This window comes from Nicotiana tabacum, chromosome 24 (genome assembly GCF_000715075.1).
Source record: "Nicotiana tabacum cultivar K326 chromosome 24, ASM71507v2, whole genome shotgun sequence".
Lineage (NCBI taxonomy): Eukaryota > Viridiplantae > Streptophyta > Magnoliopsida > Solanales > Solanaceae > Nicotiana > Nicotiana tabacum.
The window spans coordinates 67207542-67279630 of NC_134103.1; the positions used below are offsets into that span (position 1 = coordinate 67207542).

The window sequence follows — 72089 nt, forward strand, 5'->3', positions numbered from 1 at the left end:
GAAAAATAAATATGTTAAACTTTTAGTATCTTTTAACAGATGTCAATGTAATGTTCGTTCAAAAAGGTGAATGTACAAATGTTGCCCTAAAAGATGTTAAAAGTTGTCGCTTTACGCTAACCCGGACAATCTATGAAAGTTAGATGTGAAACCAGATTTAGACCATATACCAATTGTAATCATGTCTTGGTATCATCTGAAAGAAAATGAGATGACAGTAATTTGGATATAACGGGTTTATATACCAGTTATATTGGAAATGGTTGAAAAACTTTGTGAAATAATAGTCGTTAACTAAGATAAAAGAATCAAAATATAATACAGATATTCTCGAATCTGGAGTGTTATGCCAACTTATATAAATAGAAAATGCTTTGTCAATTCCTAAGTGTTTCATCTATTTCTTTCCTATTGCTAAAGAGGAATATTAATATGCAGTCAAGGCGATACAGTAACATCGGACCCTGTGCGTCACGGGCGGCCCGTCCATAAAGCCGGTAAAGTAATTGCTTTAGGCCCCGTATTTATGGGGCTCATTTTTTGGTTATATCTAAATTATATATATAAAATAAAATAACTTTTTTAAAAAAAATTATAAAGTGAAACGGGAAGTTTGAATACAAATTTGAGATAGTGGACCACAACTTTCTCAAACAAAACTTTGTCGAGCAAAGTGAAGACAATGTGTGCACTAATAGCACTATGCCACTATATTATATTTTTATACTTTGTTCTTACTCCATTCTTTAATAGTCAACATTATTGCGGAGCTTCTGAAGTTAAGACAACGTGACTTTGTCGAGCAAAGTGAAGACAACGTGTGCACTAATAACACTATGCCATTATATTATATTTTTATACTTTGTTAATCAATTAATCAATTCATGACTGCATTCTTCAATAGCCAAAGATCAAAGTATTATTGTGGAGCTTCAGACTTCAGAGTTCAGTGTATTGATTCAAGAAATAGTGGAGTGATTTTTGTTTGTTCTATTTTCATAATTCAAGTCTTACGACAAGTATACTCGAGCAGAAAATTTAATTTGATATCAAGCTATCCGTTCTTGAACCAGGTTCTATCATTCTATCTTTTTATTATTTTCTCATTTAAAATTTATTATTTTGCTATTTATTCAATCTTTTTATTATTTTCGCATATAAAATTTAATATTTTGCTATTTAGTGCATTTTTAGATTATCTATTAGAAGATAAGTATGTCAAATAGAAAGTGTGAATCTGGTTATGAAAAACTCAAGAAAAGAAGAAGAATTCAAAATCTAATACAATCTTAAAAAGCTGCTCTTGACAAATGTTGATTGAATAATAAAAATCTTGAATCAGAAAATTTGGGAAAGTGTTCTCTAGATGAGAAAGTTAGTAATTCGGTTGAGTTAGATAATTCTAAAATTAATAATATTCAAGTAGAAAAAGAACAAGTAAGTGACAAGTCGGAAATAGATCCTCACAAAAATACGTTGATGCTTCTCTCTCTCTCTCTCTCTCTCTCTCTATATATATATATATATATATATATATATATATATATATATATATATATATATATATATATATATATATATATATATATATATATATATATGATCCTAGTCAATGGACTAATGTAGATACAAAGTTGAGAGATCTATTAGTAGAAAAGGGGCTGATTAGAATAATTGACGCAAATTTTCCGAATGATAAATTTTTAAGACATTTTTCTACTACACATTATATTCAAAAATTGATGAATGGTGAAAGACATGATAGAAGATGGTTAGTTTATTCTAAAGACTTAGATAAAGTATTTTTTTTTTTTTTGAAGTTGTTTAGTTCGAGTTTCGGAACTTGTAGTAGTAAACTAGCTAGCGAAGGTAGTAATGATTGGAGAAATATTAGTACTAAGCTCAAAACTCATGAAACAACAAATGAAGATATTATTAACATGTCTGCATGGATTGATTTAGAAATAAGACTGCAAAAAGATAAAACAATCGATAAAGATGTTCAAGAACAAATCAATAGAGATAGAGAGCATTGTAAAAATGTATTGTCAAGAATTATTGTCGTGATCAAAACTCTTGGAAAATATAATTTAGCATTTAGAGGAAAAAATGAAACGATATATCAAGAGAATAATGGAAATTTTTTAATTTTAATTAAAATGATTGCAGAATTTGACCTCGTCATGCAAGAACATATTCGACGAATTAAGCATGATGAAATTCATAGTCATTACCTTGGGCATAGAATATAAAATGAATTGATAAACTTATTGACAAGTGAAATTAAGAATAAAATTATAGAAGCAAAACATTTCTCGATCATACTTGATTGCACTCCAGATACAAGTCATCAAGAACAAATATTTTTTATACTGCGGAGTGTGGATATTTCAGCAACTCCAATAAAAATTAATGAATATTTTTTAGAATTTTTAAAAGTTAATGATACAAGCGAAAAAAGGTCTTCTTGAAGTTATTATAGATGAAATAAAAAATATTGGACTTGATATTGATAATTTAAGAGGCCAAGGATATGATAATGGATCCAATATGAAGGGAAAACATCAAGGAGTGCAAAAAAGACTTCTTGATGTAAATCCTAGATCATTTCATACACCATGTGGTTGTCATAATCTAAATTTGTTACTTTGTGATATGGCTAATTCTTGTACAAAAGTTATATCATTTTTTGGAGTGGTACAACATATATATATATTAACTATTTCTACTACGCGATGGAAAGTATTAAAGGATAGTGTACCTAGTCTAACTCTTAAACCATTGTCACAAACTCGTTGGGAAAGTCGTATTGAAAGTATTAAAGCAATAAGATTTCAAACTCCACAAATAAGAGATGCTTTATTGAAACTAGTAGAAATTAGTGATGATCCAAAAACTAAAAGTGAAGCGAATTGCTTAGTAACATATGAACTCGAAAATTTTGAATTTTTATTGGGTATGACTATTTGGTATGATATATTATTTGTTGTTGATTTAGTTAGCAAAAGTATGCAGTCAAAAGATATGCATATTGATGTTGCCATAAATCAATTAAAAGGTTTGATTTTTTTTTAAAACAAATATAGAGAAGAAAGATTTACAACTGCTATGATTTCTGCCAAAGAAATTGCATTTGAAATGAATATCGAACCCGAATTTCGTAAGAAACGTGTGATATCTAGAAAGAAAAAATTTGATGAGAATGTTGATAATGAAATCTCAAAGTCTCTTGAAGAGTCCTTTAGAGTTGATTACATTTTATACATAGTAGACAAGGCTATTTTTTTAATTCAAAATAGATTTGAACAATTTGAAGCATATGAAAATATTTTTGATTTTCTATTTATTGGTAAAAAAACTAAGATCACTAAATGATGAAAATTTAAAAACACATTGCCTTAATCTTGAATTTTTCTTAAAGCATAATAATCAATCCAATATTGATGGTTTAGATTTATTTTCTGAGTTGAAAGTATTAAGGAAAATAGTACAAGTAGAAGATAATAGTTTAATTGATATACTCAATCAAATAAAGAGACTTGATTCTTTCCAAATGCCTATATTGCTTATAGAATATTGTTAACAATTCCAATTACCGTTGCTTCAGTGGAAAGAAGCTTTTCAAAATTAAAATTGATAAAATCTTACCTAAGATCAACAATGTTTCAAGAGAGATTAAATGGGTTAGCTATATTGTCAATTGAGAAAAACTTATTAGGAGAAATTGATTATAAGAAAATTATTAGTAACTTTGCATCTAAAAAAGCTAGAAAAATTGACTTCAAATAATAAAAAGAAAATTAAAACAATAAGACTCCTTATTAAAGTTTGGCTTTAGGCTCCAAAATACGTCGGGCCGCCCCTGCTGTGCGTACATAAGAGTTACTGGACTGAGACGGGCTTTAATGGAGTGACATGGACTGTGAGGAGTCCCATAGCAGAACCTAGCTTGCTTGTAATTGAGTGTGTACACAAGAACGACTACCACGATCGGCATCCCCTAATGTTCTTCTTGTAACTTCTGTCAGTACTGTCCTCAAGAGAAACTAATGAGCGACATCTGAAAAAAGAAAAAAAAAACAATTCGTTGGCATAGACCACTCATTAACTGAAACTTGTTACCTTCAATACTTAAAAGTATGAAGTCATAAAATTCATTATACTATCTAATTATAGATCATAAGAATTTTGAAATTGTTCAGAACTAAAATCTAAATCTCCTTATGTTCATTCATTTTGCAACAAGAAAGAAGTGATTGAGAAGTTGGCTTTCCATGTATGTGCTGGAGCACCGATGCAAAATGAAACAGAAATTTTATTTGATATAATCAATATATACTTGCAAGCTTCTGAGCTAGCACAGGGGTAACTTAATTATTTGTGTTTTCCTTCGGCTCCTCCCTGATAATTGGTAAATTGAACTTTGATTCCTCCACCTTAAAAAATAAGAGAAAAAAGGAAAAAAAGAAGGATACTCCGTGGAGAGAACTTAAAGCATACTGTCAGTGGTTTCTTCAATGATCAATCTGTGATCTAAGTAAAAGAGGCAAGAAAGGCAGGTTTATTACAGTCCACTGAACGTTTTGGACCTTCCGGTTAGTGCTAGTACTAACCGAATGGTGTGAGAAATGGCAAGATTGGGAAAAAGAAGGTACATTCTAGACGAGATAAGGAAATTGAAGATTGATCTTGCATTTAAATGCCCATTGCTCCTCGAATCCATCCCCGTTAGGGAAAAATAAGCTCCAGTAATTGTTCAGAATGAAAAATGAAGTATCCATGATAAAACTGAAAAGAAGTAGAGAGGCAAGCAATGAAACCTGAGTTGAGTAAAGTAAATTGTCCAGTCCAGGATCGCTTCAGTTCCGTGATCTGCAGCATAAATTTCACCTGAAGTTAATAAATCTCTTGATATGGCATAAATCACAGGGGACGCCATGGAACCAAGAAAATTGAAGGAACAGGGAATGAAACATATACTACTATCTTAAACTAAATAGAAAGGCAACTGGAAGATACGCCATAATGTGAAAGGAAAATAACATTCTTTGCACGAGGGAAGGGGGTGGGTGGAGGCACTTGTCTCACCATTGGTATGGAGACTCTTCTTAGGTTTTGACTTTAGGGCGAGCAGACAGATGATGAAAGGAGAGAACAGGGCTGTTTAGAGACCATGCGGAACACCAAAGTCTCTCAGGGTATCAGCTCTAGGAGAAACTCATAGCTAGGACTATGCCAGAAGCAGGGCAATTACTCTTTGCTGCAACCTTCCGCTCTTGCACACCAGTAAGATAGCCATTTGGGTTGAACTGGAGTTTGCATGATTGAAAGAGGAATACGTAAGAAAAAGTGGAGGGTTGGGGGGGAGTCGGTTACTCCACATATCCGACTCACCATTGGATATGCACTCCACATATCCAATGGTAAGTGTGGTCAAACATTTTCTTCTTCCTCAACTCCTAAACTACAGCATATGATGTAAGGAAACCTTTCCAGGAGAGGCAAACTGAAGGTTCGACACCCTATGACCAAAATTTTGGTAAATTATCCAACTGGATGGTAGGGACACCGTGTAGAAGAGGTCCAAGGATTGGTACATATGATGCTATATCTCTAAGGATATGCACAGTACAAATCTTCATCCATTTTATTTCCGTGTCAGTAGCTCCCCCAGTTATTTTGAAAGTTCTCCACCTTGACAAAAAATATGCTAACCAGCAAAGAGCGACATGCAAAGACTTATTTGTACTGAATGTATTTCACAAAGAACTCCATCCGGGCTCCTTCGCTATCCCAGTTCCTTGCATTGAACTTCTTATTTTCAAGACTTCTTCCCATTGGCCGACACTGGCCCAGATATTTGACAATGAGATATATGCACCAACTTCACTTGGCTCCAACTCTATGATCTTTTTTGCTGCCAGTTTTCCTAGCTCAACGTCGCCATGCACTTTACAAGCAGCAAGTAGTGTTCCCCAGACCAAAGCATCAGGTTTCATTGGCATCTCACTTATGATCCTCTCAGCCTCAGTTAATCTACCAGAGCGACCGAGAAGATCCACCATACAGGCATAATGACGGTAACCAGGCTCAATTCCGTAGTCTTTCATCATTGAAGTTAGAAAGAAATACCCTTCTTCAACCAAACCAGCATGGCTACAAGCAGAAAGAACACCAATAAAAGTCACTGAATCAGGCGTGATTCCTGAATTCCTCATTAACTCATAAACTTGCAAAGCATCTCCCCCTTTTCCATTTTGAGCATAGCTTACAATCATAGCAGTCCAGCTCACCAAATCAGGTGCCAAGATTTCTTCAAATGCTTTGCAGCAATCATCAACACTTCCACATTTTGAGTACATCATAACCAGTGAACCTCCTGTCGATGCTTCTGATTGTGATCCCATTTTCATACAATATGCATGCACTTGGATGCCAATGCCAGATCTGTTAGAAAGAGCAAGAACCCCAAGAATGGAAGAAATTGTAAAGGAACAAATATCTAAATCAGCCATCAGCATTTGCTTGAATAGCTGAAGCGTATCTTCCACATAACCCCTTTGAGCATACCCGGTGACAATGGAAGTACAAGAAAACTTATCTTTAAGGGGTAACATATCAAAGAACCTTCTCGCCGAAACTAGATCACTACACTTTGTATACATATTCACAATGGCACCATTGGCAATGCCGAGCTCACCAACACCGTGCCGAAAAATGAAGCCATGAATTTCTTTGCCAGTTTTCACGGTCTGAAGAGAACTACATGCGTTTAGGATAGCAGTTAATGTCATTTCATCAGGAGTGACGTCCTCCACGGACATCTCTCTGAACAATTCAACAGCTCTATCTGAAAAACCGTGTTCTACAAGACCAGCAATCATTGAGGCCCATGAGACATTATCCTTATCCTCAATCAGCTCAAATATGATATATGATTCCTCTATATTACCACATTTCGAGTACATTGTGAAAAGAGAACTGCTCACATTAACATTAGAGATTAAACCCGATTTAAGAGTGTAGCTATGTATCTGTCTACCCAAGTCTAGACAGTCTACAACTCCCAAGACACTAGAACAACAGAACTTATCAGGTTTCAAGTCCTCCTGAAATATTCTTTGAAATAGATGAATTACCTTGTCAGAATTACTATTCTGGGCAAGAACAGAAATCATGTTAGACCATAAACCTAGGTGCTGCAGATTTTCAGCCTCTGCAAAGACTGCCTCAGAGAGGGAAACTTCCCCTATCTTCGAGTACATATTGATCAAAGAATTTTGAACAACTGGATCCTGATAAAACCCAGTCTTATAGATCCAAGAATGGATTTGGATTGCTTCCTTTGCCATAGCAGGATTAGCACATGCAGTAAGCACACTAGTGACAGTGTAGCTGTTTATCTCGACCTCTTTATTCCTCATTTCCGCAAAGATTCCAACTGCAGAAAGAGGATCACCATTCTGGACGAAACCATTTAGCATGGCAGTCCAAGAAACAACATTGCTGACTGGCATCTGCATGAATTCCTTAAATGCTTCATCCATAACCCCACATTTTGCATACAAATCAACAATAGCAGTCCCCACGAAAACATCTTTTTCCAGGCCGCATTTTATCACCGCTCCATGAACCGTTTTGCCAAGCCGAAGTTCCAAGAGTGCAACACAAGCATTCAATACACTAGGAATTGTAAATTCGTTAGGCTTTAAAAACCCACCCCACATTCGGCTAAAAATATCCAAACCAACCCAATACATCCTATTTTTTATCGCTCCTGCTATAATAGCATTCCAACAAACCACATTATCACACAAACAATCATAAAACACCCTTAAAGCATCACGAAACCTACAACTTCTTGAAAACAACTCAATCATCCCACATCTTACATATCCATCAGAGAAAAACCCATTTTTCATCACAAGCCCATAAACCTGCTCACCCCACAATGTAGATGTTAAAGCACCACAAGCAGAGAGAACACTACCATATGTAAACATATTCATATCAAACCCCAACATGTGCATCCTACAAAATAACCTCCAAGCATCCTCGTACAATAACGCTTTATTAGAATTTGAAATCATAAGATTCCAGGAAAATGTATTTGGGTTAGGCATTTCATCAAGCAGCTTCGCCGCATTGTCCATTCTTGATTTACAGTAAGCATCAAGCAAAGAGTTTGCAGCATATACATTGGATTCAAGATTCTGGGTCTTTATGAGATGGGAATGCGCAATTTCGGGTTTTGAGTGAACAATATTTCTGGGGTTGGTGCGTGCATTGAGGAGCTGAATAGGGTGCTGGTCTGAGAAATTAGATGTGCCATCAACTAAGGCAATGGAAGAGATGAATTTGCGCCCAAAAGCTGAGAATTTCTGCTCTAGTTGGTGGCAGCTGACAGAGTTCATTAGTGAAATTGGATCATGGCAAATATGCAGGGAGTGGAGGGGTAATGAGAATGTTGAAAAGCGCGGTAATGAGAATGTGAAGAGAATATTATACTATTCGACTAAATTTAACCTCCGAAACCAAATTTATCCCTATAATTATATTTAAATATACCTCTAACTCTAGCAAACTTTTAAAAGTTATCTACAATTTCCCATATTCTTTTATTTAAGACTTATTGTTATCCTTCATTCATTAATTTTTGAAAGAAAAGTAGTATAACGTTGATAGCTCCATAAAACGTTAGAGATCGAGAGAAGCCAAACTAATAAAAGAAAATACTCGATCTTTTAAAGATGAAAGAGCATAAAATCAGTATTAAATTCTAAATGTCATCCTAATGGACCATAATTGACTTTGAATACACGAGGTTCTATCTTTTGCACGTTTATTAAACTTGCGGACCATAACCAATGTTGATATTTCAAAGATGAAAGACCAAAATGCATATATACAACTCGAAAGTGTGGGAGAATCCAAGTTCGCAAATAATATTGTCTATCCCTATGAAATACTACTAATTAGGTAATATTTTCAAAGTAAACTTCAAAAGCAATCATATGATTCTTTGGTTGTTTCTTTTGTATAAGTGTTTATAGAGACAGATCGAGGATTTCAGGAGGATTGGTGCACCACTATTCGATCACCGCTTGATTTGGTCCTTTAAAATTTTGCCACGACAATAACTTGACAAGTAAATAACAATCAATATTGTTATTACAAAAATTTATCATTCCATAGACAAATGTCTAAATAGTTTCCCTACCTCAATGATAGCATCATTATTTATAGTTACAAATATTGAGCTCGATATATTAAAATTAAATAACTATTCAAAAAGAGAATGGTAATTGAAAAAAGAGGGAACTTGACATTGAAAAGATTCAAATTAATTCATTTTTTTTTAGTTTTTGAAACTCAATGATTGAACCAAAAAAGAAAATGAAGAAAACACAAAAGAAGAAAAAGGAAATGAAAGAGAATCCCAAAAAAATCAAAAATTTAATTAAAAGATATGTCATAGAGTGAACCAAAAAACAGAAGAACGCACGGATAAAAAAGGAAACAGAAAAGAAAGATAGGGTGGATTTCAGTTGAAACAGAAAAGAAAGAAAAAAAGAAATAGAAAACTGGCTTTTGGGGTTATACGGAACAGGATTCGAACACTGGACCTAGGGGCCAAAGGTGCGCGAAGCCACCACTAAACCAAATGTTGTTTTGAGCATGGGTTCCGACATGAATTTATAAGTACTTTATCCGATAAATATCACTGTAATACACAATCTAAGGAAGGGAGCATGTGTTCACGTGTCCCATGCCCCTCCACGTGGATCCTCCCCTAGGTGTTTATCAAAATACAGTCTATAGTATTTTGATATGCATAAAGTAGTTCAAGATCTGACAATGCATAATGTAGAGATATGAATTAAGTTGGTCGATATTACCGGGGACTACATATTGTGATGTGATTAGTTAGTATGAAGATTTATAATTTTGGGATTCTCTCACTTTTTTATAATAACTAAAGATATTGGTTATATATTTAATAAAGTACGTCTCCTGCTTCTCTTTTTCCTCTTCCTACTCCAAAAATGATGGATAAAGGAGAAGAATAAATGCCTAAAATAAAAGAATTGTTGGATTTTGTGGATAACCGTCAGGACTCGGGATAATTTTAAAAGTTTGCTAGAAGTAAGGATAAATATGACTGGATAGTATAATGGTAGGGATAAATTTAGCTGCATAGTATAATAGAGGGTAAATATAGACAATATTCGAAAGTAGAAAGATAAATATGACTATTTTTCCTAGTATTTGTCTAGACTATATAAAAATGTTATTAGAATAATATTTTATGTTTACTTATAAATACTAGTAAGTAAGAAAATCACTTATTTTCAAAAAATTTCTTTCATAACAATCACAGACCATTTATTATGGATTTACGGCACATCTGTAGTTATAGTAATATTGAGACGATCTTTGACTCTGGGTTTTCAGTCTATCCTTTTTTGTTTATTTACCTTTATCATCTCATATATATTTATTTATTGTAAATATAGTATAGTATAACTAACTTATATACTATATTTACAATAAATAAATAAATACGCTTTAAAATAACTATAATACAAAGCTACACTTTGGGTTTTATAACAAATACCTTCTCTATGGGAATTTCTAACCCTAGCCGCAATCTCTCCCCTTCTCACCTCTGTGCAGTTGTCCCCTTCTTTATTAAGAAAATTCTGAAAGATGAAAAACTGTTATAAAATATAACTCAAAGTAACAATATGGAACAAGAAAAAACAAGCTAAGAGATATAGAGAGAAAGAGAGGAGAGATTCTTATTTCTTCTTCAATTGTGTGTATTTTCCTATCTATTACAAGGCCTTTATATAGGCATGAAAAGTGAAGAAAATATGTCATTGAATATGTCATTAAACATAGAAAATATGTCATTGAATATGTCATTAAGCATTTGAGATGAAGATCATGGAGGAAGAGTAGATATCCACCATAATTTGATATTTCTTATAATACTCCCCCTTGGATGTCCATAGATAATGTGCCTCATTAAAACCTTATTAGAAAAAAAAATCCTAGTGAAGAAAAAAGAGTACACAGGTTTAGGAATACGCCTTTTGGTTGCCTCATTAAAAATCTTGCAAGGAAAACCGAGTGGGACAAAACCTTGTAAGGGAAAAAGAGTACATCGCGTATTAACTCCCCCTGATAAGAGCATCAATTCACATCCTTCAGCCTTCACATCCCAATCTTGTACACTAGTTTCTTGAACGTTGATGTCGGTAGAGATTTGATGAACAAATCAGCCATATTATCACTTGAACGGATCTATTGCACACTGATATCACCATTCTTTTGAAGATCATGTGTGAAAAATAACTTTGGTGAAATGTGCTTTGTTCTATCTTGTTTTATGAATCCTCCCTTCAATTGAGCTATGCATGTTGCATTGTCCTCATTCAATATTGTGGGTAGTTTATCACACTTCAAACCACATTTGTCTCGAATAAGGTGTATTACAGACCTCAACTATACACATTCTCGACTTGCTTCATGAATATCAATTATCTCAACATGATTAGATGAAGTAGCCACGATTGATTGCTTAGTCGATCGCCAAGAAATTGCAGTGCCTCCACATATAAACACATAGCCTGTTTGAGATCGAACCTTGTGTGAGTCAGATAAATACCCATCATCGGCATAACCAACAAGATCGGGACTGCAATCAATTCCATAAAATAAGCCCATATCGGTAGTCCCTTTTAGATACCGCAATATGTGTTTGATTACATTCCAATGTCTCCTTGTAGAAGCAGAGTTATATCTTGCTAAGACATTAACTGAAAAATTTATGTCAGGCCTTGTCGTGTTAGCAAGATACATTAGTGCATCAATTGCACTAAGATATCGTATTTCAGGACCAAGAAACTTTTCATTCTTTTCTTGAGGTCGGAACGAGTTCTTATTCACATCAAGTGATCGAACAGCTATCAGAGTACTTAATGGATGTGCTCCATCCATGTAAAACCGTTTCAATACCTTTTCTATGTAGGCAGATTGATGAACAAAAATTCCGTTTGCCAAATGTTCAATTTGCAAACCGAGACATAATTTTGTCTTTCCGAGATCTTTCATCTCGAATTCCTTCTTTAAATAATCAATTGCCTTTTGAAATTCTGTAAGAGTTCCAATAAGGTTTATGTCATCAACATATACGGCAAGTACAACAAACTCCGATGTTGTTTTCTTTATAAAAATACACGGACAAATGAAATTATTTATATAACCTTCATTTTAATAAATATTCACTAAGGTGGTTATACCACATTCTTCCTGATTGCTTTAGACCATACAAAGATCTTTGCAATTTGATTGAAAACATTTCCCTAGACTTTGAATTATGCGCGTCATGCATTTTAAATCCCTTGGGATTTTCATGTATATCTCATTATCATGTGAGCCGTAAAGGTAGGCTGTAACCACATCCATTAAATGCATGTCAAGCTTTTCATGGACAGCAAGACTAATGAGATAACGGAACATTATAACATCCATAACAAGAGAATACGTCTCTTCATAATCGACATCAGGCCTTTATGAAAATCTTTGTGCAACAAGGCATGCCTTATATCTTTGTACCTCATTTTTCTCATTCCTTTTACGTACAAAGACCCATTTATAGCCAACAAGTTTAACACCATTAGGTGTTTAGACTATAGACCCAAAAACTTCATGTTTCGCAAGTGAATCCAACTCAGATTGGATTGCTTCTTGCCATTTTGGCCAATCACGTCTTTGTCAACATTCTCCAACAAATTGAGGTTCAAGATCCTCATTATCTTGCATAATGCTAGATGAAATATTGTATGCAAAGATATAATCCACCACTATATTCAATCGATTTAAATTTGTCTCAATATCGATTGGATTTATTGATAGCTCCTTATTTTCTTGAGTCTCAGGCTCATCGATATCCTCATGAATCTCAGGATTGGTTAAATCATAGGTTTCTTTATGAGACTCTTTCGTAGTGTCATCTTGATCATTTATTTTCCTTTTTCTAAGATTTCGATTCTTAGAACCCAATGGTCTGCCACGCTTTAGGCGTGCTTTTGACTCATTAGCTATGACACTAGAAGATTGTCCAACAGGGACATCAATACGGATTGGAACATTCTCTGCAGGGATATGTGATTTCTTTATCCTTTTCAGATCTGTAAATGCATCCGATATTTGATTTGCTATTTTCTATAAATGAATAATCTTTTGCACCTTTTTTCACAAATAGAGGCACGTGGATCAAGATGAGACAATGATGGATTTTTTCACAAAATTTTCCGTTTGATTTCACCAATTTCTCCCCCTAATTTTGGGGAAAATGCCTCATCGAATCGACAATCTGCAAATCGAGCAGTGAACAAATCTCCCGTTAATGTTTCGAGATAGCAAATAATGGAGGGCGATTCAAACCCAACATATATTCCAAACCTTCTTTGGGGACCCATCTTGGTGCGATATGGCAGTGCTGCAGGCATATATACAGCGCATCCAAAAATTCTTAGATGTGATATATTAGGTTCATGACCCAAAACTAATTGCAACGGAAAATATTTATGATAATTTATCGGTCTGAGACGAATTAGCATTGCTGCATGCAAAATGGCATGGCCCCAAACAGAAGTGGATAATTTTGTTTTTATGAGTAGCGGTCTTGCTATCAATTGCAGACGTTTAATCAAAGACTTTGCAAGACCATTTTGAGTGTGAATATGAGCTACAAGATGTTCTACTTTTATCCCAATTGATAAGCAATAATTATTAAATGCTTGGGATAAAAACTCAGCAGCATTATCAAGTCGAACAGACTTAATTGGATTATCGGGAAACTGTGCCCGTAATCGAATTATTTGTGCCATTAATTTTGCAAACGCCAGGTTGCGAGATGACAATAGGCACACATGAGACCATCTAGAAGATGCATATATTAAGATCATAAATTATCTAAACAACCCACTAGGTGGGTGAATAGGTCCATAAATATCCCCTTGTATACGTTCCAAAAACGTAAGGGACTCAATCCCAACCTTTGTTGGTGATGGTCTAATAATCAACTTGCCTTGATAACAAGAAGTGCAAGAAAACTCATTATTTAAAAGAATCTTTAAATTCTTTAATGGATGCCCATTTGAGTTCTCTATAATTTGTCTCATCATAATTGATCCAGGATGTCCCAATCGATCATGCCAAAGCACAAAAGTATTGGAATTAGAAACCTTTTGATTTACGATAGAATGTGCCTCAATTGCGCTAATTCTTGTCTAATACAGGCCACAAGATAAAGATGAGAACTTCTCAATAACCCTTTTCTGGCCAGAGACATTCTTGGTAACGATGAGATATTCGAGATTATTCTCATCTATTGTCTCAATATGAAATCCATTTCGACGGATATCTTTAAAACTCAACAAGTTCCTCTTGGACTTGGAGGAGAACATTGCATTCTCTATGATAAGTATTGTTTCCTTAGGCAAAGTTATATTAGCTCTTCCAGAGCCTTCAATTAGATTACTACTACCAGAAATTATAGTAATATCTGTCTTACACATACTTAAATGAGAGAAATATTTCTTCTCTTTGAATATTATATGTGTTGTACATGAATCAATTAAGCAAATATTTTTACAATTGAACTTTGATCCAAGTTTGCTTTGAAAGATATCCATATTTTCTTCCCATGGTTTGACATACAAAAGAAGTATATGAATAAATATTAGTATATTTAGAGAAAAAGGAAAAGAAATAAAGTTAAACCAATAATTCAATAGTGATATTTTAATGCATTTTCTGGCAAATTCTAATTATTATACAAATAATTACGCAACAAAAATAATACAATTATAAGTACATTACGCATATAACTAATACAACTACAACAAATTTATTTACATATATAAGTTATTTGAATTTTCCTACACATTGTATGAAAAACAATTGATCCGTATAAGAAAAAGAACATACTAAGCTACTTTTTGTTTTTATTCATAATATTTCATCCATGTACATGAAAAAATATTGAGGGTGAAGTAACAAAAGTTATTCCAGGGTGCTTGTAAATATTTTCTTAAAGAGAATTAAAGTAACGTAAAGGAAAATCAAAAGGCGTTAAAAGATCACTGAGACTAAGACACTAATTACTTAGATATTACTCCTTGTTTGTAAAATTTATGAAATTTTGAAAATAAATATATTTTTAAGAACTACATAATAAGTATTATTAAGTGCAATAAAAATTACAAGATATTTATTCATTAGATACTACGAATAGAAAAACATAAAAATCAAATTACTCAATCATCTTTAACCACAGATCCATCACCGATCGAGTGATTTATTTTTCCATCAGGGTGCTCAAAAACATCTGCCACATCCAAGTGGGTGATGTAAAATTTATTGTCATAGATAAAATTAGCTTCAAGGCGTTATTCTTTAGAGATGCTTGATAAAGCTCAACCAAATATTTTGGTATGCGACAAATATTTGTCCAATGCCCTTTTCCACCGCAACGATAACATTTAGTTTCTGAACCATTTGCCTTTGGCCTTTTCCACTTTTGGTGGTTATTTTTCTTTGGGGGGTGATTAACACCAGAAAAATTTCTTCCTTGGCCACGACCACGACCTTTTCCACGCTTAGAATAATGGGAATACACCTCATTCACTTCAGGCAATGGTGTAGACCCAATGGGTCGATTTTCGTAATTTCTCATGAGCAAATCATTGTTTCGTTCAGCCACAAGGAGAAGAGAAATCAACTCAGAATACTTCTTGAAACCTTTCTCTCGGTACTGCTGTTGCAAGACCATATTGGAGGTATGAAACATTGTGAACGTTTTTTCAAGCATATCATAGTCAGTGATAGTATCTCCATAAAGTTTCAATTTAGAAGTAATTCTGAACATCGTAAAATTATATTTAGAAACAGACTTAAAGTCTTGGAGCCTCAGATGAGCCCAATCATATCGTGCTTGTGAAAGAGTGACCAACTTTAAGTTGTCATATCTTTCCTTTAATCCATTCCACAAAACAAGTGGATCTTTGACTGTGAGATATTTTATCTTCAACCCTTCATCAAGGTGATGGCGATCAAGGTCTTAGCACAGTCTTGGGTAAATGCTTTATTTTTGTCTTTAATGGCGTCTCCAAGACCCATTGCATCTAAATGGATTTCAGCATCCAACACCCATGTCATATAGTTCTTGCCCGAAATTTCAAGGGCAACGAACTTTCTTTTCATAATATCAGTCATAATTAAAAGAGGAGAAAAGTTATACCTTAGTCTTCTCAAAGAGCTTCTTGAGACGGTAGAGTCTCGTGCTGATAACGTGTTATAAAATATAACTCAAAGTAACAATATGGAACAAGAAAAAAACAAGCTAAGAGATATATGGAGAAAGATAGAAGAGATTCTTATTTCTTCTTCAATTGTGTGTATTTTCCTATCTATTACAAGGCCTTTATATAGGCATGAAAAGTGAAGAAAATATGTCATTGAATATGTCATTAAACATAAAAAATATGTCATTGAATATGTCATTAAGCATTTGAGATGAATATCATAGAGGAAGAGTAGACATCCACCATAATTTGATATTTCTTATAATAAAACCCCAATATTTCAACAAAAGATTCTTGAATAAAATTCGCACCAAAATGATTAAAAAGATTCAAGCATTTGGAGCCCAGATTTATAATCCATATCTAAAACGACCCATTAAACAACACCATCAATACAACAATTTGAGGATACTGAGAGAGGATTTGCCTTCTATGAGAAGCATGAGGCTCATCTGTGTATGACCAAAAGAAATCATTAGCCATTACTACACCTTATTCTTCCTCAAATTCCATTTTTAGCTTCACTGATACAGTCATTAAGCGCGACTGTATTCAATGATATATCCATTATGCCTGAAAAATATAGTTGATATAGCTTTTTCATCACAACTATATTCATTGACACAACCATTATGCGCGAATGAATATAGGTTGATACAACTTTTCCATTAAAATTGTATTCATTGATACAACCATATGCGCGAACATATACAGTTGACACAAATTGCGCGACTGTATGCGTTGATACAGGATATTAATGCATTAGCTACAAATAATAATTAGACAAATTATAGTTACGTGTGGTAATTAGGCTCCAAAATATAGTGCTTTATGAAAATATAGTGCTCTATTTATTTTTTGAGAGAAATGAATCTGAAGAGCTGGAACTTAATTGGGGGCCGTGTTACTTATCAGATTAGGTTGTCATTATAGTTCAATTATCAAGTTGAATTTCTCCATAAAAAGTATGCAGCATTTATTGGCTAAAAGTTAGTAACTTCTATTCATTTGCGGGTAACAATTTTAATTTTTAACAGAGTTGCCGGTGTTGAAAGAAGTTCCTCCTTATGATGGTTATGTTTCTTAACAAACGTCTTCAGACAAAGTGGCTTCAAATTACCCACAGAGCTAGTAATTAATTTTGTAAAATGTGTTGGTATATGTGGATGCAAATAAGTTGTCACCGTATACTTTGATGTCGTGCTATATTTCCATATATTTTTACATTATTTATCCTACTTGCTTGTTGTTTGGATGCTAATTTGTGCGACAATTGAGCTTAATAGAGCTTATTTCACGTGTAGGAATGATTGAACATGAATTGGAGAAAAGTTGAACGAAATGGTACCTCAGAGCCTCAAAATGGAGCAATAAAAGAAGACGTGCAAGGCAATGAAAAGTCATGGCCATAGACAGTGCAAGACATTGTCCAGGGCACTGTCATTGGCGCACCAGACAATGCCTCGCACAGAAACATTGGTGCCCCAAACAGTGCCTCGCACAGAAACATTGGTGCCTCTGACAGTGTCTCGCGCTGACGCTGCTATCCAAGCCAATGTTATTTCCTCACTATTTTTGGACATGTATACTTCTGCCCCAACTCTATAAATACCTCTTAAAGTTAGTTTTTCTAGGGTAAGACATTATTGGAGAGGCAAAAGACTACGAAATACCCTGGAGCACGAATCACAAGAGTTTTTCTCTCCGTTCTTCTTTAATCTATAGTTTAATGCTTTTGAATATTATTATGATTGTTTATACAATTATGAGTAGCTAAACTCTCTAATCTAGGGTTTGATGGAACCTATTGAACGATGAATTCTTGTTACGTTTTAATATAATTTTGCCTTTGAGTATCCCTACTTGTTCAACTACGTATATATTGTTGTTGATTGAATGACCATCAATTGACTATGCTTATTTATTATGTATTTCTTGAGAAAGAGTGCATATTTAGGTTGTTGTTGAACAACGTCACTCCCAAGGTATATGAGAGATCAATACGACGAGTTTAAAAGCGGGATTAGAGATAACAAAGCTTTGACGTAATCAAAGTGAGCGGTGACAAAGTGCGAGCTAGCGTAATTCGAGAGGATATGACTTAGTAAATTATTGTAGTTGCTCGAGAGAGAATTACGATAAGTCGAGTGCTCATGATCAGTAGAGAATACTTAGGTGAAATTGTAGGAGACGTCGCGGTAAGGATTCCGACAATTGGGAAAATCATAACTCTAGGCTTTTTCAATTTTGTCTCCAACCCTTAATATCCATATTTATTAATTTACTACTTTAATTTGTTAGTTAATTAGTTAGACATAAGAATCTTAAAATTTATAACTTTGAAATTGTTCGAACTTGTCTTTTTAGTAATATTGAACAATTATAGTGAAATCTTAGTTCTCTGTGGGATTTGACTCCGGACTTTTAGACCGGATTATATTTGCAGCGACTGCTTATCCTTTTTAAGACTAGAGTTGGACGTGATCAAATTTTGGTGCCATTGCCGGGGAACTAACGGTGTAGTTGTTGCTATATATATTGCTAGGTTTCAAGTTTGAACTTTTATTTTATTTTGTTTGTTTTATTTTTTTAATTTTATTTTATTTTACTTGTTGATTTGAGAAATATGACATCTTGGAATTATGGAAGTTTAGGTGTTGGTAATTTTACTTTTGATCCGTATACATATTGTAAAAGAAATCACTTGTGACAAAATTTTCAAAACGTTCCTGAAAGCGAGTTATGTGCACCAACTCAATTTTATTTATGGAATGTGTGTGATGTGTGTGGTGGTCAAAATGATTACTTTCATGGTTGTGCTTATATTTCTTATCCTCCCCCAACCCCTTACTATGATGGTTCTACTTTTTCTTGTGAAGTAAATAGGAACAAAGGACCCGGGGATGATGACCTGAAGGAGATCAAGGATATGCTAAGGTACCTTGTGGGAAATAATAATGAGATACAACTGCAGATACAAAGGCAAGAGGCAACTATTCGCAACTTGGAGGCTCAAGTGAGTCAAATAGTTGAAGCTTTTAATGCTCAACAAGTTAATAGTATGGATAGTAGCCAGGAGTAGTGTGCATTAGAGACAGAAATGGAGGTGCCAATGGAGGAGTCCAGAGTAGAACACCAACACTTTAACCAACTAGAATTTGATGATGTCAATGTTGAAGAAATAATACTAGAGTCAGGTAAGGACATTGATGATACAAATTTAGTTGACTCTAGTATAATTTATGTTGAGAAGGCTAAAAATCTTAAAGTTCAGGTATTTGAGCGCGTCAGACCTCATTCCAAACACTTCTCTACATTATGTTCGGATGGTGAAATGAGAATTGATCCTTATGAGCATAAAAAGGAGTCACGGGAAGAGGTATATGAGCCTTGTATTTTGAAATATTCAAGGTCATGTAGGCAAGGTGACACTCCTTGGTCGAGAGCCAAAAGGTGCATGAGAATTTACTTAATATTTGGTTCACAAGAATTTATACCACCCCAGGAGTATAATCATAAGCTTCAATCAAAACTTGAGGTTAAATTCATAAGCTCAAGGTGGAGGCAGAAAGTGGTTCATGTCGTGCCGCGACGTTAAATCAGGCGCTTGTTTGGAGGTAACCCAACTTTACTGTTGTCTTTTATTTTTAGTTTTTTTTAATTATTTTCTTATTGTATTACTTTTGTAGTGTCATTTTTGATTTTTTAGGATCATGGGAAATATAGCTTTTGGAAGGATGCAACAACAAGTTAGATAGTTAGAACTAAGTGTGGGGTGCCCATACAAAGAAAAATACTCGGGAGAAGTCTGAGTACCCCATGAGCTGCTAGTGCCTCAGCCTTTGGCCTACCAGAAAGTTTCTTTTACCCTCTTATTATTTATATTGTGCATTGGGGACAATGCACAATTTTAAGTGTGGGGTGAGGAGATTGTCTGGGTGACTTTCTATGCTATTTTAGCTGTGTTAGTTTAATTGATAATTTTTTTTAGAAAAATAATTTGGACTTTTCCCAACGATGGATCTCCTAGATAGTTTTCTTGAGGGATTTAAGTCTAAACAAAAAATACAAAAAAATTAGAAAAAAATACAAAAACATGTCTTTTATTTTCCTTAGGTGGTAATAATCCCCCGTGGTTTTTCTTAGTGCCTCGGTTATTTTTCATGGGATGTAACTTGAGCTGGGTAGTAGTTTTTTTTATTTTTACTTTTAGAGTAGTATGTAGGAAATAAAAGAGAAGAACTGATGTGATTTGCATCCTTTGACTTGTTTGATGGTTGCATACTTAGGTTCTGGCATGCGTTTCACGTTCCCTTAGTTTTAATATATGATGATGCCTTGGTAAAAATGAATAGCATGTGGTATAACTCCTATGTCTCGGTTACTTGACTTGTGTTCACTTTGTACTTTATGCTTAATATATCTCTTGGCTTTGTGAATACTTGTTTGAGTAAGAGTCCAAATGAAAATGTCCTTAGTGTGTCATGTGCTATGTGTGAAGTGAGTTCTTTGTATAGTCCATGTTATTGCATTTGAGTCTAGAACTTGCGAAATATGAATTAAAACCAAATTCTAGGTGTTGCTTAGTTTGAAAAGTGATGTTAGGCTTTCCTTGATCTTTTTGAGTTTTGTTGCTTATCACAAATAAAATCACCCCTAGTTACCCTTTTGAGCCTATAAACCTTTCTTTTGGCACCCGCATTACAAGTCTATCCCCTTTTATTCTTAATTGAATCATTTTGATCCTTAGACCTCTTAAAGCACTTGAATTACAAAGAAAGCGCTAGAAAGAAGTAATGAGGAAACTTGGGGTAGCTTTTGAGTGGAACCAATAGAAGGAAGAAATATGCACTTGTGCTTAAAATAAAATCCACTAGCGGCAAGGCAAAAATACAAACAAAAAAAAGAAAAACAAAAGAAGAAGAATTGAATAAATAAAGGTTTCTTATTTTTGCTAGTGGATGTGATATGAAGTAGTACGTAAAGAAGAAGGAAAAATATTCTGGGGTGAGCTATCTTGTGATGATTGAAGTGGATTGAATGAATTACGCTTAAAATTGAATACGCCATGTATTAAAGTGCTTAGGAGGGTTAGCTACTATATCCCAAATATATCCTACCTGTCCCTTAGCCCATATTACAATCATAGAAAGTCCTAGTTGATTTCGGATCGAGCGGGTCTACATTAGTAGAGGTTTACGTAATGGGCAAGCTTATGGTACCTTTTTGTATATGTGACTTCTTGATAACGACTAGGTCGGGAATCCAAACTAGAGTAAGAATTTGAAAAGTAAATGCGGAAGTAATAACAATAAGAAAGTGAACAACTAGAACTAGAGGGCAGAAAATAAAGGATATGGAAAAATTCAAGGAATGAATTTCAAGAACTTCCAAGAACGCAAGTTCTATAGCCTTGACAAGATCAAAGCAACAACGTCTTGATTTATTGAAGAACTCAAACGCCTTTACTTAAAAGCAAATCAAAATAATAGATTCAGATCTTAACCGCTTTACGAGTAACTTGAGACAACAATTAATAACTAGTATTAATCGCCTTCTAAGAATACCACAAAGGAATTAAGGATATCACAATAGGAAGTAATCTTACTACCTTGAACTATGAACTAGTAAAGGTTGAAAGATAAATCTCAAAGCACAAGTAACAACGGTTAAAAAGAACTCTCAAAGTATGATATACTTAATCAATAATGAAGTGTCTCAATGAATGAGAAGAACTCCTTATTTATAGGAGTACTAAGGCATAAAAAGTACTTAAAATTAGGTAGGATGGCTGCTAAGGCATAAAAAGTCATTACAATTAGGTAGGGTGGTTGCTAAGAAGTAAGAAAAGTCATTAAAATTAGCTAGGGGGTGGCCAAATCCCTTTGGGACAGATTTGGACCTTAAAACTACTAGTTTGAGCCATTGGTTTGGACTCTAATTGAGATCCTTTTGAAACACCCCCTTTTGGACCTCTTTTAAGCTCATTTTGAGCCCCTTTGGTAGACTTCAAGGGCTAATTTGGTGGCCCAATCTTCCTCCTCTTGAACTTCAATTTGAATCACCAAATAATTGTAAAACTTGAATAATTCACCTACTTTGGGCTTGAGCTCTTCCTCTACAATTAAAAGTTTGTTTATTTTCCATTGAAGTCTAGCAATCTTAGTCTGCAACTCTTTAGCTTGAGATATTGTAAATGGCCTTTGAGCTTCCAAAACTCTATCCTTGTCCTTGATGCTATCACTTCTTTGAGAAAGTGAGTTCTTTTTCTTCATATGTGTGAGTCCTTAAATTATATTTGATCATGTGATTTGGATATGTGAACTGCTTATTCATTTGTTTTAGTGTGAGGGCACATGATTTCACAAAGGATAGGTAACATTATTAGACTTCTCTATTATATTAAGTATTCAAGCCTTGGTTGCATTGTGACATTGAGTTAGTTATCGATGGTAGGATTGTTATAGCCATGTTGTTCCTATGTTTGACATTTTGAAATTGGGCATAAGTACGGAAAGTGTATTTTGAATGCATATGCTAAAGTTTAATTGTTGCTATCAACCATGGTCATAGGTGTAGTGTGTTATGAATGTGTGGGTTGTTGGGTCCTTGAAGAGGAAGTGTTTAGTTGGTTGACTCGAGGGCGAGCAACATTTTAAGTGTGGGGTGTTGATGTCGTGCTATAATTTCATATATTTAGACGTTATTTGCCCTACTTTCTTATTGTTTGGATGCTAATTTGTGCGGCAATTGAGCTTAATAAAGCTTATTTCACGTGTAGGAATGTTTGGACATGAATTGGAGGAATGTTGCACGAAATGGTACCTCAGAGCCTCAAAATGGAGTAATAAAAGAAGACGTGCAAAGCGATGAAAAGTCATGGCCAAAGATAGTGCAAGACATTGTCCAGGGCACTATCATTGGCACCCCACACAGTGCCTCGCGCAGAAACATTGGCGCCCCAGACAGTGCCCCGCGCAGAAACATTGGTGCCTCTGACAGTGCCTCGCGCTGACACTGCTATCCGAGCCAATTATATTTCCTCACTATTTTTGGACATGTATAGTTCTTCCCCAACCCTATAAATACCTCTTAAAGTTAGTTTTTCTAGGGTAAGGCATTATTGGAGAGGCAAAAGACTACTGAATACTCTGGAGCACGAATCACAAGAGTTTTTCTCTCCGTTCTTCTTTAATTTGTAGTTTAATGCTTTTGAATATTACTATGATTGTTTATACAATTATGAGTAGCTAAACTCTCTAATGTAGTGTTTAATGGAACCTATTGAATGATGAATTCTTGTTAAGTTTTAATATAATTTTGCCTTAGAATATCCCTACTTGTTCAACTACGTGTTTATCGCTGTTGATTGAATGTCCATCAATTGACTATGTCTATTTATTATGTATTGCTTGAGAAAGAGTGCATATTTAGGTTATTGTCGAACAACATCATTCCCAAGGTATATGAGAGATCAATATGGCGAGTTTAAAAGCTGAATTAGAGATAACAAAATATTGACGTGATCAAAGTGAGCGGTGACAAAGTACGAGCTAGCGTAATTCGAGAGAATATGACTAGTAAATTATTGTAGTTGCTCGAGAGAGAATTACGATAAGTCGAGTGCTCATGATCAGTAGAGAATACTTAGGCGAAATTGTAGGAGATGTAGCGAGAAGGATTCCGACAATTGGGAAAATCATAACTCTCGGCTTTCCCAATTTTGTCTCCAACTCTTAATATCCATATTTATTAATTTAGTACTTTAATTTGTTAGTTAATTAGTTAGACATAAGAATCTTAATATTTATAACTTTGAAATTGTTTGAACTTGTCTTTTTAGTGATATTGAACAATTATAATAAAATCTTAGTTCTCTGTGGGATTCGATTCCGGACTTTTAGACCGGATTATATTTGCAGCGACCGCTTATGCTTTTTAGAACTAGAGTTGGACGTGATCATTCTTTAATCACTAATTTTTAGTGCAAATTTCTATTAGTTTAAATTATGTTTTTGTGGTCACCGGATACTTGACTAATTAGAATTTAGTAATTTGCTTAAATTCATTTTTTTCTCTCTATAATGATGTCATCTAGGTCAGCTATTGCTCTAACAAGCCGCATGTCAATTAATTTACGAGCATACTACGTCGTATCAACATTGGACGTCAGGTAACTTTGCCCGTCAAAGATTAGAAAAATGATTAATTCACCAAGTGCTGCTTCTATTGGAATTCTCAGTCTTAGTTCACAACATTGTCATTTTAGCTATTTGACAACAGAGGTGGTGCCAATATTTAAAGTTATTAGGGTTCGATATTCTAGTCTTTTATGTTATTGGGTTTCAAAGTAAAAATTTATACGTATTCAATAAATTTTTTAAGATAAATATACAGTTTGCACTAATGCTACTAGGTTCGGCCGAATCTATTAACAAAGCTCTAGCTCCTCCCCAGATTGACGGCCACTTACTTGACGTTGAAACCATTTAAAATACCAGAAGTAACTTCATGTACTTCTGCAATTTTAACGTGCCTCTCTTCAGGTGTAGACCAACTAAATCCTACTTTTATCTCCAAGAAAGCGACGCCTAAACAAGTAGTTAGTAATTTATTATTCCGTTGCTGTTGATTCCGAACCTACTCCATTTTAAATTTGTAACTTCTTGACTGTAATGGCTTTGGTGGGCGCACAAGGAATTAAAAAGTAAAGGGATCTTGACTCTTGAGCCCCAAGAAATGGCGTCGAAATGTGCCACCTACTAATCATTTTTCTGTTTGAATTCTAAAGATAACTAAACTTTACTTTTGTAATATACTCCCCGTGTCCAAATTTCTGCGGCCGTATTCGAATTTCAAGAGCCAAACTTTTTAATTTTGACCGTAAATACAGACATAAAATCTTTATATTTTTTGGAAAAAAAAAAAAATACTACACAACAAGTACTATAAATTATACTCCAAATTTAACAATTTAAAATATTTAAAAGGCATACGATCAAATTGCAATTAAAAAAAAATTCTTTTGACTCTTGAAATTGGGATGGAAAGTGTGGAAACTCCGATGTTCGATATCTGCTGATGCAAGAAAAGTCTTAATTAACATAAAGTTTACTTGGGAGTTGGGACTCTACTTAAAGGACCAACTACAAGCAGAAAATTAACAGCTGAATGAATAATAATATTAAGAAAAATGGCTGAGGAAAACAAAGTAATTCTACATGGAACATGGGGTAGCCTTTTTGTTAAGAGAGTAGAACTGGCTCTCAAAATCAAAGGCATACCTTATGAGTATGTTGAAGAAGATTTGAGCAACAAGAGTCCCCAGCTGCTCAAGTACAATCCTGTTCTCAAGAAGGTCCCTGTACTTGTTCACAATGGTAAACCTGTTTCAGAGTCGCTCGTCATTCTTGAATACATCGATGAAACCTGGAAGACCGGACCTAGAATCTTGCCAGAAGATCCCTATGAAAGAGCCATAGTTCGTTTCTGGGCTAATTACATTGATCAGGTTAGTCATGTTGAACTATTTGACCACTTCATACTTACAGATACATACAATTTGTTTCCTAACTTTGCTCTAATATGTACAGCATCTTATAGCCAGCACGGCTAAGCTGTGGAAGTCAAGTGGAGAAGAACAAGAGAAGGCTCAAGAGGAAGTGTTGGAAAAAATAAGAATTGTGGAAGAGGGAAATCCTGAAATCCATGGAAATGAATTGGGGCTCTTACAAATCTTGCTGGTTACAACATTTGGATCTCATAAAGCATATGAAGAGGTCCTTGGTGTGAAGATTTTGGTTCCAGAAAACACCCCACTACTTTATTCATGTGTCACAAGTTTAAACGAGTTGACACTGGTGAAACAAATTTGTTCTCCTCATGATATGCTTGTGTCAAAGCTCAAAATCTATAGGCAAAATGCCTTAAAATCCACCACCCGCTGAGCTACTGATTTTCTGGAAGAAATACTTGTGAAACATGTCTGCTGTTTTTTTTATTGTTACATAGGGGGAGGGGAATAGTGAGAATTATTGAATCTGCACCAACTGCGTGTTAGTGGTAACCGCAGTTCAATTAAATACTATTCTAAATAATTCCCAGCCACAGCGTCAGTCGTGTGGATTCTGCTTGTAATAAGGTCTGTGACCACGCTTGAGATCATTTGTGAAATGTAATATTTCAAATTTCTGAAACCATGACATCTTTCAACTTCTAGTTTATCATCAATTGCAACAAATGAAGAACCCCCTTTTGATAATTTGTATCGAGATGAGGCAGTAATAATTTGTTTCACCACCTAACAGTATAACGATAAATTATGATTGTAATTCAAGATAAAGGGTTAAAAAGAGAATCAACAGCCTCAAGACACAAAACTAAAAAAGTCATACTCCAATACCAATTCATCCGTCATTCACTACAAACATTTTCTCTCTATCTTCAATACATCAGCAATTAATTAACAATATGATTCAGATTTCAAATATGATCCCATCTTGGTTGGTTTGCGGGTTTGGGTGACTGTACTGAGATTTTCTCGGCACGGAAAATAGAATTATATGGAAGATTGACAAAGGAACGTGACACATGTTAGACCAAAAAATATAACTTTTGGTTTAAATAATTAAATTTATGTGATAATAGTTTAAACCTAGTTAATAATAATATTTCTAGATGTGACTTCCGAAAGCGTGATTAGCATCGAATAGATCTGGTAGAAAAATTATAACAGTATGCAATAACTATTCCAAAAAGTATGAGCTATAATGTATCATTTAATAATAATAAATGACATTTAAGTAAATATGAGGAGTGATTTACCCAATAAAGGATGAGCTAGATGGTTGTTCCTCCTAACAATGATGAGTGACAGACAAAACTTTTAATGTTCGAATTCTTCTCGAATATGATGGAAAGTATGGAATAATATAGACAGGAATCTTGATTAAAATGTAGTGTTAGTATCTTAGCGAGAGAAAGAATCTTTTGTCAAAGTCGGTTCTTACAAATGAGTATCGCATGACCCGTATCATTGTCTCTTTTTCTATTTACATGAGACATTTTCCTAATAAACCCTAATAGTACAAGTGCATAGAATATTCACTAGAATATTCTCTTTAATATCCTATTTCGAAAACTAGCCGTTATAGCTTCATCAATGGTGCTCGACCTCGACCACTATTGACATTTCAACCACGGCTCTCGTCAACTCTTCGACTATGAGTCTCGTTGCTTCCTGGTCTACCTCGACTAACGACGGCTCGCGAATTCTTTCTTTAGCGTTATCTTATCTTAAATATTTTAGGGCAGATTTTGACCCATATAGTTAGTCCCTCCGCTTATTGAGGTCGGCCTTAGGCGGGCTTGATGAGCGGATTATGTTCATTGCGGCCAAAACAATTGGACGAGTTGATCAGGTCGTGATGACTAAGGCGAGCTGGCAACATGGCCCTTCATGAGCCGCAAAATTTAGAGTTGTGCCGTTCATGAATCAAGGTGACGTCACGACCTCGTGCATCATCATGACGCGTATTCCCGATGCGTCGCATTATTTTGCGTGGGTCTCCTAATTGGTCCTGCCGCTTCGATTTCGATGCCATGTAATGATGAGCCAATTTCTCAATTTTGATGCCTGAATTCTTATAAATAGGGATGTGAGGGTGTAATCCCAAATTTTACAACTTTCCTGTATATCGAAACCCTATATCTGCTTCTTCCTTTTCCATTGTTGTGCATCTTTTCGTTTTGTTCTCGCAATTCTTATCGTTTTTAACACCCCGTTGTTTGATTCCTTCCCCTCTTTCACTAAAAATATGTCTAAGGTACCTTTTAGGTCCAATGAGGGAAGTGACCAGGTCCCTCTAGCGATTCTTCTTCCTTCTCATGCTGAGAACGTTCCCACTGTTGTTGAGGACGGAAGCTTTTCGACTTTGGAAGAGATAGTTCCTCATAACCCCGATGTTAGGTCTGATTTTTCGAAACCGCCTGAAGCCGAACCCGGCACCTTTAAGTCGGCGATGAAGGAAGATGATTTGTTAGAGCTCAAGGTGAAATACGGCCTTCCTGATCACATCGAGTTGATCCCTACCAGGTGGGATGCAGTGCAGTACCACCGTCTTGGGTATTGCGCATTCTACGCCTATTCCTTTCACGTCGGCTACACTCCTTCTCTCCTCCCACTGCGGAAGAATTCTGTCGCTTCTACGGCATTTTATCGGCTCAACTCGCAACGTATGTCTACAAGCTCATAAGGATGCTTACCAAGTTTGCGGAGTTAGCCGGGGTCGAGATCACAATTCGACACCTGATGCACCTGTTCACCCCTAGCTTGTATAAGGGGGCGATATTGAACCTTCGCCACCGAGGAGGCACGTGCCTAGTGGTGAAGATGGACGACAAGGCTAATCGCTAGTTCTTGCTCAACTTTTTGCTTCGTTAGAACTAAGGACGTGGTGGCCAACGTCAATAGCTTCCCTGAACCATGGAATTGCACTCGTAAGCACCTCACTCCCTTGCGTGTAGGTACTTGGTTTATTTTACTTAGTTGTGGATTCTAACCTCTCGTTCTTTTCTTACGCAGCCAAGACCGCGCCTCCTCCTTTGGTCAAGGACATTTATGGTTGGGTCGGTCGGCTTCTCCCTCACATCGCAGGAATTCGTGATTGGCTGGGCTTCTTTAAGAGATTTGGGCCGGCTCCCCCCTTGACTGGTAAGTTACTCTCGTCTTTGTCATGTTAGTTATTTCTCTTTTGTGGTTTGTTTTGGCTGACTTTCTTATCCCTTTGTACTTATCTTAATTTGAGCTAGGGGGTCCTCGAGGAGGTCAAGGGCTCCCGCACCTACATTCCGTAAGAGGAAAGCAGCTGCCTCTTCGACTCCTACCCTTTCTATGACCGCGACTTATTCTGCTCTCTCCTCGATCCCGCCCGCTACTGCTTCAGCATCAATTCCTTCTTTATCTACGGAGACTTCGGTTGCGGAGTCTTCGACTTCTCCCTTGCACCGTCTCATAGATGAGAAAGAGGAGTCATTTCCAGTGATGGGGACTTGATGCCCCATAAAAGGAGATCAGAGGACGTTGGCGACGGGGTTGCCCGGACCGTTGGCTCGGTGATGGGTGATTTTACACTTCGTGAGACAGCGACTATTATCAATGAAGTTGATGTAGGGCCGTAGTCTGAGATTCCGAGGTCGGCAGAGGCCGACGAGGGTGTGTCTCTCCCTTCTACGATGACGGCAAGTTGAAGGGCCGACCACTAGGGCTTCTGACACTTCACGACAAGAGGAGTTGTCGAAATAGCAGCCACCTGATGATACTTCTTTGCCGGCCAATGGGAGAGGCAAAAGCGTTGCCAAAGAAGGCTATGAGACGGGTTAAAACATTGATGTTGCTGACCTGAATATGATGGAGGAAGGGTTTACCCAGCTCGAGGTGAAGCTGGAGGGGTCTACGAGGACCATTGCTATCCCCATGGATCGTGATCTGTTGAAAAATACGGAGAACATAATTCTTGCCCTCGGCCCTCTTTGCTCCGACATAGAGGGTGAAACCCTCAAAGAGCTGGACGATGTTACCTTGTCGAGGATCATAGTCGGCCTTGCTCTCAGGGTGAGTATTTTATGGCTTCGTCTTTCTGTCTGTTTTTTGTGTTTAGTGTTTTGCCTTTGTAAGTAGAGGCATTCTCATTTCTGCTTTCCTTCTTTTTCTTTTTTTGACTGCAGACCATGATTTTGGAGATTGAAAGTGCCCGAAGGGAGGAGAACCGTAAGGAAATATTTTAAGGTTGAAACGCAAATATTTCGAGTACCGCGGCAAATACCGGGAGTTTCACAGGCGGTTTGGTGAGGGAGGCAATTTGCAGGCCCATCGTGATGAATTGAAGGAGTAGGATGACGAGCTGGTGAGAGTCATCGAGAAGTGTAGTGCCCTTGAGAGGACGTTGAGAAGTAGGGAAGAAGAGCTCGAAGTCAGCAGATCCATAGAGGCCCAATGTGGCGACCTTCAGACGCAAGTGGTCGAGCTGCGTAGGCAATTAGAGGATTGTCGGCTTTAGGTGGAGTTCCTTACTGGCGAAATCACTGAGAAAGTGAGAGAGTTGGAGAAAGCTGAGGCGGCGCGGTCAGAGGCTCTGAATAAGGCGGAGTCCCTTGAGGTGGTGATTCTAACTCTCCGTTCTGAGCGGGATAATGACCTAGTGACGACCAGGCTTAAGGAAGAACGGCTCGATGAAAGGGTGGGGGAGTTGGAAAAAGAGGACTATGTTCTTAACGACCGAGTGGTCTCCTTGGAGGCCGAGAATGCCCAATTGCTGGCACAACCGTCCTCTTCTCGTATCTCAGATTTTTCCAACATTCCTCAGGACTTATATGATGAGTGGATTCACGCTGAGGCCCAGTTAGATATCTTTTAAGATCTGCATGCGGCGAGGTCCATTTCTAATGAGGTCCTTGAAGGCATTTGTGTGAAGGCTCGCGAGGCCCGGCTTGCTTTTGGGTATGATCCTGCAACACCTGAGGTCGGCGACGGTGATGACAAAGGTGTGGATCAACTTAAGGAGGTTGCATGGTACGATACCGCATACCCGGAGGGCGAATGCGACGGTGGCAAGGGTGTTTGTGGCCAAGGCGGTGACGGAGCAGAGGATCATGGTGGTGGTGCTCAGTAGTCTTTTCTCTTTCTCTTTTTTGTAAGATTTTGTGCATTTTTGGAGGCATCTTCATGAGCCTTTGTAAGAAATATTTTAAGTATGAAATGCCAAATTTGTTCTCTGCATCTGTTTCTTTTCTTGTGGTTTTCTTTTTGTACTTGTATGTTTTTTTTCTTCTGTTGCTTGTGCATCGGAATGTAGCCGAGGTCGTCGACTTGTTTGGTTGTGATCTTTCTTTAGATTGCGCCCGAGGGCTGGTATGTGTTTATTCAAACGAGGTTGAACATAACTTTTCGTTTAATATTGCGGCCAAGGGCCCATAGGTGTTAGTTCGAGCAAGGTCGAACATAGACTGTATTTAATTATGGTCGAGGGCTGGTAGGTGTTAGTTCGAGCAAGGTCAAACATAACCTGCATTTAATTATGGCCAAGGGATGGTATATGTTAGTTCGAGCAAGATCGAGCATAACCTATATTTACTTATGGCCGAGGATCGGTAGGTGTTAGTTCTAGCAAGGTCGAACATAACCTGCATTTAATTATAGTAGAGGGCCGGTAGGTGTTAGTTCGAGCAAGGTCGAACATAACCTGTATTTAATTATGGCTGAGGGCCGGTAGGTGTTAGTTCGAGCGAGGTCGAACATAACCTGAATTTAATCGTGGCCGAGCGCCGGTAGGTGTTAGTTCGAACGAGGTCGAACATAACCTGAATTTAATCGTGGTCGAGGGCCGGTAGGTGTTAGTTCGAACAAGGTCGAACATAACCTGAATTTAAGAGAAATGTGTTGGTAAGTGTAAAGTTTATTGCCTTGACATTGTTGCATTTGTTACATATTTGGAGAAATTTATAGACTTTGGGTGTTAGCTAGTGTTCCAGTCCCGATCTATCTTGTCCCTTCATTGGTCGATATGGAGAGTAGTGAGAGGTCGAGCAATGGAATAGTAACCAGGGCCTCGCCTTTGCATACTTTGACTTAGAGTGTTCCCTTAGTCTCCTCGTTAAAAACCTCCTTGAGAAAACCAACTGGGACAAAACTCAAGTGAGGGAAAAAAGAGTACGACTTGGGGGACACTTTTTCTTTTAGATGTTGAAGTATTTGAGGTGCCTGATATTCTAGTTGTTTGGTAGTAGCTTTCCTTCCATTGTTTCTAGTTGAAATGATTCATTATTTATTTTTGCTGTGATTTTGTATGGACCATCCCAATTTGTTCCCAGCTTACCTTCCCTGGGATCTTTGTTCGCTTGGGTTTTAGCTTTCAGTATATAGTCCTCGACTTTGAGTGGCCTGACCTTTGCTTTCTTGTTATAATAGCGCTCTACTTGCTGTTTTTGGGCGATCATTATTACATAAGCCATATTTCTTTGTTCGTCAACTTCGTCGGGTTCCTGCCTTCGGCCCTCATCGTTGCTTGTGCTGCTCTTGTGGGAGTAGCTTAGACTGGGCTCTCCTGGTACATCTTCGCGGCACCCGGATGAATGGAATACCGCGAGCTATGGGCCTCCTCAAGAATCAACTCCCGAAGCCCATCTACGTTGGGCACACATATTTGGCCCTGCATCATCAACACGCCATGATCACCAATAGTCATATCTCTAGTATCACCTCGATGAACCCTGTCCTGGAAGACGAGCAGATGGGGGTCATCATACTGACGCTCCCTGATACGATCATAAAGAGAAGACCTAGAGACCACACAAGCCAATACCCGACTAGGCTCCGAAATATCCAATCTGACAAGCTGGCTAGCTAAGGCCTGAACATCCAATGCCAAGAGTCTCTCTGCTGCTGGAAGATATGCTAAACTCCCCAAACTCTTCGTCCGGTGAGTCCAGGCATCATCCACTACATTAGCCTTCCCGAGATGGTACAAAATAGTGATATCGTAGTCCTTAAGAAGCTCCAACCACCTCCGCTGTCACAAGTTAAGATCCTTCTGTTTGAACAGATGCTGCAACCTCCGATGATTAGTGTAAATCTCACAATGGACACCGTACAAATAGTGCCGCAAAATCTTCAAGGTGTGAACAATAGCTGGTAACTCAAGGTCATGGACATGATAGTTCTTCGCATGGGTCTTCAATTGGCCCGAAGCATAAGCAATCACTCTACCCTACTGTATCATAACACACCCAATACCGATCCGTGAGGCATCATAATACACTATGTAAGAACCAGAAGCTAATGTCAGAACTAGAACTGGAGTTGTGGTCAAAGCAGTCTTGAGCTTCTGAAAGCTCTCCTCGCACTCATTCGACCACCTGAAGGGAGCACCCTTTTGGGTCAATTTGGTCAATGGCGATGCAATAGATGAAAAACCCTCCACAAAACGATAGTAATAGCCCGCCAAACCAAAAAAGCTCCCAATCTCCGTGGCTGAAGACGGTTTGAGCCAACTCTGCACCACCTCTATCTTCTTCGGATCCACCTGAATACCCTCTCTGGACACCATGTGCCCCAAGAACACCATTGAACCGAGCCAAAACTCACACTTGGAGAACTTTGCATAAAACTTCTCCTCCCTCAATCTCTATAACACAATCCTCAAATATTGGGCATACTCCTTCTGGCTACGAGAGTACACCAGGATATCATCAATGAATACAATAACGAACGAGTCCAAATAAGGTTGAAACACATTGTTCATCAAACGCATGAACGCTGCTGGGGTGTTAGTCAACCCAAAAGACATCACAAGGAACTCATAATGGCCATATCAGGTTTTGAAAGCCGTCTTAAGAATATCTGAATCCCGAATCTTCAGCTGGTGATATCCTGACCTTAAATTAATCTTGGAGAATACCCTCGCCCCCTGAAGTTGGTCAAATAGATCATCGATACGTGACAAAGGATACTTGTTCTTGAATGTGACCTTATTCAACTGTCTGTAATCAATTCACATTCTCATAGTACCATCCTTCTTCTTCACAAATAGAACTAGTGCACCCCAAGGTGACACGCTAGGCCGAATAAACCCCTTATCAAGGAGTTCCCGAAGCTGCTCCTTTAACTCCTTCAACTCCGTCGGTGCCATATGATACAGTGGAATAGAAATGGGCTGAGTGCCTGGCACTAATTCAATACTGAAGTCGATATCCCTGTCAGGCAGCATGCCCGGTAGGTCTGCAGGAAACACATCCGGAAAATCACGCACCACCGGAATAGAATCAATGGCAGGAGTCTCTGCACTAACATCCCTCACAAAAGCCAAATAGGATAGACAACCCTTCTCAACCATCCACTGAGCCTTCAAGTGTGAAATCACTCTACTGGGAATATAGTCTATTGAACCACTCCACTCAACCCTCAGCAACCCCGGTATTGCAAAAGTTTTCCACATAAATGCCTCAGTATTATTTGACCATGGTTCCACTTATTCATATGTTTTCTCGTATTTCGCTCATTTTTTGGATATGCACTGTAAGTTTTTAGTTTCATCTGTTCGTGTATCTACTCCTGTGGGCCATACTATTATTGTGGAACGCATATATCGGTCATGTGTGGTGACTATTGGGGGTCTGGAGACCAGATTGGATCTTTTGCTTCTCAGAATGGTCGATTTTGATGTGATATTGAGTATGGATTGGTTGTCTCTATGTCATGCTGTTCTAGATTGTCACACTAAGGCTGCGACCTTGACTGGTATTACCGCCTCAGTCCCATAGACCAAAGAGTAGGGCATCTCTCCTGTGCTCATTTTTGGAGTTGTTCGGTATGCCCACAATACTTCTGGTAGGACTTCCGACCACAGTCCCTTGGCGTCCCCAAGCTTCTTTTTCATGATTTTTAGTATCAATTTGTTGTAGGACTCTGCTTGCCCATTGCACGCAGGGTGCTACGGGGTTGAGATCATTCTTTTGATATGCCATTGCTCGAAAATTTGGCGGTTTTCTTTCCCGTGAATTGGGGTCCGTTATCACAACTGATTTCTTTGGGAAGGCCGAACCGACATATGATATTTCTCCATATAAAGGTGATTACTTCCTGTTCCCATATTTGGGAGAAGACTTCTGCTTCCACCTACTTAGAGAAATAGTCAGTTAAAACAAAAATAAATCGTACATTACCTCGTCCTGCCGGGAGGGGGCCTACGATGTCCATTCCCCATTTGATGAATGGCCAAGGTGAGGTGACCGAGTAGAGGTGTTCGACCGCCTGGTGAATCATTGGGGCGTACCTATGGCATTGTTTGTATCTTTTCATGAAATCTGCGGCTTTATTTTTCATGGTGGGCCAACAATATCCCTCCCGTATGAGGCATCAGACTAGTGCTCGGTTCCCGGAATGCACCCCGCAATGGCCTTCGTGGATTTCTTCAAGGACGCGCCGAGTTTGGTTTGGGCCCAAGCACTTTGCTAAAGGGATGCCATAAGTTCTTTTGTACAGGTCATTGTGGAGGATTCTGTATCTGGCCGCTTGCATTCTCAGTTTCTTGGCTTCTTCTTTATCGCCTGGGAGTGTGTCGTCCTGAAATTATGTGATAATACGATTGCGCCAATCCAAAGTTAAGTTAATGGTTCTTACCTCGACTTGGTCTAGCGATAAGTTGAGGATATGGACACCTTTTTTGTCTCTTGTTGTGATACTTTTGGAGGCTACGACTAGTTTAGCGAGGCCATCTGCCTCGGCATTCTGTACTCGTAGAATTTGGTCAAGCTAACATTCGTCGAACTCGGGTAGCAACTTGCATATTTCGGTCTGGTATTTTTGCAATCTTTGTTCCTTGATTTGGAAAGTCCCTATAACTTGGTTGACTACGAGCTGGGAATCATAGTATAGTTTTAACCATTTTGCCCCATACTTGAGCGCTAGTCTCAAACCTGCAATGATAGCCTCATACTTAGCCTCGTTGTTAGTCATGTCCGGGCACCTTATGGACTAGCGAATTACTTCGCCTGTTGGGACTTTGAGTACGAGTCCCAGTCCGGACCCCGATGCGTTGGACGCACCGTTGGTGTTTAGGTCCAAGAGGTCTTGTGTTTGAGGGGAAGTTTGGACGGCTTCCCTTTCGACTTCAGGCATTATTTTTTCGCTGAACACGACGACGAAGTCAGCAAGCACTTGTGACTTTATTGCTATTCGCGGCTGGTACGTAATATCGTGCTCGCTTAGCTCGAAGACCTATTTGGACAGCCTTCCCGAAAGCTCGGGTTTATGTAAAATGCTTCTTAGGGGGAAAGTCGTGACGACGAAATGGGGTGACATTGGAAATACGGTCTAAGCTTCCGTGAAGCTACGACTAAGGCCAAAAGCGATTTCTCGAAGTACGGGTACTTGCTCTTGACATAGACTAGTGTTTTTCTAATGTAATAGATGAGAGATTGCGTACCTTTGTTTTCTCAAATTAGGATTGAGCTCACTCCTACCTTGGATACAGATAGATATACGAGGAGACGCTCCCCGGCTCTAGTTTAGAAAGCAAGGGTGGAAACGACAGGTATGCCTTTAGTTCCCTCAGAACTTGGACGCACTCCAAAGTCTATTAGAGGCTGTTATCTTTCTGAAGTACGCCAAAGAATTATGGAACCTATCTGACGATCGCAAGATGAACCTTGATAGGGCGGCGATACGGCCAATCAACCTTTGGACCTATGTTTTTAGTGGTCAGGAGTTTGGAAACCCCCCAATAGCTTTGATTTGGTCAGGGTTGACCTCGATCCCTCGTTGTGATACGAGGTAACCTAGAAACTTTCACGAGGCCACACCGAACACACACTTCTCTGGGTTCAGTTTCATTCCATACCGTTTGAGTATGTCGACAGCTTCTTTCAAGTGATTGATGTAATATTCTCCCCTTTTGGAGTTGACCAGTATGTCATCTATATATACTTCTATTGTCTTACCGAGCTGACCCTTGAACATCCGCATTACCAACCTTTGATAAGTCACCCCCGCGTTCTATAGTCCAAAGGGCATGACCCTGTAGCAGTATGTTCCTTGGTTGGTGATGGAGGTGGTTTTTTCCTGATCTTCCTCTTCCATGATGATCTGATTATAGCCTGAGTAAGCATCTAAAAAGCTTAACAGTTCATGTCCGGTCGTTCGTCGATGAGTTGGTCGATGTGAGGCAGCGGGAACGAGTCCTTTAGATGTGCTTTGTTCAAGTATCTGAAGTCCACGCACATCCGCCATTTCTTATTCTTCTTTTTAACCATTATTTTATTGACAACCTATTTGGGGTACTTTGACTCCCTTATGGAATCATTTTCCAGTAGTTTTTCCACTTCTTCGCGTACTACATCGTTGAATTTACGTCTGACTTGCCTCACCGGGGCGTGGAAGGGGTTGACGTTTAATTTGAACGTGGTGATTTCCTTTGGGATGCCCGACATATCTGCATGGGTAAAAGGAAACAAATCCGCATTAGCTTTTAAGAATTGACTGATTTTACCTAGGTCCTGGAGTTTGCAACCGATATAAGCCTTTTTTCTACAGTCGCGGGGATATAATTGAACGGGGCCGAGGTCTTCTATGGTCGATCCTGCAGCCTCAACTATGTCGGGCTCTTTGATGCCTTCCTTGATCTCGTAGTGCCTTGACCTCGATCTTGTTGATTGTTATGCCTCTTTTTCCTTGTCCTTCCTTTGTTGAGTGGTGGTGCTGTCTAATGAAATGCGGTAGCACTTCCGGGACGTACACTTCTCTCCTCGTATGCTGATCACTCCCCATGGAGTTAGAAATTTGACGACTTGGTATAAGCTGGACGTGACAACCTACATGGGGTGTATCCATGGTCGTCCCACTATGGCGTTGTATGTGGTGTCTTGGTCCATGATGTGAAATGTCATTTTCAAAGTCATGTCATCGGCTAACACTAGGAGGGTGATTTATTCAGATGTCTGCTCAACTACATTGTTAAAAATAGTTATCATTGTCGCGTCCCATTTTTTCTCGCAAAAATTGAGCCTAGACGTGTGGCAACTCTTTTAAAGGAATGTGTATTAAAAGAGGAGAGTCGCCACCTAATGGTTTAAGGTGCGTTAGGGCACCTATTTGCATATGACTCAGGTTTGACTAGTTTACATCACCAGAGATCGGGTAAGGGCTCGAAATTACCTCGAAGAGAAGGTGTTAGGCACTCTTCGAGGTCCACAATTGTGGGTCTCGACTGAACTTGAATTATATGAATTAGTCGGATAAACAAAGACCTAGAAGCAAGAAGTTTGAGAAATTTTATTATTAAAATACTTTGAGGAAATACAAACACTTGATTCAAATATAAAAAGGGAATAAGATGGGGGGTCCTAAGTTTTTTAGCCTAAAAGATCATACCGTGCAACATAAATAATACTTCGTAACTCCCTCAAGATGGGGTGTTACTCGTATTATTCAGCGGGCACAGACTATCATCTCCTACTACCCGATTACTATCTTTAAGTTATTACCTAAAGCGCACTAATTCAATTATAAGTCATACCTTATGCGTGCATTACCCATCCCATACCTATGGTCCAGGAGGTATTGGACCTCTATTTTGGGTGGTTCTAGACCTCACTTAGGCTGCTCAGAAATATTAAAACTAAGCGATATAAAAAACATATTGGACTTCAAATATGGCAATTAAGGGCCCAAGTTTGCCTCCGCACTTAAGCAGTAAATGCACGCAAACACATATGCCAACTAGGAATCTGCAGAATCCTATAGACATGCTTTCTAGGCGATCAAGATATGCAGGTAAATTTCAGACACGGGATATAGTTTAGAAACGGAATTATGCTGGTATGACGTGCCGGTTATTGAAAGTTTTAAGTTACCAATCCTAAATGTGTGATACCTAAGTGGTCTACGCAGTTGGGTATAACAGAACCTGTTGGGGAGAGTCCCAGAATTATCCAGATTTTCCTAACAGTGTCGCTTAGGAACAATGTTTAAGTTGTCTAATATTAACCAATTAACAAGCAATTATTTCCTATAGGCAGGATCTCTAATAGTTGATGATTAGATCTCATTTATTTTTATACTTAGTCCTATAAACATGATTTCTAGTGATCAATGCGATACAATAATGAATGAAGTGATCAAAATCCTATAGGCATGATTTCTAGTGAATAACTGAAATGAATTGAAAGAAAGCTGGTTACCATTTATTCCTATAGGCAGGTTTCTAATGCATTTGAAATTAGTCATGCAAATTGAAGGAGTGCTCGCTTCCTATAGGCATGCTTCTAATGCATTTTGAAAGTAGTCATGCAAGGTGATTACTTCCTATAGGCATGGTATAAACACGCAACAGTAAACGTAGCATCTGAACTCATGATTAATAGTAAACAAGTAGTGTCTATGTGTGTGCTTCTCCTAATATCATGGTTTCTACAGTGCTCATGTAATCGAACAACACATAACAAACACATTGTCAAGTCCTATAGGCATGTTATCTACCCACTTTGCATGTAGATATTGAATTCTACCCATTCCTTTTTTACTAATAACCCCAATTGTTTATACAAAAATTATTACGGCCCAATAATGAGTAAAATAATAATATTACATAACAGCGAACAGGCCCACAGTAGGCCCGAATAAAATAACTAAACACCCAGCCTTACTGGGTCTTCAATAAAGAGCCACGTTCAATACATGATCACGGGTCCATAGAAGAGCGCATACCAATTCAATGAGCCACAACACCAAGTGTTGCATCACTTGAACCAACCAATTCAGGTACACAACGCATAATAGGGGAAGTAGAGAGAATAAGGACAATTTTTAGATTTAGAGAGTGACTAAGGACAAAGCCCTAGTGTGTCAGAGTTCACAAGGGTCTCAATTGGACCCCGAGCAGTGCTCACACTAGATAGGCCAACAATAGAACCTAGATAGTCTTGGCTTTCAGCCGGCTAAGAAAGAGAATTCAGAATAGTATGAGTAACGAGTAAGAAGAGTGGATAGTGATTGAGGGACAGGAATTAAGTACTACACCAAGTTGAGCATACATAACAACTAATCAAGCAGGCCAGTAGGTTCAACAAGACAGCAAAGCACTACATAGATAGCCTCATATTGAAAGAAATTGGGGAAGAAATAGGTTTGCAAGATGTACATAGATTATCATTCATGACATTAAACCAATTGAGACCTAAAGGGTTCGGATTAAGCTAAACATGCATCTTAGGGTCATATTAATCAGTATTTAGACACTGGAAGAAACAAGGTATCAAATGAACAAAAGACAGACTGAAAAACATATTAGCATGGAAGCAAGATCATAGTCGATAGAAATGGTTTTAATACAAATTGCAACACATTGTACATGTAAGACAGACATTGCAGAGATTCAGGACAGTGTGTGATAGCAAACACATGTAGGTATTCTGGGATTGATATAATAGACTAATCTACTAGAGAAGATCTAAGTTATGTCATAAAGCAAAATAGTTCAAACAAGGTAGAAATATCAAGTTGATATAACTGTCAAGATCCTAGTCAATCACTAATGAGGTAGGAGCTCATGTTGAGTGACACAATAGCAGGGGAACATGTTATAATTAACATAGGAAGTTCTGGCACAAGTGTGAAGCATTCATTATAGAAATTAAGGACAAGACAAGTATGTAAGTTTTATGGAATGTTCAGGCAACAATACACTGGTTAAACGAACTTAAGAGAATCAGATCATCCAAATTAGACTTAGGCAATCTCAAAACTAGCAGCATTAGGAGGAGGTTAGATTCTAAAGAGACTTAGAATACAGTAGATTTAACAGAATCCCGCACAAAATAATCTAAAAAATACATTAAGCTATGCATTTCAGAGGTGAGAACACATGTGAATCAAAGACACATAGGGATGAAATTGCAAAGTCAAGTAGCTTACCAGTTAAACGGACAACAATAAAGAGCAAAATATCCACAAGAACCTAGAAATATCGATGCGTCAAAGTTCCCAAGAGCTTAAAAAAAATCATGGGCAATGCTCGCACCAATAGAAAGTTTGAATAGTAGACTCTTAGTGGCCTTGGCTTTCAGCCGGTCAACACAAAACACAGAACAGGATAATGAAGGAATCAACAGAACAAGCCACAAATTTTAGTGAGATTATAGTGACTCCAAAGTCTGTCTTAAAGGGGAATATCGATGGGTTTATATAGTAGTAAAATTGGATGAACAAACAAGGAAAATAACTGATTGAACGTAGATAAGGAAGGAAATCAAGTAAACATGGACGAAAAAAGTGAAAAATCTTGCATGTAAGTCAGTAGAGTAACAGGAAAGGAAAAGTTTCAAACTCCAAACCCTAGTTAGGGTTTTAAACTCAAAATCGGCCAACTGGTATAAAGAATCCAGTTCATTTCGTGTATATGGACGGGATATAATCCAAATCTTCAAGATTGAGTCGATTCTCGTCCGATATAGAGGTGGTATTTACCAAAATTAGGCAAATACCTAAGTAATACCAAAGTCGCGTAACTAGTACCCAAAGGATCCATATATGGTAAACAAACAAAGATTGAATCCCATTATTAGTGGGATTAAGAGGCTAGGGTTTCTATGGAGAGGAGAAGAGGGTGTGAAGGCGGCTGCAAGGAGACAAAATGGGTCTCTAGGGTTTATGTGGGGAGGTAATTAAAAGTGGGGGGACGAACGAGGATCGTTGATCTTGAAAGATCAACGGCTGGGATTTAAAATGAACGAGGCGGGTCGATTGAAACGGGTACCGATCGGGTCAATTTTAAAGGGTAGTTTGGTTTTGGGCTTAGGGTAATTGGGCTAAGCTGCTAGGTTAATTTGGGTCCGAAAATAAGTTAAAATTGGGCTATTATTTAAATACCCCAAAATTTATCAAAATAATTTATAAAAAATGTTTAATAAATAAATGAAAATATTATTTATGAATTAACATTATTAAAATAATAAATTTGTATTATAAAAATATAAAGATGTTATTTTGACACAAATAATATAAAAATAAAGAGCAATTGTGTATGAATATAGGTCATTATTACAAAATTAGATAAATAGCTTTAAAATGCTAATGTAACTATATGAAATGAAATAAAATATTTGAGACATATATTATAGGTGCAAAATAATAATTTAGGTAGCTAAGTCATCACAAAATAATTTAAAGGGAAAATTAATAAATATTTATGTAATTTAAATGCAAGTAAATTAATTTAAGGGCTCTAAAAATATGGAAAATAATAGGAAATGCTTGTATAGATTTGTAAACTAAATAATGATGCATAAAATGCTATTTTGAAGGCATGTATATATTTTGAAAAATATGAGGGCAAAATTGGGTATTAACAACTGCCCATCTTTACCCGAAAATGATGAAAGAGTTGTCGGGTAAAGAATATGATGACCAATTTTGGCCGAATTGAGTGAGGGATGATGTGATTTGGAAAACAATGGGGGGGGGGGACCCTGGTTCCTGAGTTTCCATCCATGGTGTTACGGGAATCAGGCCGTGTGCAGTTCTGGATCCAACGGTGAACGAGACCGATGGAGTTGTTATAGGAATTGTTGTATCTTTTGAAAAGGGTTCTTTTAGGGTAGGACAGTATCAAATGAGTTTATAAGAAATCATAAATGTGAGTCTTAAATGTTATGGATGTATCTTAAAATGAATATCTGAACGGTTATCGAGTAAACGTGTGTAACTGATGGTGATTGGTTACGTTTGAAATGATTGCATGATGTGAACATTGTGAACGGAAACCGGAGCGAGGATTGCTCCCGTTAGGAGAACAGTTACCTCCTGGATTACCTGCAAAACTTAAAACACGTTGCATGCAAATATATAGATTATGGCAAGAATTTAAACATGATGCAAATTCCCTTTGGACCATGAGAGTTGTCTTTGGATGGTAAGGATGATCTCCTTAGACCATGACGTCCTGGGCCATGAATCATGTGATAAGGTATTCGCAGGCCATGAAATGATGTCCTCGGTCCATGAGAATGATGCCTCTGAACTATGACGCCTTTGAATAATGACATGCACTTTTGAGAGATCCTCGGGCCATGGAATGGTGTCTTCCGGCTATGAGGATGATGCCTTCGGACTATGACGCTTTTGGACAAAATGGCAATGTTTCAGCCCATGGAATGCAAAGACACGATGTTTGGTCATATGCGAAGATACAACAAGACAAAGTTTAGTCTTGGGTAAGGCGAGGGCAGTGCTTAGCCCTGGGTGAGTAGAGGATAATGCTAGGTTTTAGATGGCGTAATGAAGATAGCATTTAGTCATGAGGAAAAGGCAGTGCTTAGCCTTATGCAAAAAGGGGAGGCAGGGCTTAGCCTCATGAAAAATAGGAGACAATGATTAGTCTCATGCAAAGAAGGCAGTGCTTAGCCTTATGCGCTTAAGGAGGCAGGGCTTAGCCTCATGCAAATAGGAGACAATGCTTAGTCTTTTGCAAAGGAAGTCAGTGCTTAGCCTTGTGCAGTTAAGGAGGCAGGGCTTAGCCTCATGCAAATAGGAGACAATGCTTAGTCTCATGCAAGGAAAGGCGGTGCTTAGCCTTATGCAATTAGGGAGGCAGGGCTTAGCCTCATGCAAAATAGGAGACACTGCTTAGCCTCATGCAAATAGGAGACAATGCTTAGTCTCGATGAAAATAAAGGAGACAATGCTTAGTCTCATTCAAGGAAAGACAGTGCTTAGCCTTATGCAATTAGGGAGGCAGGGCTTAGCCTCATGCAAAATAGGAGACAATGCTTAGTCTTGATGCAAAGAAAGGAGACAATGCATAGTCTCATGCAAGGAAAGGCAGTGCTTAGCCTTATGCAATTAGGGAGGCAGGCTTAGCCTCATGCAAAATAGGAGACAATGCTTAGTCTCGATGTAAGAAAAGGCAGTGCTTAGCCTTGTGCAGTTAAGGAGGCAGGGCTTAGCCTCATGCAAAATTAGAGACAATGCTTAGTCTCATGAAATTAGGAGACAATGTTTAGTTATTTTTTGCAAAGGAAGGCAATGCTTAGTCTTATGCAGTTAGGAGGCATGGCTTAGCCTCATGCAAAGAAAATGATGAGTGATAGTAGAGTGTTTCTTAGTTGGAGATGCTTGGGATAGATAATCTTCTATCTTGAAGGTAGTGACCTGATGTGTCTGCAGATATTATTGTCTTACTGTGCCTGCATCCAAAGAAAAATTGTGACTTTTGTAGGGGAAGGTTGGTCCACGCTTTTGTCTTCTGCTTTGCCTGTGCTCCTGTCTTGAGATCCTATTTGAGTAACCCTGGGTAACATCTGGTTGTTTATAGAAATAAAGTTTTTTGAAAGAAATGCGTGCATTTGATGAATGTAGTTATTTAAATATATTAGTATGCAATATCAATTAAGTTAGATGAACCAATGACCGTGACATATTTTAGAGACATTGCGACCTCCTTGCTTTAGAATTTTGAGGGTCATCCTCAAAATTCTGCCCCAGTTTAAAAGAAATTCTTTAACTGTTCTATGTATGACGAAGTTGGCTGGACTTGCTCCTCCTCAAAATTCTGCCCCAGTTTCTGACCATGGCAAAATGAAGATTTTATTAAGATGTGACCAAACCCACAGGGCTGCCTACGTATCCTCTCTTAAACGGGAATCAGGTCCAACGTAGTTCAGTTACATCAGATAAAGAAATGTAAATAATCTAAACGTAGTATCTCTTGACTGCGTTTGAGTTGATAGGTTTTGGCCAAATTTTCTCCATCCATTTCTGCAAGTATGAGTGCTCCTCCTGTTAGCACTCTATGAACCATGTAGGGCCCTTGCCAATTGGGTGAAAATTTTTCTTTGGCTTCATCTTGATGCAGAAAGATCTGCTTTAGCACCAACTGCCCTGACGTGAATTGTCTAGGCCTGACCCTTTTGTTGAAAGCTCTGGACATTCTGTTCTGGTAAAGTTGACTGTGACATACTGCGTTCATTCTTTTTCCGTGAATGAGAGCCAATTGTTCATAATGACTTCGTATCCATTCTGCATCACTGAATTCAGCCTCTTATATGATTCTCAAAGAAGGAATTTCTACTTTGGCGGGAATGACGGCTTCAGTGCCATAGACCAGCAAATAAGGAGTTTCCCAATTGATGTGCGAACCGTGGTACAATATCCAAGTAGGTCAAATGGTAATTTCTCGTGCCATTGTTTGTGATTATCTACCATCTTCCTTAATATTTTCTTGATGTTCTTATTGGCGGCTTCCACAGTTCCATTCATTTGTGGCCTGTATGCTGTGGAATTCTTATGCTTGATCTTGAAGGTTTCACACATGGATTTCATCAAATCACTATTAAGGTTGGCGGCATTGTCGGTGATAATTGATTCCAGTGCCCCGAATCGACAAACAATACGATCCTTAACGAAATCTGCGACGACCTTTTTAGTTATAGCCTTGTAAGATGTGGCTTCAACCCATTTTTGTGAAATAATCTATGGCCACTAGAATGAACCTATGCCCATTTGAAGCGGCGGGTTCGATTGGACCGATGACATCCATCCCCCAAGCGGAGAAAGGCCAAGGTGCACTTGTTGCATTGAGTTCATTGGGTGGAACTCGTATCATATCTGCATGTATTTGGCACTGATGACACCTTTGAACATACCTGATGCAGTCTGTTTCTATAGTCGTCCAAAAATATCATGCTCTTAATATCTTCTTGGCTAAAACAAAACCGTTTATGTGTGGTCTGCAAGCTCCGGCATGTATCTCTTCGAGCAGTTTGGAAGCTTCCTTGGCATCAACACACTGTAATAATCCTAGGTTTGGAGTCCTTCTGTTTCCTCCACTTTGGAAGAAATGGTTGGACAATCTTCGGAGTGTGCGTTTCTGAGTATGATTTGCGTGCTCCGGGTACTCTCCTTTTGCCAAGTATTCTTTGATGCCATGAAACCATGGATTCCCATCAGTTTCTTCTTCAACATGAGCACAATAAGTTGGCTGATTATGTATTCCTACTAAAATAGGATTGATGAAATTCTTGTTTGGATGTTGTATCATGGAAGATAGAGTGGCCAACGCATCTGCGAACTCATTCTGGATTCTCGGAACATGTTTGAAATCTATTTTTGTGAACCTCTTCATCAACTCTTGTACGTAGTACAAATATGGAAATATTTTGGTATTCTTTGTAGCCCATTCTCCTAGAACCTGATGTACCAAAAGGTCTGAATCTCCAATTACTAGAAATTCCTGAACGTTCATGTCAATGGCCAACTTGAGCCCCAAGATGCAGGCCTCATATTCTGCCATATTATTGGTACATGAAAACCTGAGCTTTGCGGATACTGGATAGTGTTGACCTGGTTCTGAAACTAAAACTGCTCCAATTCCTACTCCTTTGAAGTTTGCAGCTCCATCGAAGAACATTCTCCAACCGTCATAGGTTTCAGTGATATCTTCTCCTACGAATGATACCTCTTCATCGGGAAAATATTTTTTCAGTGGTTCGTATTCTCCACCCACAGGATTTTCTGCCAAGTGATCTGCCAACGCTTGCCCCTTGACCGCCTTTTGAGTTACATAAATGATGTCGAACTCACTCAGTAGTATCTGCCATTTTTCCAACTTTCCCATAGGCGTGGGTTTCTGGAAGATATATTTTAATGGATCCATTCTTGATATGAGATATGTGGTGTAGGCATAGAAATAGTGCCTCAACTTCTGAGCTATCCACGTCAAAGCGCAGCAAGTGCGCTCTAGCAAAGAATACAGTGCGTCATAGGGTGTGAACTTCTTACTTAGATAGCATATGGCTTGTTCCTTTCTTCCCGTCTCGTCGTGTTGTCCCAAGACACAGCCGAAAGCCCCATCCATTACAGATAAATAGAGTAGCAAAGGTCTCCCAGGTTCTGGTGAGACCAGAACAGGTGGTGTGGACAAATATTCCTTGATTTTGTCAAAGGCTTTCTGGCATTCTTCAGTCCAACTTGTCGCAGCGTCTTGCTTTAACATTTTGAAAATTGGTTCACAAATCACAGTTAATTGTGCTATGAAACGGGTGATGTAATTGAGACACCCCAAGAAACTCATCACATCTTTCTTGTTCTTCGGAGGTGACAAATCTTGGATAGCCTTGACCTTTGACGGGTCTAGCTCAATTCCTCGATGGTTGACGATGAACCCTAGAAGCTTTCCAGTGAGGACCCCGAAGGCACACTTTGCGGGGTTCAGTTTCAGGTTGTACCTTCGAAGTCGATCAAAGAATTTCCTCAAATCTGCTATATGATCTGTACTTTTTTTGGATTTGATGATGATGTCATCCACGTACACTTCTATCTCCTTGTATATTATGTCGTGGAAAATGGTTGTCATGGCCCTCATATAAGTGGCCCCAGCATTCTTCAGACCAAACAACATCATTTTATAGCAGTACACCCCCCATGGTGTGATAAAAGCTGTCTTTTCGACATCCTCTTCATCCATCCAGATCTGATGATATCCCGCGAAACAATCCACAAAGGATTGGAGTTCATGCTTGGCACAGTTGTTGATCAGTATGTGTATATTGGGCAATGATAAATCATCTTTGGGACTTGCTCTATTTAAGTCCCGATAGTCGACACACACTCTAACTTTCCCATCTTTCTTTGGAACCGGCACGATATTAGCCAACCAGGTTGGATATTCAACCACTCTGAGAAACTTGGCTTTGATCTTCTTGGTGACTTCCTCCTTTATTTTCAGACTCATATCTGGTTCAAACTTTCTGAGCTTCTGCTTTACAGGCGGACACATATGGTTGGTAGGTAGTTTATGAGCCAGTATGGACGTGCTCAAACCAGTATATCATCATAGGACCATACAAAAATATCCTCATACTCCTTCAAGAACAGGACGTACTCTGCCTTCTCTGACGGTGATAGGTGAATGCTTACACGCATTTCCTTGACTGTTTCAGAGTCTCCCAAATTAACTGTTTCAGTGTCATCAAAATTGAACTTAGGCTTGTTTTCAAAGTTTCCACTTATCTGACAATTTCCTTGAGTATTATATCCTCTTCCAGATCCTCTGAATCATTATTCTTATGTTGCATTGTCTCATTACATGTCACAGTCATAAGTTCATCGGGATAGGTAATAATAATGTTGTAGAGACAAAATGTAAAGAATAGTAATAAATACTAAAATAACAATGCATTAGCTAAACCTTAAAAACGCCAAACAAGTATGGCTCGATGACTCGAGCAATTTTTTCAAAACAAAATATGCTTAAAACAAAATACTGAAAATGTCTTAGATGCTCATAAAATTGCTTTCAAAATAAATGGTGCTAATTGCCAGGCTACCCAGGAACTCGACGGGCCCTTGATGGTGCAACAGTCCAGTTCTTAAGAATAGCTCCCTTCTCCATGGCCTGAATAATAAGGCCTTCCTCCTCCTCCTTCTCCTCAACTATCGCATCGCAATCCATGTCTTCATCATCCATAAATAGATTCCTTATGCTAGCTAGAACTTCATCTTTTTCAGACTCCCATATCATGTCGGCTTGATGAAATGACTGGCTCAAATATGGTACTGGTTGCTTTAGAGGGTAATAAGGACCACGCCATGGTGGCGACCAATTCTGATACTCGTGCCAGGTGTATTCGTACCCAAGCCAAAAGGTTGTGCCGTGACGCTTTAGCTGTATCAGTTTGGTGATTCACTAGAGATTCTTACCAAGATCTTTGTCGGGCCCATACCCTGTCTATGCCAATATGCCTTCTATCTTACTGCTCCACTATTTGTCCTTTTCAATTGCGTTGACGCACTTGATGCGATGGTATGTTTCTCCACCCAACTTCCTTCTGTTCTCGATGACCGAAACAATTTGTCTGGTGTAAATGGGATTACTTCCATCCCCATGGATGATCACTTCCTGATGATTCCACTCAAACTTCATGACCTGATGTAGAGTAGAAGCTACGGCCCCAGCGACATGTATCCAAGGTCGTCCTAATAATAGGTTGTAGGTAGCAGATATGTCCAACACTTGAAACTCAACATCAAACCAAGTTGGGCCCATCTGTAGGCTGAGGTTGGTTTTCCCAATTGTGGCCCTTTGAGACCCATCAAATCCTTTCACATCCATACTTCCTGCTCGTATCTCGTGCAGGCCTTTATCCAATCTTTTCAGAGTAGTTAGTGGACAATATATTAAGACTCGAGCCCCCATCTATCAGGACTCTGGCAATGAACTTGTCCTCAAACTGCACTGTGATATGCAGTGCCCTCTTGTGACTTAGTCCTTCTGGTGGCAGCTCGTCTTCATGAAAAGTGATCCTGTGGCTTTCTAACACTTGCCCTACCATGTTGGCCATCTATCCACTGGTGATGTTGTTGGGTGCATAGGCTTCATTCAACACCTTCATCAGGGCATTCCTATGTGCCTCAGAGTTTTGCAGCAGTGATAAAATGGATATTTGAGCAGGGGTTTTGTTCAGATGATCAACCACAGAATACTCTTTTTCATGCACCTTTCTCCAAAGATCATCTGGGCTAGTCTCAATGACAGGCGGTTTAGAGGCTGCTTCTTTGCTCGTTCCTCCCAAATGCTCGGGTGTATAAATTCTACCAGTTCTGGTCATGCCTTGCGCTGCACCTGTTTCTTCCATTTTTGCCTTTCCTTTCCTTCTTGCTTCTGCAACATAATCCCATGGTTTATCATTAGACTTATAAGACGTCGTAGGTGCTACCATCACGGTGAAGGGTGTTGTTACTTCAACCTCAAATGGAAATGGTGCAGCTACCTCAACTTCAATTGGTGCTTGAGTTTGTACCGTGATAGGTGTGAGAGTGACTAGAGAAGGATTATCCCCTTCTCGAATGAGCCCAATTGATCCCTCTGAGTCCCATTCTTCATCGGTCTCCATCACGTTTACCCCTCCGCCCCTATGATCTGGGAGAAGATTGTTACGGACATTGGGTGCAGTCTCCTTTACTTGTATAACTTTGGTGTCAATTAGTGTCTGAATCTTATCCTTCAGAGTACGACACTCATCAATAGTATGACCTTTCATGCCTGAGTGATAGGCACATGTCTTATTTGGGTTAATCCACTGGGAAGAGTTTTTCATAGCAACAACGGGAATGGGAGTGATATAACCGGCAACCTTCAGTCTCTCATACAACTGGTCTATAGGTTCAGCAATTGGGGTGTACTGTCTGGGTGGTCTTCGATCAAAATTTGGTCTAGATTTTTGGTAGTTTTGGCGGGCTAGTGGTGAGTGGTAGTATGCTGGTTAGGTGTTATAGGTATTGTGAGTGGCGGTAGGTTGTTGGTATCTGGGAGGTGAAGGCTGATATGTGGGTGAAGGTGTTTGGTATGTAAGAGAAGAGTTTGGACCTTGGGCTACCATCACCACACCTACTTCTTTCTTCTTGGAGATACCTCCTGACTGTAAGGCTTTATTTGTGGCTTGGAGTGCTTCGAAATTTGTCACCATTCCGCTTTTGATCCCTTCTTCTATTCTCTCTCCCAATTTGAAGATGTCAGAAAATTTATGGTTTTCAATAACCATAAGTCTTTCATAGTATTGCGGATCCTGAGCTCTGACGAAGAACTTATTCATCTGTTCTTCTTCCAATACTGGCCTTACTTTCGCAGCTTCCGAACTCCACCGAGTAGCACACTCGCGAAAAGTTTCCATTGGCTTCTTCTTGAGATTCTAAATGTAGAAAACGTCTGGTGCGTTTTCTGTGTTAAACCTGAACCAATCCATGAAATCTGATGCCATGCTCACCCAATTAACCCATTTCTTTGGGTTCTGACCGATGGACCAAGACAGGGCGTTTCCAGTGAGGCTTCTCATGAACAACTTCATGCGGATTCTTTCATCCTTGCCAACCCCTACAAGCTTGTCACAATACATTCTCAAATGCACCTTCGGATCACCAGTCCCGTCGAACATTTCGAACTTAGGAGGTTTGTAAACCTCTGGCAGTTCTACATCTGGTTGAATACACAAATCTTCATAATTCAAACCCTCAATGACCTTTTCCCCCTTCGACACTTTGAACTATGCCAGTAAGTTTCTTGAGTTCCTCCGCCATGTTTTTGATGAGTAGGTCCTTCTGGGAGGATTTGGGTATATATAGGGTCTGTTGTGGTGTGTGGGATAAGGTTTCCACATATGTGGGGATTGCTTTGGTGAACTCCAGGAATCTGGGCGTAATGGTGGACATTGGTTGAATTTTGCGGGTCAGGAGTAGGCTGTGGTTCGTTTTGAGGAGTGTGGTAGGTGGTGGTTTATGGATACTGGGTCGGATGATGATGATGTTATGGACGGATTGGTACTGGCGGAGGGTTGGGGTTTTTAGGAAGTGTGGCGTATTAATGTGGTGCGAGAGGATTTTGCATATTTTGTGTGTTTTGGGGAGGTACCGGGTTTTCGGCATTTGTGTTTTGTCGGTTAAGGTCGGGGACGTTTAGGGTGAGGGAAAGGTTTGCCAAATTCCGGACCTGCTCAAGTTCCCATTGTAACTCCAGTATTTTCTGTTCCAGACGTAAGACCAATTCGTTCTGTGCTGGAGTATTCCGACTGTCCGAGGTTTCAACATTCTCTGCATTGTCCTTTCTGATACCGCTTAAATCGTCCATTTTTCCTTTCCCATTGCTTTTGCCTTTAGGATCACTTGGTGGAGGAGGAGGTGGAGGAACTCTGGATCTAGTATGATATGCGGATGATGCCAGTATGCACGAATCAACCTTGGGGAATGGGAATAAACAAAAGAAAAGAAAAATAAAAAGGTAACCAAGTCAGTAAGAAGTAATAAAAGGATGTTTGCGATATTGAACATGTGTTACAGAATTAGTAAATAAATTCGCGTCCTAATTTTGGGGACCTCATTGTGCCCGAGGTAGGCCTAAGCGACATATAGATTTGGAGAAAATTGATGCCAATAATTGCGTCATTTCATTAATGTGATAAATGAACCAAACCTCTACTAAAACGACAATAATTATAAAGAGTTACTAATGGCATTTGACTTATTACAATCAAAATCTAAAACGAGTCTAGAAAGCAAGTAAAACATTATTCCTAATCTATTTGTTCCCAGAGGGACCTTCTCCATGCTTGGCCTTCTTGGCTCCATCAATCAAGTTCCCCAGGTCGCGCATGTCCAACAGCAGATAAGCCCTTGCTAGATTCCCTCCTTCGTTGCCCTCTGCATTCTGACAGTCTGAGATCCCTTGCTCCAAATATTCCAACCTCTTTGTTGATTTAGTAGTGATTCCTTTACACTCATTGATTGCTTTCATGTCCACTTTGCGCTGTTCCAAATGCCTGGCTTTAGATTCAAAAACCCTTTTGCGCAACATCCTATATTTGACTTGTGCCTCAGTAGCGTCGTCTATGACCCTATTCCTCAGATTAATCCCTGGCTTGACATCTCCCGCTATATCATCTACCAACCATGATGGGTAGAAGTACACATGGACGGTGTGATACCAATCTGGCTCGATGGTATCTTTCTCGAAGTCTGCTTTGTACTAGACCATGTTGGAAACCCGAGGTATGACCTGCTTTCTCCCAGCTTGCCTCATAACCCTTATAGGAGCATAAAGGTAGATCCCTCTCAACCCGATTAGCACTAGATAAGGAGTCTCTCTTGACCTGATGATGAACTCGCTGCTTGGGAACCATTCGAACATCCAATGCACTTTTTCATCAGTCAAATTGCTGAAGAAACGTACCCAACTCACAGCATTTCCTGGTTGCGCAAACCTGTTTGGGATAAAAGTCATTCTCTTCGGATGATGATAGGCTATGTGGTCATTCCATGGTCGTCGCGGAAGTTTTTGATGGAATTCACCTCTATGAAAGTGTTCTAACAACCATTTCTGCAGCAACAGATTTCAACCCTCAAAGTGTCCATACCCTTTTTTGCAACGGTCTAAAGCCCGGTACATCTCAGCCAAGATCATAGGGACAATGGTGTAAGTTTGCCCCTCAATTCCCTCCATTAAAATCCTAGCGACCATAGCTAGGCGAGTGTGGATCCTTTCTCCCTTCATTGGAAATATCAGCATTCCCAAAAAACAGACAATGAATACGAGAACCCGTGGGTGTGTCCACCCCAAAGAGGTAATGGCAAGGTCATCATGGTAAAGGCGATATGACTTGTTGTGCCCATAACGCTCATAAAGGAACTCAAATGGTATATAAGATTTCTTCAGATAGAGTAGCTCATCATTTTTCTTGAAACCCATCATTTTCAAGAAACCTCGGGAAGCTCGGTTTTTCAATATCAACAAACCAGGGCTATCCCATGGGAGTCCAGCGAAGCCTCCTATTTCCTCTAAAAGAGGAGTCATTTCTATGTCGTCAAAACGGAAGACAGCTCTCTTCTTATCCCAAAAATGGTGACGGCCTCAATTAATGCATTGTTTGGCTGAATGTCTAATAAAGAGGGTGGATTCCCGAGGACTCTTTTTACATGGTTTTTGTCACTTGGTGAGAGGTTTTTCCACCAATCCAGCAGCAAAGGTGGGATATTTTGAACCATGCCGAACCTGAGGACTTCGTGCCTCATTCCTACAAAACAAATAAAGTTAGCCCTTTCCCCCTCCAGATTTGACTATTTACACATTAATGATCGGCATACATGCATGTTTTCTCCAAATAACGCACATATCGTGATGGTATCCATTAGGGCTATGGAAATCCCGGCGGACTTTGGACAAGGCTTGCCTTAGCGAATTATCACGCGGACATCGTTCTAACCCATACTAGGTTTGGACATGATGCATGCACAGTTAATATTAGAGTGGAGTTTCTAGAAAAGTTTAGACTGATACCCTCAAGCGGACAACTTGAGAGGGAAAGGCACGGAACCGTCGATCGACTAGTTTTACCGCTAATAAGCCTTTCCAAATTTAAAGGGTGATTTCGGAAGAGCGCGGACACTCATCAAGCGCCGCTATAGTATTAATTGGGCACGAGTGGAATAAGATGTGGAGCATGCTTTATGCAAAGATAAACAACACGTTGTCAAATATTTTGCATGATGAAGACAGTAAATGCAGTATTAAAACGAAACGTAAAGACATGAAAAGAAAGGAAAACCAGAATAAGTTAGTTCGCGCAATGTGGAAGTTGTCATAAAGTAAGCGAGGGAGTAAGGGTGGGGAGAGACATGGTGTAGCAATTTAAAAGGCGACTTAGAGAAAATAAGTATGACTAAAAAGGAACTCGCATGTTAGAGACAATTTGAGCAAACATGGGGAAAATAAGGGAAGGGATTTGCATACGAATTCAAATAGAGGGAGAATAAGGGAAAGGATGTGCATGCAGCAATAAAACTGGAAGCATGAGCGGGATATTCATGTAGCAACAAAATAATAAAAGAACAAGGAAACACGTTTATCTGACAAGACTAATTCATATGATCCAAGTTTGTTATGGTAAGAGCCTAAGTGTAATTCCCCAGCAGAGTCGCCATGCTGTCACGCCCCATTTTTTCTCGCAAAAATGGGACCTCGATGTGTGACAAATCTTTTAAAGGAAAGTGTATTAAAAGAGGAGAGTCGCCACCTAACGTTTAAGGTGCGTTAGGGCACCTATTTGCATATGACTCAGGTTTGACTAGTTTGCATCACTAGAGATCAGGTAAGGGCTCGAAATTACCTCGAAGAGAAGGTGTTAGGCACTTTTCGAGGTCCACAATTGTGGGTCCCGACCAAACTTGAATTATATGAATTAGTCGGATAAACAAAGACAGAGAAGCAAGAAGTTTGAGAAATTTTATTATTAAAAGACTTTGAGGAAATACAAACACTTGATTCAAATATAAAAAGGGAATAAGATGGGGGGTCCTAAGTTTTTTAGCCTAAAAGATCATCCCGTGCAACGTAAATAATACTTCTTAACTCCCTCAAGATGGGGTGTTACTCGTATTATTCAGCGGGCACAGACTATCATCTCCTGCTACCCGATTACTATCTTTAAGTTATTACCTAAAGCGCACTAGTTCAATTATAAGTCGTACCTTATGCGTGCATTACCCGTCCCATACCTATGGTCCAAGAGGTATTGGACCTATATTTTGGGTGGTTCTAGACCTCACTTAGGCTGCTCAGAAATGTTAAAACTAAGCGACATACAAAACACATTGGACTTCAAATATGGCAATTAAGGGCTCAAGTTTGCCTCCGAACTTAAGCAGTAAATGCACGCAAACACATATGCCAACTAGGAATCTGCAGAATCCTATAGATATGCTTTCTAGGCGATCAAGATATGCAGGTAAATTTCAGATGCGGGATATAGTTTAGAAACAGAATTATACAGGTATGACGAGCCGGTTATTGAAAGTTTTAAGTTACCAATCCTATATGTGTGATGCCTAAGTGGTCTACGCAGTTGGGTATAACAGAACCTGTTGGGGAGAGTCCCATAATTATCCAGATTTTCCTAACAGTGTCGCTTAGGAACAATGTTTAAGTTGTCTAATATTAACCAATTAACAAGCAATTATTTTCTATAGGCAGGATCTCTCACAGTTGATGATTAGAACTCATTTATTTTTATACTTAGTCCTATAAACATGATTTCTAGCGATCAATGCGATACAATAACGAATGAAGTGATCAAAATCCTATAGGCATGATTTCTAGTGAATAACTGAAATGAATTAAAAGAAAGCTCGTTACCATTTGTTCCAATAGGCAGATTTCTAATGCATTTGAAAGTAGTCATGCAAATTGAAGGAGTGATCGCTTCCTATAGGCATGCTTCTAATGCATTTTGAAAGTAGTCATGCAAGGTGATTACTTCCTATAGGCATGGTATAAACACGCAACAGTAAATGTAGTATCTGAACTCATGATTAATAGTAAACAAGTAGTGTCTATGTGTGTGCTTCTCCTAATATCATGATTTCTACAGTGCTCATGTAATCGAACAACACATAGAAAACACATTGTCAAGTCCTATAGGCATGTTATCTATCCACTTTGCATGTAGATATTGAATTCTACCCATTCCTTTTTTACTAATAACCCCAATTGTTTATACAAAAATTATTATAGGCCCAATAATGAGTAAAATAATAATATTACATAACAGTGAATAGGCCCACAGTATGTCCGAAAAAAATAACTAAACACCCAGCCTTACTGGGCCTTCAACAAAGAGCCACGTTTAATACACGATCACGGGTCCATAGAAGAGCGCATACCAATTCAATGAGCCACAACACCAAGTGTTGCATCACTTCAACCAACCAATTCAGGTACACAACGCATAATAGGGGAAGTAGAGAGAATAAGGACAATTTTTAGATTGAGAGAGTGCCTAAGGACCAAGCCCTAGTGTGTCAGAGTTCACAAGGGTCTATATTGGCCCCCGAGCAGTGCTCACACTAGGGAGGCCAACAATAAAACCTAGATAGCCTTGGCTTTCAGCCGGCTAAGAATAAGAATTTAGAATAGCATGAGTAACAAGTAAGGAGAGTGGATAGTGATTGAGGGACAAAAATTAAGAACTACACCAAGTTGAGCATACAGAGCAACTAATCAAGCAGGCATGTAGGTTCAACAAGACAACAAAACACTACATAGATAGCCTCATATTGAAAGAAATTGGGGAAGAAATAGGTTTGCAAGATGTACATAGATTATCATTCATGACATTAAACCAATTGAGACCTAAGGGTTCGGATTAAGCTAAACATGCATCTTAATGAGGACAGTGTGTGATAGCAAACACATATTATGATAAACACTGGAAGAAACAAGGTATCAAATGAATAAAAGATAGATTGAAAAATATATTAGCATGGAAGCAAGATCATGGTCGATAGAAATGGTTTTAATACAAATTGCAACACATTGTACATGCAAGACAGACATTGCAGAGATTCAGGACAGTGTGTGATAGCAAACACATGTAGGTATTCTGGGATTGATATAATAGACTAATCTACTAGAGAAGATCTAAGTTATGTTATAAAGCAAAAATGGTTCAAACAAGGTAGAGATGTCAAGTTGAGATAACTGTCAAGATCCTAGTCAATCACTAATGAGGTAGGGGCTCATGTTGAGTGACACAATAGCAGGGGAACATATTATAATTAACATAGGAAGTTCTGGCACAAGTGTGAAGCATTCATTATAGAGATTAAGGACAAGACAAGTATGTAAGTTTTAGGGAATGTTCAGGCAACAATACACTGGTTAAACGAACTTAAGAGAATCAGATCATCCAAATTAGACTTAGGCAATCTCAAAACTAGCAGCATTAGGAGGAGGTTAGATGCTAAAGAGACTTAGAATACAGTAGACTTAACAGAATCGCGCACAAAATAATCTAGAAAATACATTAAGCTATGCATTTCAGAGGTGAGAACATATGTGAATCAAAGACACATATGGATGAAATTGCAAAGTCAAGTAGCTTACCAGTTAAACGGACAACAATAAAGAACAAAAGATCCACAAGAACCCATAAATATCGATGCGTCAAAGTTCCCAAGAGCTTCAAAAGAACCCTGGGCAATGCTCGCACCAACAGAAATTTTGAACAATAGACTCCTAGTGGCCTTTTCTTTCAGTCGGCCAACACAAAACACAGAACAGGATAATAAAAGAATCAACAGAACAAGCCTCAAATTTTAGTGAGATTATAATGACTCCAAAGTCTGTCTCAAAGGGGAATGGGGAGGGGTTTATATAGTAGTAAAATTGGACTAACAAACAAGGAAAATAACTAATTGAACGTAGATAAGGAAAGAAATCAAGTAAACATAGACGAAAAAAAGTGGAAAATATTACATGCAAGTCAGTAGAGTAACAGGAAAGGAAAAGTTTCAAACTCCAAACCCTAGTTAGGGTTTTAAACTCAAAATCGACCAACTGGTATGAAGAATCCAGTTCATTTCGTGTATATGGACGGGATATCATCCAAATCTTCAAGATTGAGTCAATTCTTGTCAGATATAGAGGTGGTGTTTGCCAAAATTAGGCAAATACCTAAGTAATACAAAAGTCGCGTAACTAGTACCCAAAGGATCCATATATGGTAAACAAACAAAGATTGAATCCCATTATTAGTGGGATTAGGGGAGGGAATTAAGGGGAAACGGCTAGGGTTTTTGTGGAGAGGAGAAGAGGGAGTGAAGGCGGGTGCAAAGAGACGAAATGGTTCTCTAGGGTTTAGGTGGGGAGGTAATTAAAAGTGGGGGGACGAACGAGGATCGTTGATCTTGAAAGATCAACGGCTGGGATTTAAAATGAACGAGGCGGGTCGATTGAAACGGGTACCGACCGGGTCAATTTTAAAGGGTAGTTTGGTTTTGGGCTTGGGGTAATTGGGCTAAGCTGTTAGGTTAATTTGGGTCCTAAAATAAGTTAAAATTGGGCTATTATTTAAATACTCCAAAATTTATCAAAATGATTTATAAATAAAAATTAATAAATAAATAAAAATATTATTTATGCACTAAAATGATCAAAATAATAACTTTTTATTATAAAAATATAAAGATGTTATTTTTACATAAATAATATAAAAATAAAGAGCAATTGTGTATGAATATAGGTAATTATTGCAAAATTAGATAAATAGCTTAAACAATGCTAATGTAATTATATGAAATGAAATAAAATATTTGAGACATATATTATAGGCGCAAAATAATAATTTAGGTAGCTAAGTCATCATAAAATAATTTAAAGGAAAAATTAATAATTATTTATGTAATTTAAATGCAAGTAAATTAATTTAAGAGCTCTAAAAATATGGAATATTATAGTAAATGCTTGTATAGATTTGTAAACTAAATAATGATACATAAAATGCTATTTTGAAGGCATGTATATATTTTGAAAAATATGAGGGCAAAATTGGGTATCAACAAGCGTGATGTAGTGCGACACTATCTTGTCTTCGAGTCTCATTTGGGTGAGCAATCGGGGATGGATAATGGATGCGCCGCTCCGGTCATCTATCATAATGCGTTTAACATCAGTATCCCAAATACGTAAAGTAATAATAAGGGCATCATTATGGAGAAAGGTCAAACCATCGGCGTCCGAATTATCGATGATGATACTTTCTTCGAGTTCGTCATACCGCTCGCGGGTGATTGATCACTTGAGTTTGTGGGTAGTGGTGAACTTCATGTTGTTGATGGAAACGTCATCACTGCCACCGATGACCATGTTGATGGTTCGAGCTGGTGAGGGTGGTTTTGGCGGTCCTTGATGTTCGCATCCTCTGGCGAAGTTGGTTCTTCCCCTATCGCTCAGTAGCTCTTTGAGGTGACCTTGTCGTAACATGTTTACGACTTCTTGCCCAAGGGCGATACAATCCTCAGTTTTGTGTCCTCATTCCTAGTGGAACTCACAAAAGGCGTCAGACTTTCTGGTGTTTGGGTCCGATCTCATCTTCGGTGGCCACTTCACTTTCGGTCCGAGTTTCTCCAGAGCGTAGACTATCTCTGTAGGTGACACGCAAAAATTATGAGCAGATAATAGAGGAGGCATACCTCGGTCATTTTGATAAGTTCCCATCCTTGGTCTGGATGGACCCTCTTCATAGCGGGGAGAGGGCGTAACGGCCGCCTGACATATGGTTGATGTCGTTCCCTGTTAGGTCGTGGGGTTGGATGATCTCTTATGGTGTTGTCTCTTCGATCATTTCTTGTTTTGGCTTGTACTGAAGTCAGTCTTTGGGTTGGCCCGTTGAGGCTGTCTTTATCTGCACGGACCTCGGCACAATAAGCATTGTGGATTTCGTCCCAAGTGGTTTGGGGGTACTTCATCAACCGACTCAATAGTTTCCTAGTTACTCTCGAACCATCCCTACTCAGCCCGTTCTGAAAAGCTGCGACCGCCATCCCTTCAGATACGTTGGAAAAAGTCATCCTCACTCGGTTGAACCGAGCGAGGAATTCCCTCAGTCCCTCTCCCATAGATTGTTTAATAGCAAATATGTTGTTTACTCTTACCTCGGCCTTCTTGGCTCCGGCGTGGGCCGTTATGAACTTGTCATCCATTTGTTCAAAGGTTTCAATGGAGTGTGTTGGTAGTTGTGAATACCAGGTTAATGCCCCTCCTGTGAGGGTTTCGGCGAACTTCTTCAGCAAGATGGAAGACACCTGTTCTCTGGCGAGGTCGTTGCCTTTTACGGCGGTGACATAATGAGTCACGTGATCTTCAGGGCCAGTTGAGCTGTCATATATCCTGAGGTATGGCGGCATTTTCAAGGTTTTTGGTATAGCATGCGGGGCTGCGTCATCTCTGTACGACTATTTGACGAACCAGTCGGCATCCCTTTTCAGCAACAGCTTGGGGGCGCCCGGTATTTTGTCGACCATTTCCTTGTGCTCTTTCATTTAACCTCGGAGTGCCTTGTTCTCATTCTTCATTTCTTCCATCCTTTTCATAATGGCTGCAAGGGCGTTATCACCTGCACTATCAATGACATTGTGAGTAATACCTGTCGTTGGGGGAAGAGGCTGGTTGCATTGCTCGTCCGTTTATCGTATCGTGCATGTCCTTGCGTTCTCTATGATCGTGTCCCGAGCGGGCTTGTTGAGGATGCTGGTTAGCGTGTTACTTAGCCATGCTTCGAGGAGCTCTTTTACAGCGTCTTTTCCCCACATATGTGGAGGCTCCCTTACCAAGAGATTTTGTGATGCTGCTGTGAGGAGGCGGTGACCTATCTCGCCTAGGGGAGGCACTGGGCGTCGCGCCTTCGTCTGTCGTTTCACACCTTTCGTTAATGACGTTCATGAGGTTGGTTGGGAGGTCACTTATTATTCTCGTCATTTCTTCTCGATTACCTACCATGTTGGGATTTGTGCACACAAGGAAAGGAAATCTCGTTTTTGCTTGTTTTTTTTTTTTTTTACATCAATGACTCGTGATAGTTGTAGATCTAGAAGAAACTAAAAGCTTTAACTAGGAAATCCCCACAGACGGCGCCAGATTGTTTGACCAAAAAATATAACTTTTGGTTCAAATAATTAAATTTATGTGATAATGGTTTAAACCTAGTTAATAATAATATTTCTAGATGTGACTTTCGAAAGCGTGATTAGCATCAAATAAATGTGGTAGAAAAGTGATAATAGTATGCAATAACTATTCCAAAAAGTATGAGCTATAATGTAGCATTTAATAATAATGAATAACAATAAATGACATTTAAGTAAATATGAGGAGTGATTCACCCAATAAAGGATGAGCTACATGGTTATTCCTCCTGACAATGATGAGTGACAGACAAATCCTTGAATATTCGAATTCTTCTCGGATCTGATGGAAAAGTATGGAATAATATAGACAAGAATCTTGATGAAAATGTAATGTGTGTATCTTAGTAAGAGAGAGAGAGGGAATCTTTTGTCAAAGTCGGTTCTTACAAATGAGTATCACATGCCTCATATCGGTGTCTCCTTTTCTATTTATATGAGATATTTTCCTAATAAAATATCCTATTTTGAAAATTAGCCGTTACAACTTCATCAACCGTACTCGACCTCGACCATTATTGACATCTCGACCATTATTGACATCTCGACCACGGCTCTCGTCGACTCTTTGACTATGAGTCTCGCTACTTCCTGGTCTACCTCGACTAACGACGGCTCGAGAATTCTTTCTTTAGCGTTATCTTATTTTAAATATTCTAGGGAAATTTTGACCCATACAACACATACATTAGCTCGTTTACCCTAGCTAACAACCCACCCTCGGCCTTTACTCGGATTTGAAATTGCTACACTTTAAACTCACATAAGCTATTTGGAAACATGACAAAACAAATTTCTTGGCTATAAGCGAGCTATTTTTGGAATTCTGTCATACACCAAGTCGATATGATTTTGTGTTTTCTGATCAATTAGCTTAACCGAAATTATTTCACCTTGAAGGCTCTAATAATTTAACATTAGATAGACTTATTGAACTCTTTATTCTATATAGATCTCTTTTTAAGAATTAAGAAGTGAAAATAATGTTCTTCCCTTTGAATAAAATTTAACTTCTCTTTAAATAAGTTATGTATTTGGATTTCAACTAACTCCATCTCCACGCCATACCCCAGGAAGAAAAAAAAGTTTATTTCCTTCTTCACGATTTCACCTATCCTTCATTTGTTTACCAAACTTGGGCACAAAGAAATAGGCTGCTGAGGTCATTGCGCTTGTCATCGGCTAACAATTCAAAAATATTATCACATACTATGTCGGCTCTTTTAAATTATACTGAGTCAAATCTTGACGTACTTTAGACAATTGTGGCCAAGTGGTAAGCCAAAAAGTTGTACGGAATTGCCCATTTGCTTCCTATTCGATAACTAATTTTATATACGACGACTTTAAACATAAGCATCCCCATTCTCAAACAATCTCAAAGATCCAAAATGGGAGAGGAAAATAATGTCACTCTACATGGAATGTGGGCTAGCCCCTATGTAAAGAGAGTAGAACTGGCTCTCAAAGTCAAAGGCATACCTTTTGAGTATATAGAAGAAGATTTAAGCAACAAAAGTCCATTGCTGCTCAAATACAATCCCATTCATAAGAAAGTGCCTGTACTTGTCCATAATGGAAAGTCAGTATCGGAGTCTTTTGTCATTCTTGAATACATTGATGAGACATGGAACAATGAACCTCGACTTTTTCCAAAAGATCCTTATGAAAGATCCAGAGTTCGATTCTGGGCTTCTTACATCCAACAGGTAATTCTTATCACTTCTTTCTACCCATTTTCACATGGTTCAAGATTTTTCATTCATGGATGCCATGAATCATGATGTGTTTACTATGTGTACGAGTTTTGTCTATCCCAAGTCAAGATAAAGGGAACGGGGTTGAGGTAAAAAAAGGACAAATTACACTAAATACTTCTCTAATATGACTTAACTGCAGATACACACCCTATATTTTGAAATCTAACACTTAAACCCCCTATATCAACACAAAAACTTGGTTGAATAATATTTTGTACTTAATTCAGATATATTATGGGAACCCCTTGTAATATTTTTTAATCTCTTCCATAAAATTAAAAACTTATCCTAATTTTTTGGTATATATATATATATACACATTGAAACTTATGATTTTACTTCAAAAAAATATTGATTCAATTGATTTTTATTGACATTGACAACTCTTATGCGCAGGTGACTGAATGCATGCTCAAGGTCTTCAAAGGGGAAGAAAAAGCATTAGAGGAATTTTATGAGAAATTGAGCGTACTCGAAAATGGAATTAAGAATTCCTCCCTGGAGATAACCACTAATATAGAAGGAAGGAATATGGGGTTGCTAGATATCATGATCATTATTACACTAGGGGCATACAAAGCACAAGAGCTAGTGTTTGGTGTGAAGATATTGGATGCAGAGAAGACACCCCTCTTATACTCATGGTTGACTAGTTTAATTGAGCTGCCTATAGTTAAGGAAATCACTCCCCCTTATGACAAGGTGCTTTCATTTCTTCATTTTCTCAAAGACATCGTCTTCAAAGCTCCGGCCAATTGACCTTTTTTGTGTTTATGTCCATCTCTGTCTCTTTTGTCTACTCCACTCATTAATTGTACTCAATGTCTTCTCCTCTGTATTGTATAATATAATAAGGCTTATGGCCATTTGGATTCCAAAGGCTACTTATATTTTGAGTGTGTGTTTATACAACAGAAAGTTATCATCCAGAAAAAATGTTATTCATGAGCAAGTAATGTTCTGATATTTCTATCAAATGACTTTCCTCATTTAATTTATGCGCCAAAATTATTTTTTCTTATAATTAGCTTAATTTTTAACTTTATATTACTTACTCAAACTAATACTCCACTTGAATAAAAAAGATTCTATTGGAACTCCCAAGTTATCCATTAGGTACCATATCAATGCAAATTAAACATCTGCTCCATATTTGAAATATATGCAACTAAATAACAAGGTCACACTAGTATCATTCTTCTTATTCTCCAACAATCAAGCGCTTTTTGTTCTCTCAGGCTCTAGTTTGTCTAATTGTCTTCAACCGAAAATAAAGACTTCAAAATGACACATAACAAATAAAATTTCCAACAACGAGCGGGCTATGTTTGATTGTCTGAAGTGCGGATATCACTGCCTCTTTGGGAGGCTCGATTTTGTTATTCCCCCGATCACATTAATTCTCTTTATTTTCCAAGCAACATGGGGGTTTGGAGGGGGGGAGGGGTTGTGCACATTGTAGAAATGTAGGGTAAGACTGCGTACAATAAATCCTTGTGGTCCGACCCTTCTCTGTACCCCACGCATAGCAAGAGCTTACTGCATCAGACTACCTTTTTTTTTTCTTTTTCTTTTTTTTTTAAATGCGGGGGTGCAGATTTATTTTAGTATTAAGTAATAACCATGGTTAAAATTTTGGTCATGACTTTGTACATCGCCACTAAACAGGAGATTCAGAAAATGATGGAGGGTGACTTGAGATTCAAACCAACAACCTAAAGTAATTTTTGACCCACATTTATCATTACACTAAAAGTTTCTCATGCGTCGATGGAATTCAACAATTTGAATGTATACTTAAGAATTTTTTTCTTACCTAAAACTACAATGTAATTTTCTTCGGAAAGAAAAATCCAATTCAAACATTGTAACTTTGCCGTCAACTAGCTCCATCTCCACATCCCCAGAAAACAAAAGGGAAAAGACTATTTCTTTCTTCCACACCACTTTGGCAATTTGGCCCCAAGAAATGGGCAGCTAAGGTCATTGCTATCATCATAAATCATTATCGGCTGGCAGGTCAAAATGCAGAGAACATATTATATTACTCCTATCACATACGTCAATTCTTTTAAAATATTCTAGTCAAATTTGACTATAGAGAGTTCTGGTCCCGGCTTACTGTGAAACAAAAAACAATTTGCCTGGTCTTGGATGACTTAATCGAAGGTTCGAGAAAATGTTGAGGAAATTTATGGTATATAACAAACTTAAACATCTAAATTCTCTCAAACAATCTGAGAGACCAAAATGGGAGAGGAAAATAAGGTCACTCTACATGGAATGTGGATTAGCCCCTATGTGAATAGAGTACAACTGGCTCTCAAAGTCAAAGGCATAACTTTTGAGTATGTAGAAGAAGATTTAAGCAACAAAAGTCCATTGCTGCTCAAATACAATCCCATTCATAAGAAAGTGCCTGTACTAGTCCATAATGGAAAGCCAGTATCGGAGTCCTTTGTCATTCTTGAATACATTGATGAGACATGGAACAATGAACCTCGACTATTTCCAGAAGATCCTTATGAAAGATCCAGAGTCCGATTCTGGGCTTCTTACATCCAACAGGTAATCGAAAGAGCTGATGCAGAAGTAGTTGATATGATTAGACAAGGAAAAATACATTAAGTAGATTTACCTTTACTAATTACGTTATAAATAGAATAGAAATTAGCTAAAGAGATTCTAAAATATAGTATCTAGGCATCTGAACCTACTATACCCCAACCCATCAACTGCATATTCGCTTTATCTTTGAATGCTTCATCCTATCAATTCACGGACCATAGAGAAGTTGTTGAAATTTTGCACCTACTAATTTAATTCTAATTATATACACAGGTAACAGAGTGCATGCTCAAGGTCTTGAAAGATGAAGGACAAGACAAGGCATTAGAGGAATTTCTAGAGAAACTGAACGTGCTGGAAGATGGAATCAAGAATTCCTCACTGGGTATCGACACTAATATAGAAGGAAGGAATATGGGGTTGCTAGATATCATGATTGTTGTTACACTAGGGGGATACAAAGTACAAGAGCAAGTGTTTGGTGTGAAGATATTGGATCCAGACAAGACACCTTTGTTATGCTCATGGGTGACTAGTCTAATTGAGCTGCCTATAGTTAAAGAATATGCTCCACCTCATGACAAGGTGCTTTCATTTCTTCATTTTCTCAAACAAGGGGGCTTAAAAACTCCAAGAAATTGATGTTTTCTGTCCTTTGATGTCTCTCTGCACCCACGCTTTGTGCTGAATTATTTCTGTTTTGTAATAAGGCTTTTTTGGCCATCTGAATTCGAAAGGCTACTTACGTTTTGGCGAAAATCACTTTATGGGTCTGTTTCGTACGAAAGAAAAATGTTTTTAGTTTTCCCATATGTTTTGTTGGTTTAAATATTTTAGAAATTATTTTCGTCATGAAATATTTTCCCTATCAAGAGAAGGGAAAACATTTTCTAAAACTCTTTTTCAACCTTCCCTTTCCTATTTTCCATCCCTACCAACCCTCACCAACCCATCCCCACCCCCACCCCTACCCCACCATCCATTTGGGTTTGCGTGAATTTTTAAAAGAATAATTTAATTCTTGAAGAAAATAAAGTCCTGAAAATATTGGGTATTTGGGGGAGAGGGGAGGGGAGAGCACAGGAAACACGGGAACTTGGGAGAATGGGGGTGAGGAGAGTAGCATAAAAAAATTATTTTCCTAAAATATATTTTTTACTCTCTATCCAAACACTAGAAAATATTTTTCGGAAAAAGTTTTCTACTCGCCAACCAATCAAGGAAAAATAAGTGATAAAATCTCTCATTTTTCAGAAAAATATTTTCAATGGAACACAGGGTTGTGAGCAATATGGGTGGCAGATTGGCTGTCATAGAAGACAGTAATAGGACTGGACTGTGGGATAGTAAGCTCTTCAAATAACCTGTTTAGCCACACTACTTCCCCAACAACTTTCCTAAGAGACCTGTATTTAGCTTCAGCGGAGGATAGGGAAATGGTTTCTTATTTCTTGGACTTCCAGCTAATAGGACTATATCCCACTAGAACAAGATAACCAGTAATAGATCTCCTGGAATCGGGGCATGCTGCCCAGTTAGAGTCACAATATGCAGAAATGGAGCAATCAGTACTATTGGAGAAGAATATCCCTAGTGTGGGATCCTTTATGAGATATCGAAGAAGATGGAAAGTTGCAGTCAAGTGTGTGTCTATAGGTGCTTGCATGAATTGACTGAGGAGTTGCACATTGTATGCTATATCAAGTTTGGTGTTGGTTAAGAAATTCAGCTTGCCCACTAGTTTCCTGTAATATATGGGATCTGGTAGAAGAGTGCCTTCATTGGCTTTTAATTTCATGGCAGGATCAAGGGGAGAAGATAAGTTGTTGTAGGCAAAGTAGTCATACTCCTTTAACAGGTCTAAGGCAAACTTCCTTTGAGAGATGATAACCCCATCAGGTTTGTAAAGAACTTCTAAGCTTAAGAAGTAGTGAAGTCCTATGTTACTCGGACTCTTCAAAAATATTGTTGGGTGCGTGTCGGATCCTCCAAATTTAGTGTATTTTTGGAGGATCCGACATGGGTACGGGATCACTTTTGGAGAGTCCGAGTAACATAGGTGAAGTCTCCCTAGGTCTTTGATTCTGAACTGTTTATCAAGAAAGGCCTTCAAGTTGGTTATGATAACATCATCAACATACACAACAACAAAAATAGTGGAAGATGAGGTCTTTTTGGAGATCAATGAAAAGTCATTCTCAGAATGTTTATACCTCATTGATGATAGGGCTTCAATTAGCTTGGCATACCACTACCTGTTGTCTTGTTTCAGTCCACACAAGGACTTATTTAGCTTGCAAACCATCTTATGTGAGCTAGACTGATCAATCAGAAGACTTGGTGAGACCTCCATATATACCTCTTCATACAAGTCACCATGAAGGAATTACATCAAGTTGGAATATGTCCCAGCCTTTTTTCACAGCAATAGTAATCAAGGTTCTAACTGTTATCATCTTGACAACAGGGAAAAATGTCTCTGTATAATCAATCCCTACTTGTTAAGTATAACCTTTTACCACTCGTCTAGCCTTAAATCTTTCAATGTTGCCATATGCCTTATGCTTAACTTTGTAAACCCACGTGCAGCCTATTGCATGTTTTCCAGATGGTAAGGGAACTAAATCCCAAGTATAATTGCCATGAAGAGCTTCAAACTCTTGTGTCATGGCTGCCTGCCATGCAGGATTAAGTGTTGCCTCTCCGTATGAGGATGTCTCGCTATCATGACAAATATTTGTCACTAAGTGCTGACTTTCAGAACATAGAGCATCAGGGATAATATGATTATGATTGGAGAAGAATGCATTTAAGGAAGGTGAGCATTGAGAGGTAGTTGGTTGAGTTCTATTAGGAAGGGTGCATATATAGTCTTTGAGGTAGGTAGGAGTTTTGTGTGTTCTATTGGACTTCCTGATTATAGTTGTTTCTGATTTAGTAGATGTGGGTGAATTATGGCTAGCAGCCTCATATGGAGATGAAGGTACAGAACCATAAGGGGATGAGGTATTAGGTTGTGTTGAAGTGTCACTAACATGAGAGAATTCAGGGTGTTGGTGCACACTTGGAGATGTGATGTCTGCAGCACCTTGGACATCAAGAAGTGGACTTTCACTTTCACTGCAAGTAGGAAATGTGACTGATTTGAAGACACTGTATGGGAAAATATTCTTAGAAGTTATAGCAAAAGGAAAGATATTTTCATGAAACATGACATCTCTAGAGATGTGTATCTTCCTAGTGGCTAGGCTTAGTACTTTGTAACCCTTTGTCCCAAAAGGATATCCTATAAAGACATGAAGAGTTGTTCTGGGTTCAAACTTATCCTTGTGTACCTAGGGTATAGTAGGATAGTAAAGACAACCAAAATTCCTCAAGTGAGAATAATTTGATTTCTTATGATACAAAAGCTCAAAAGGACATTTGTTGTTTAGGTAGGTAGTAGGTAACCTGTTAATTAGGTAGGTGGCTTCTAAAATGCATTCTCCCCAATATCTAGTCGGTAATTTGGATTGAAACATAAGTGCCCTAGCAGTTTTTAGGAGATATTTGTGTTTTCTCTCCACTACCCCTTTTTGTTGTGGTATGTAGGGACAAGTTTTCTGATGAATGATGCCGTTGGATTGAAAGAATGTAGTAGCTTCACGACTGGTAAACTCCAGTCCATTGTCAGATATGATGGTTTTAACAGAAGTGTTAAATTGATTTTCAATCATGATTATAAAGGCTTTGAGGGTTTGTAGAGCATTGCTCTTACTGCTTAGTAACTGTGTCCAAGTGGATCTACTGAAGTCATCCACTAGTGTGAGAAAGTACTTGTAGTTATCATGAGTAGTGACATGGTAGGGACCCCATATGTTAATGTGCAGCAGTTCAAAAATTTGGGTAGAGGTATTAGTTCTTTGTGGAAATGGAAGTCTGGTTTGTCTAGCCATAGGGCAAATTGAACAAATGAAAGATTGTTTGGGCAAGAAATGTATAGGTATAGAGAATATTCCTCTCATTTTGACAAAGGGAACATGACCAAGCCTATTGTGTCACAAAAGGTTCACATCATACTTATCAAACACCGCTGAGAACTCATTCTTATTATTGTGCGTGGATGTATTTACATTTGGTGAATGATGATATGAATGAGTGAAACTTCTAAAGCATTCACTATTTACACTACTAGAAGAAAAACAGTTGCAACAAGAAACTGATACATCAGTATTTGAGAAGGTACTTTTACCCTTTTGACACCTGGAACATAGGTAGTATAGTCCATCCCTGCTACTACAAATCACCTGAGGCCTCTTCACTGAAGGGGCCTGTAATAGATACAATGCATCAGTAAAGAGTACAATACATCTAAGATACATTGCAAGAGAATAGACATAGATCAGATTGTATTTGAAAGAAGGAACATAGAGGACTTTGTGTAGGATGATTTCAGGACTGATTATCACATCTCCAAATTCAAGCACTTTCACCCTATATCCATTTGGTAAGCTGATTAATAAAGGATATGGTAGTGTGGTGATATTGCTAAGTGTTATTTTATTAAAGGTAATATGGTTAGATGCTCATGAGTTAGTCTATGATCCAAAGGTCAGACTTTGATTCAAAACATTTGCATGATGGTTTGTCAAAATCAATAGAAGAGGTGCAGACCACAATACCTACGAAGTTGACAGCAGCATTAGTGATGTTGGCATTGCTCGAGGAACCTCCTGCGTTGCCTGTCTGAAAGTGCTGCAGCAGATTCATTATCTGCCCATAATTCTCCCTTGTTAGGTTGACACTTTGATTCTCATCATGTGGAACTGAATCATCTTCCTTCTCATGAAGTCAATCAGCTGGAACTCTATGTACATTTGCCACAACTCCTTTTCCTCTATTGAACTTGTGACCCTGAGTCTGACTTGGGTTCTTACCCTGATTGAACTGTTGAGCACTGATGTGATTGTAGCTTTGATTGTTGTACGAGTTTCCTTGGGGATACCCATGTAACTTGTAATATTTCTCCTTTGTGTGACCTGGTCTCTTGCAATAGTAACAGAATGGGCAACCCCTGTTGTTTGCAGTGTAGTGTGTTTTGAAGTTCCTAGCTCTGAATAGATTTTGATGTTGTGTAGATGTGGCATTCATATGTAGTGAAGCAGACTCAAGGTTTAATTGATTATTCGGCCTGAATTTCCTTTGTTTCTCTTCTTGTATTAGGAGGGAGAAGGCTTGCGCCATAGATGGCAGAGGTTTCATCATCAAAATACTTCCTCGCACTTGTGTATAGACCTCATTTAAGCCTATCAAGAATTGAATGAGTCGTCGATCCTATTCTGCTTTATGCATCGTTTCCTTTGACCCACACGTACAAACACAACTGCATTGAGTCTTAGCACTCAGGATGTTTAATTCTTCCCACGGTCTCTTCATTCGTGTGTAGTAGGCAGTGATGTTTAATGAGCCCTGAACAAGGTCGTTGATCTCCTTTTGGATTTGATATAGCTTGGCCCCATTTGTTTGATCATATCGATCTTCCAGCTCCCTCCATAGCTCGTCTGAGTCATTTACATACTCGACACTATCAGAAATCTCTTTCGCGAGGGAATTATGAATCCAGGAGATCACCATATCATCGCATCTCTCCCATTGACGAAATTGAGGTGAATTAGGGCTAGGTTTCCTAAATTCCCCATTTATGAACTATTTTTGACTGATAGGGCTCGTAATACACTCCTTATCCAAGACCTATACCCAATTCCATCAAATGGAACCGGCACTAGCATTACTCTAGGACTATCCGAAAGGTGAATGTACAAAGGACTGCTCACATCGATAACTGGATGGTCATTTCTGCTCATACTTGGGTCGTTTCTTCGCTTTGATCGATAGCCATTTGAAAAGCTCTAATCGATGAAATTGACGAATATATCAACCGAGTTTGTGAGTAGATAGATCAATTTCACTGAAAATTCTTCAATCCGCATGAAAAATTTTAGATCGAAGTGACGAATCTGAAACCTTTGCATACGACAGAGGAAAAGAGATTTTGAGATACTGAAAAAGGAATTCGGGTAAACTTCGAGCAAATGTGTTCAACCGGGCTCTGATATCATATCGAGATTAACACAGTAATGGAGAAATCAAGCTAAGAGAGAAGCTCCAATGGAGGTTTTCAAATATTCTGAGAGAGTAGAGAGAGAGAAAAGGTAACGAGTGATTTGTAAAATGAAACTCTACTGCTTTTCATTAGTGTAGAATGTGTATATATGTACACGTATGACAACTGTATAAAATGTTGTACAAATATACAACTAAACTAACTACTACATAATAGTGTTGACTGCTGACTCAGCACAGTACAAAGCCATACAATAATTAAGTCTTAATACTAGTAAGCAATTGATCGAAGGGCCATGTGTATAAGAGAAAAGAAGGCATTATGAGAAAATCAGAAATCATTTTGGAGCTATATCCACCTCTTCCTTTTATTGCTTATAAACAAGCCCTTTTCCTTTAGCAGCAACTCTAATTGCTTTCTATTATTTTCTTTTCTAACTTTTGATTGAAAGAGATTAGTCGAGGGACAGAGGGAGAAACAAAAGAAAATTACTTTCCCCATCTCCAGGTTCTCCAATCCATCCCAACAACGCTCCCGTGAATTTTATCAAATCAGATTCCTTAGTTTTGTAGAATATGGTTCACTACACCGGTTGTGCAGGTGACTGTAAAACCAACTTTAGTTTTTAGGTTTCCATTTGGGCTAAGGGACAAAAAAATCTCAAGGTTATATATAAAGGACAAAGTTAGATCTATATAAGAAATAATTGTAGCTAAAAACTCGGTTTTATC

The 72089-nt window shown here is 38.4% G+C and overlaps 4 protein-coding genes and 1 long non-coding RNA gene across 5 annotated transcripts; 3 read left to right on the plus strand and 2 right to left on the minus strand.

Annotated features, from left to right (window-relative positions):
• Window positions 1–3693: 3693 nt before the first annotated feature.
• LOC107775361 (uncharacterized) lies at window positions 3694–5570 on the minus strand. The gene is made up of 3 exons (XR_012706685.1): window positions 5089–5570; window positions 4821–4872; window positions 3694–4060 (listed from the first exon to the last, which is right to left on the minus strand). It is a non-coding gene; the product is annotated as an uncharacterized LOC107775361 (long non-coding RNA).
• A 44-nt stretch (window positions 5571–5614) lies between these two features.
• LOC142161626 (pentatricopeptide repeat-containing protein At1g74600, chloroplastic-like) lies at window positions 5615–8547 on the minus strand. The gene has a single exon (XM_075248206.1). It carries the CDS (start codon window positions 8412–8414, stop codon window positions 5760–5762), a length of 2655 nt encoding a protein of 884 aa, XP_075104307.1. The 5' UTR covers window positions 8415–8547; the 3' UTR covers window positions 5615–5759.
• A 16970-nt stretch (window positions 8548–25517) lies between these two features.
• LOC107775363 (glutathione S-transferase U9-like) lies at window positions 25518–26602 on the plus strand. Its single transcript, XM_016595090.2, has 2 exons — window positions 25518–25890; window positions 25973–26602. Exons 1-2 carry the CDS (start codon window positions 25573–25575, stop codon window positions 26324–26326), a joined length of 672 nt encoding a protein of 223 aa, XP_016450576.1. The 5' UTR covers window positions 25518–25572; the 3' UTR covers window positions 26327–26602.
• Window positions 26603–62276: 35674 nt separating this feature from the next.
• LOC107775362 (glutathione S-transferase U9) lies at window positions 62277–63639 on the plus strand. Its single transcript, XM_016595089.2, has 2 exons — window positions 62277–62636; window positions 63084–63639. The coding sequence occupies exons 1-2, from the start codon at window positions 62319–62321 to the stop codon at window positions 63444–63446; spliced, it is 681 nt and encodes a 226-aa protein (XP_016450575.1). The 5' UTR covers window positions 62277–62318; the 3' UTR covers window positions 63447–63639.
• A 1255-nt stretch (window positions 63640–64894) lies between these two features.
• Window positions 64895–66014, plus strand: LOC107775364 (glutathione S-transferase U10-like). Its single transcript, XM_016595091.2, has 2 exons — window positions 64895–65255; window positions 65529–66014. The coding sequence occupies exons 1-2, from the start codon at window positions 64938–64940 to the stop codon at window positions 65895–65897; spliced, it is 687 nt and encodes a 228-aa protein (XP_016450577.1). The 5' UTR covers window positions 64895–64937; the 3' UTR covers window positions 65898–66014.
• The last annotated feature ends 6075 nt before the right edge of the window (window positions 66015–72089 follow it).

Coding starts and splice junctions, on each gene's coding strand:
- LOC142161626 (XM_075248206.1), bottom strand. CDS start 8,414: ATGAACTCTGTCAGCTGCCACCAACTAGAGCAGAAATTCTCAGCTTTT.
- LOC107775363 (XM_016595090.2), top strand. CDS start 25,573: ATGGCTGAGGAAAACAAAGTAATTCTACATGGAACATGGGGTAGCCTT. Junction 25,891..25,972: donor GGGCTAATTACATTGATCAG/GTTAGTCATGTT, acceptor TAATATGTACAG/CATCTTATAGCCAGCACGGC.
- LOC107775362 (XM_016595089.2), top strand. CDS start 62,319: ATGGGAGAGGAAAATAATGTCACTCTACATGGAATGTGGGCTAGCCCC. Junction 62,637..63,083: donor GGGCTTCTTACATCCAACAG/GTAATTCTTATC, acceptor TCTTATGCGCAG/GTGACTGAATGCATGCTCAA.
- LOC107775364 (XM_016595091.2), top strand. CDS start 64,938: ATGGGAGAGGAAAATAAGGTCACTCTACATGGAATGTGGATTAGCCCC. Junction 65,256..65,528: donor GGGCTTCTTACATCCAACAG/GTAATCGAAAGA, acceptor TTATATACACAG/GTAACAGAGTGCATGCTCAA.